This window comes from Acomys minous, assembly GCF_964271855.1.
Source record: "Acomys minous genome assembly, chromosome: 10".
NCBI lineage: Eukaryota > Metazoa > Chordata > Mammalia > Rodentia > Muridae > Acomys > Acomys minous.
The window spans coordinates 68,484,881-68,554,849 of NC_140491.1; the positions used below are offsets into that span (position 1 = coordinate 68,484,881).

General features: G+C 52.4%; 2 protein-coding genes across 3 annotated transcripts; one reads left to right on the forward strand and one right to left on the reverse strand.

Annotated features, from left to right (window-relative positions):
• Positions 1-7,861: 7,861 nt before the first annotated feature.
• PRRX2 (paired related homeobox 2) lies at positions 7,862-47,401 on the forward strand. 2 transcript variants are annotated; one of them, XM_084799986.1, is made up of 4 exons: positions 7,862-8,295; positions 44,038-44,225; positions 45,290-45,524; positions 46,934-47,072. In XM_084799986.1, exons 1-3 carry the CDS (start codon positions 8,052-8,054, stop codon positions 45,482-45,484), a joined length of 627 nt encoding a protein of 208 aa, XP_084656112.1. In that variant the 5' UTR covers positions 7,862-8,051; the 3' UTR covers positions 45,485-45,524; positions 46,934-47,072. The 2 variants fall into 2 exon arrangements, with proteins under 2 accessions (XP_084656112.1, XP_084656111.1); XM_084799985.1 differs by having other exon boundaries at positions 7,870-8,295; positions 45,346-45,524; positions 46,934-47,401.
• Positions 47,402-56,166: 8,765 nt separating this feature from the next.
• Positions 56,167-69,110, reverse strand: PTGES (prostaglandin E synthase). The gene is made up of 3 exons (XM_084799994.1): positions 68,540-69,110; positions 66,174-66,256; positions 56,167-57,214 (listed from the first exon to the last, which is right to left on the reverse strand). Exons 1-3 carry the CDS (start codon positions 68,666-68,668, stop codon positions 56,965-56,967), a joined length of 462 nt encoding a protein of 153 aa, XP_084656120.1. The 5' UTR covers positions 68,669-69,110; the 3' UTR covers positions 56,167-56,964.
• Positions 69,111-69,969: the final 859 nt, after the last annotated feature.

Here is a 69,969-nt window from a genome sequence, read left to right on the forward strand (position 1 = left end):
TTTAAAAAACAAAAAACAAAAAAAAACCCAAAACCAAACAACCAAACAACCATAAACCAAACCCCAGTAACAAAGCCTTGGATCCCATCCCTGGCATCACTTGACCAGGCCTGGTGGTGCACATCGGCCATCCCAAAATTTGCAAGGTAAAAGCAGGAGGATGAGACATTTGCAGGCCATCATGGCAGACTGCAAGCCAGTCTGGGGTATGCAGGCTCTGTTCCTCCCCACCCCCTCCCCGACCCCACCCCCGTGTGTGTATTTTCTAGTTGAGGGACTCCAGGAGGGAGTGTACCATGGGGGCAAGGCTGACTAAACTGAGCCCTGGCTGTAAACTCACAGATCCTCTAGAAAGCCTCATGAGAGAAACCAAGACCCAGAAAGCTCCAGGCAGTGAGCTGATTGAAGGCGTGACAGCCATCTTGCCCACGGCACTTCCCTCCTTGTCTCACAGGGCATAGTTTGGCTTGCCCAGAGGGCCCCACCACCTCCCCGCTGTGATCCCAGGCTGACACAATATTTACAGAGGGCTGCGATCTGTCACAGTCACGCCTGGGCAGCTCTCAGTCACATCTCCATCGTGTGCAGGACTCCCCAGATGAGCAGCCGTGAGCAGGATTCCTTGTGGCTGCTCCTGGGAGCTCTCCCTGCTCAGGGCTCTCCCACCTGCCAGGCTTCTGAGGGTCACCAGGTGGCAGAGAGCTGCAGGGGCCCACCTGGGGCCCCTTCCATTCTCCACAGTGTTTGGGGCCTGATCTCTGAGTGGCTGTCTGCTAAGTATCTTGAGGCGCTGTCGTAGTGGGTGAAGAATGAGACAAATATAGCTCACAGAGACATGGAACCTAAGTTTCAGCTCAGTGACTGTGACAGGTCCCAACAACAAAGGGACACCAAAGAGCTGGAGGGACCCCTCGACAATTGCCCGGTCTTCCAGAGGACCCTAGCTGGGTTCCCAGTGCCCATGTTGGGTGACTCAGAATCACCTTTAACTCCAACAGGAGGGTTCTGACACTGCTCTGGCATCCTTGTGCACCTGCATGCATGCATGTAGTACATATAAACTCATGCAGGCATGCATGCATATTAAATATAAGTAAATTAAAGTAAATCCATAAGTCTGTTTAAAAGAAGTTTAGGGGCTGGAGAGGTGGCTCAGAGGTCAGGAGCACTGGCTGCTCTTCCAGAGGTCCTGAGTTCAATTCCCAGCAACCACATGGTGGCTCACAACCATCTATGATGAGATCTGGTGCCCTCTTCTGATGTGCAGGTGTATATGGAGGCAGAACACTGTATATGTAATAAATAAATAAATAAATATTTAAAAGAAGTTTAAACATTTTTTTCTCTCTCTCTCTTTCTCCCCACCCCACCCCGCACCTCTCTCTCGGTTTTTTGAGACAGGGTTTCTCTCTGTAGTCTCGGTTGTCCTGGACTTGATTTGTAGACCAGGCTGGCCTCGAACTCACAGCAATCCACCTACTTCTGCCTCTCTGAGTGCTGGGATTAAAGGCATGTGCCACCAAGCCCAGCTAAATCAGTAAATCTTAAAAAAAATAAAAATAAAAGGAGTGGGCTGGAGAGATGGCTCAGAGGTTAAGAGCACTGGCTGCTCTTCCAAAGGTCCTGAGTTCAATTCCCAGCAACCACATGGTGGCTCACAACCATCTGTAATGTGATCTGATGCCCTCATCTGGCCTGCAGGTGTACATGCAGGCAGAGCACTGTATACATAATAAATAAATAAATAAATACATCCTTAAAAAAATAAAAAATAAAAAAATAAAAGGGGCAAGGGAGTGGTTAGGAGCACCGGCTGCTTTTCCAAAGGACCTGACTCCAATCCCCAGCACCCACACAGTGGCTCACAACAGGTTCTAACTCCAGTTCCAGGGAATCTGATGCCCCCTTCTGGCCTCCTCGGTCACTGCACAGAGACAGTGCACAGACATAGCATACATACATGCAGGCAAAACACCCATTAGACACATAAAATAAAATTAGACACATGAAATAAAAAAAAAAAATCAAGAGCCAGGAGGTGGTGACACACGCCTTTAATCTCAGCACTCAGGAGGCAGAGGCAGGTGGAATGATGTGAGTTTGAGGACAGCCTGGTCTACAAAGCGAGTCCAGGAAAGCCAGGACTGTTACAAAGATAAACCCTGTCTCAAAAAAAAAAAAAAAAATCAAAACTTTTTTCCTGCAAAACCTTCGATCCACAGTGTGACTTTTCTAAATGTCCTATTTTTTCCTGTTACTGGAGCATCTTCTATGCATGGCTGGTGACAGAACACAGCTTTGAACTCACAGAGATTCAGCTGCCTCTGCCTCCCAAGACCTGGGATTATAGGTATGCACCACCTTGCCTGGTGCAGCTGTATTTTCAAATACTTGTGGTTCTGGGAATCAGAACTCAGAGAAAAATGCTCAGAGGACTTTTCTGGAGAAAAGCAAGTAGCTTCTCCTTCTATAGGTCCCCACGGCCAGCCATAGTCCATGTGCAAAGCCAGGGGTGGCCACATTGACTATCCTGTCTCTTCTATTTTGGGGAGACCTTTGTGTTTACACTGAGCCCAGGTGGATAGTCCAGCTCTCGGTCCCCAGTTCAGGGTCTCCTACTCTGCCGCCCCGTTCAGCTCCCGCCTGAACCCACTCGGCAACACATCAACAGGGTTCAGAAATGACGCTGTCAACACTTTTGGGAGACCATTAGCTGCCTATCACACCCAGATGTCTTATCTTTAGACATTTTTTTTTCTTACATGGATACAGAGCAATAAGGGGCAATAATACAATGCTGGGCTCTTGTTTAAAACCATGGTTTCCTGCATGGAGCTGAAGAGATGGTTCATCAGTTATGAGCACTGGCTGCTTTTGCAGAGGGACCTGGTGGACACCTAGAACCTCAGTGCTGTGAGGAGAAGGGGCAGGAGGGTTTATGTGGCTTGCTGGCCACCAGCCCAGCTCCAGGTTCAGGGAGAATAAGACACTCGACACTTTCTTCTAGCCTTCAGATGCACATACACACACACACATACACACTATTTCTTACACACAAAGATATGATATAGAAGAGAACTTGCTTCCCAACACCCATGCCAGATGACACCAGGTACACACACAAACATGCAAGCAAAACACAAACACACATAAAGTAAAAATAAATAAAATTTAAAAAATATGACGGCCTACCAGGCATGGTGGTATGCACCTGTAATTCTGTCACTCAGGAGGTTGAGGCATGACCTAGAGCTCAAGGCCATCCCAGGCTATATAGTGAGAATTTGTCCAAAAATAAAAAAATAAAAAAATAAAAAGGCAAGACTGTTTCAAGATATAGAGAGCAGGTTTTAAAATAGTCAGTACCATGTGGGAGGCAGAGGCTGGCGGATCGCTGTGAGTTCGAAGCCAGCTTGGTCTACAAAGTGAGTCCAGGATAGCCAAGGCTATACAGAGAAACCCTGTCTCAAAAATAAATAAATCAATAAATAAAATAGTGCAACACAAATTGATTTTTATTGAATCTGAAAATGTCATTCTATTTAGCTAGCTAGATATATATCCTGCTAGACAGACCTTAAATTATTTTTTGTCATCTCTTTTTTCTGGTAGTTTGAATACAAGTGACCCCCATAGGATCATGTATTTGACCGCTTAGTAACCAGGGAGTCGTAGTGCTTGAAAGGATTAAAAGGATCAGGAGGTGTGGCCTTGTTGGAGGAAGTATGTCACTGGGTCCAAAATCCCACGCCACGCCCACAGTTGTCTCTGTCTCAGGCCTGCAGGTCAGGATATAGCTCTCAGTTACCGCTCCAGGGCCGGCCAGTCTGCTGCCATGCTCCCTCCTGTGGTGGCAATGCACTAAAGCCCCCCCGCGGCCACACCCCCCCCTCCCCCATTAAACGCTTCCTTTCACAAGAGTCGCCTTGGTCACGGTGACTTTCCACAACAATGGAACAATGACCAGGACAATTTTTCTTGTCTTACTGCCTTTCCTCTGTTCCTCCCCAGCCCTGCAAAGCCCCTGGACCAGTGGGCTGGCTGAAAGGAGACCCGGCTGTCGATGCACCGCTGGCTAAGGCTTAGCATCTGGGATTTGCTCAAATCACTATGGAAACTCTTAGCCAGTGCCTGAGTTCTGCCTTTCTTGGGTTATGGGTGTTCCCTCGGCAGAATCAAGTCCAATATCCTCCAACGCTGACATCTGGTGGAGCAGCGCACGCCTCGTGTCCCGCTCTGCTGCCTTGAACCACCCAGCCTTCGTCCCAAGACTGGCAAGAGTAGTGACTGTTTGGATCCACTCGGCTAGTTCCTCTAATTTGCTGATGATGGAGTGGACTACGGGAGGACAAGGGAGTGACTTCCTTAAGGCCACACAGCTAGGCAACAGTGCTGAGCTCAGCCAAAACCTGTGTCCTCAAGCTCTAGGGTCCAAGATAACATCACCGGCCTGACCGACTGCTCCGAGTAGATGTTCCAGAATTAGTAATTACTGGCTAGTGGATCAGCTCCAGGCTGTGCTGCTTACCCTGCATTTGCAAGTCCCTGTGTTCCATCCCAGAGCCTCATAGAACAAAGCAAACAACAAGCTTGGTTGTGGCACAGCTTTAATCCTTGCATCCAGGAGGCAGAGGCAGGCAGATTTCTGTGAGTTCAAGCACAGCCTAGTCTACGCAGTGAGTTCCAGGACAGCCAGAGCTACATACAGAGGCTCCGCGTCTGATCTCCCTCAGTAGACCAGGCTGCCCTCAAATTCACACAGATCCACCTGCCTCTGCCTCTGCCTCGGAGTGCTGGGATTAAAGGAGTATGTTGCCAATTTAGGGGTACCCTGCTCAACTTAACTTTTAAAATTGATCTTCATGTGTGTATACCATGTGTGTGCATTTGTGTAAATTTTTTCCTTTTTTTTTCCTATATGATGTTTCTTTTTCCTACAAATAGCCCCACCTTAGGCGCCACTTGTAGGTGGTCTTTGCTTTTTTGTAGGTTCTTTTTCCTACTCTTTCCCATCATTTTCACCCCCTAACACTAGCTAGGAAAGAAAGAAGATTAGAAGGCAGAGGAGAGAGAGAGAGAGAGAGAGAGAGAGAGAGAGAGAGAGAGAGAGAGAGCCGAATCATTTTGTTTTGTTTTGTTTTTTGTGGGTTTTTTGTTTTTTGTTTTGTTTTGTTTTTTGATACAGGGTTTCTCTGTGTAGCCTTGGCTGTCCTGGACTCACTTTGTAGACCAGGCTGGCCTTGAACTCACAGCAATCCACCTGCCTCTGCCTCCGCAGTGTTGGGATTAAAGGTGTGTGCCACCACACCCAGCTCTGAATCTAATTTCCCCCAACTGTTCCTTACAGTTTCCAGCCCCTTCTAATGTTTCTCCCACCCGTTTTCCCTCAGTTCCCCCACAGCCTGTTTAAACAGCCCCCCTTCTCCCGGTTCTCCCGGTGCTAGCGGCTCCAAACTGTAACAGCTGTTCCCACCTATCTGCTCGGCTCAAATTCTCCTGGCCCAACTGTCTCCCAACAGCATCCTCTGCACCAACTGCCTTCTCCTCTGGCTCTACTCAGTCTCCCTCTCTTAGCCTGTGCTGGCTTGAAGGCCGTAAGGTCAAGCAGTTCTTTTTTTTTTTTTTTTTTTTTTTTTTTTAGTTTTTTTGAGACAAGGTTTCTCTGTGTAGCCTTGGCTGTCCTGGACTCACTTTGTAGACCAGGCTGGCCTCGAACTCACATGATCCACCTGCCTCTGCCTCCCAAGTGCTGGGATTAAAGGCACATGCTGCCACCACTGCCCCGGCTGCATCAAGCAGTTCTAAGGGCTAAGAATTCTTAAAGGGCCAGTTTACTGCAACTGCGGCTCCTTTAAAGGACCAGGTACTCAAGATAAATCACACTACTCGTGTGTGTGTGTTCATGCGTGCACACACTACCATGTGCAGATCAGAGGAAAACTATGGAGGCTATTTGCCTTCTGCCTCAAGTGAGGCAGGGTCTCTCTTAAGCAACGTACACTAGGCTAGCTGGCTCAAGAGCTCCCGAGAGTCTCCTCTCACTACTTTCCATATTTATTTATTTATTTAGTTTTTTTGGCACAGGGTTTCCCTGTGTAGCCTTGGCTGTCCTGGACTTGCTTTTGTAGACCAGGTTGGCCTCGAACTCACAGAGATCCACCTGCCTCTGCCTCCCTGAGTGCTAGGATTACAGGCAAGGGACACCACGCCTGGCTCTACTTTCTATCTTTTTAATCTTAAAAAAAAAAAGTCTTGTTTTAATTAATTGTATGTCTCTGTGTGCTTATGTGTGTGTGAGTGTGTATGTGCACACGCGCACGGGCATGGACGTGCTGGGGCTTTCAGGGAACTGGAATTAGAGGTATCTCTGAGTTGCCCAACACGGATGCTGAGAATCACTCTGGTCCACTGGTAACCATGGAGCCGTCTTCTCTAGCTGTGTGCCTCCTGTCTTGTTGTAGGAGCCCCGGGGTTACAGCTGCTGCTGTGATCTGGCCTGGCTTGGGTTTGGAATCATCATGCTTTCACAGAAAGCTTTTTTTTTTTTTTTTTTTTGGTTTTTTTTTTGAGACAAGTTTTCTCTGTGTAGCCTTGGCTGTCCTAGACTCGCTTTGTAGACCAGGCTGGCCTCGAACTCACAGCGATCCCCCTGCCTCTGCCTCCCGAGTGCTGGGATTAAAGGCGTGCGCCACCACGCCCGGCCTCAGAAAGCATTTTTATCAACTGAACCTTCATTTCCACTTCCTTACTGCTCTCAGTCGTTTACTTGGCACTCAAGGAAACTAAGGGCTAAGTTGCTTACCTAAGGCCCAAGCATGGTCTTGATTTGAACACACCAAAGTCCATGGCTGTAGGTAAAGGATGTGGCCACAGCATTGTCGTCCCTCCCCCCCCCCCCCCCAATCTTACATGGCACATCCGGGCTCTGGACCTCACAAGAGCTTGGACAGAGCAGCTTCAGTGCTCCAGGCACTCCAAGGAGCTTTTGGCTTTGCTGGTTTACTTTTGCCATCTGAGCTGCAATGATGGAAACCCTTTGCAGCATCCCAGTGTCCTTGGGCAGAGACCCAGGGTGCCACGTGGGTGGGTCAGAGTCTCCAGGGTGTCCTTCAGAACAGGTCTCCGGAGATTTCCTGCTGCTGCGCCCCCTCCCCCATACACACACCGTAAAGACCTCCTGTTGGAGGTCTCTTTAGTGTATTGATTTATTTCATGGCCCTCTGGAGGTGGCAGGGCGACAGAAGAGCAGGACAGTCTTGGGGTAAGACTTGGGGTGTTCAGAGCACAGAGAGTCTCCATTCTTCTCACCAGGTGCCATTTTTCTGGGCTTTCTTGAAAAAGTTAAACAAAAGATAGGCTCCGTTTGTCCCTGCCCTGTCACTCATCTGACATACTTGCCTTGTGCACCCCAAGAGCCTGGAGAGATGCTCGTCCCTCTCAGCTTGGTTTTCCTTGGGAGGAACGCTGGGGACAGGCGCAGAAGTGTCACCCACTGCCAGATGAGAGAAAAGGCTCGGCTTTCATCCCAGAACCTTCCATTCAGCGTGGAGGGAATAGGGTGGTCCTCTTCCATCAGGGTGGGGACAGTGAGGGAGAAGCTGGGAAGCGTTCAAGGCCGTTCTTGGCTACGCAGCAAATTTGAGGCTAACTGGAGAAGTAGATTAGGGAGTGGGGGATCTGTCAACTTACTTGGAGTGCCCCCACACCCCCAATATGTAACACACGGAAGTGGACTCGCCACCAATCACCTCCGGGGATCCTGGTTGGGGATTTAAAATGACATCCCCCACGGGACTTGGCCACCCCTAAACTGCGTCTGGGAGTCAGAGGACCCTGTGCTGGCCCCGCCTCCCGCCGGACCGCGCAGGACGCGGGGAGGGGAGGCCCGGGCGAGGTCCGCCCCGAGAAGGGGCGTGTGGCCGGGGCCCCTGGCTAGCGAGCCGCCCGCCGGTAGGGGAGGGCAGAAAGTTCGCGTCCCCGACGGACGGACTTGAGAGCCGGCGCGGCGAGCAGCGGGAGGCGGCGGCGGCCGGCAAAGGCGCGGCCGGGGCATGGACAGCGCGGCCGCTGCCTTCGCCCTGGACCCGCCAGCGCCTGGCCCGGGGCCCCCGCCGGCACCCGGCGACTGCGCCCAGGCGCGCAAGAACTTCTCGGTGAGCCACCTCCTGGACTTGGAGGAGGTGGCGGCTGCGGGGCGCAGGGCTGCGGGGCCGGGGCCGGGGCCCGAGGCGCGGGAGGGAGCGGCGCGCGAGCCGTCCGGGGGCAGCAGCGGCAGCGAGGCGGCGCCGCAGGACGGTGAGTGACCGGCGTGGGAACCCAGCCCGGGGCGGCGGGACTAAAGGGTTGCGGGATCCCTTCCTTGAGAAACTCGGGCTGTGGGGCTCACTGGCTGCAGGATCCATTGGTACTGGGGCTCTTAGTCTGAGGAATCTTTGTGAGACTGTGGCTGTAGGACCGGCGGATACTGTGTGTCTGACACACACACACACACACACACACACACACACACACACACACACACACACACACACACACACACACACACACACACACACACACACACACACACACACACACACACACACACACACACACACACACACACACACACACACACACACACACACACACACACACACACACACACACACACACACACGAGATCCCCAGCTACAGAGTACAGAGTCCATGGGCTACAGACTCCGTAGGCTGCGGGACGCACAGTTTGCGAGACTGTGGCTGTGGACTCCAGCTACAGGAACTTCTTAGCTGCAGGATCCCAGCTGTGAGCACTAGAGGGCCGGCTACAGTTCACAGTGGGAGCCGCAGTCTCAGAAACCACAGCCCAGCGGTGAGTTGCTGTTGCCCCTACTTCGGAAGAGAAACCTCTTTGAACCAGATCCACTTCAGAGGCTTGAGGATGTGGGAAAACTGGCTTTCCGTACATTCCATGCCCACCGACCCTCAGAAGCTGGTGCCGCTAAGTCAAACTCAGATCGCCCCTTCTAGCTAAGACAGGTCTTGAGAGGGTTTGTGGGCGTGGGGTTAACTGCACAACCACACCCTTCAGTTTGGGGTGGAGGAGGACAGCCAGCTAGGTCTGGTTCCCCCACGCAGGGGTTAAAGGTCATCTGGAAGGGGCTTTAAAAACAAACAAACACACACACACACACACACACACTCCCAAATGCACACAGGATTATAGCTCAGCTTTTCGGTGGGAAACAAGGTGTTAGGGGGAAGGTGAAGGATGAGAATGAATTGAAAGGCCCTGTTTGGAGGCCAGGTGTGGTGGCGCACGCCTTTAGTCCCAGCACTCCACTCGGGAGGCAGAGGCAGGCGGATCGCTGTGAGTTCGAGGCCAGCTTGGTCTGCAAAGTGAGGCTAGAACAGCCAAGGCTATACAGAGAGACTCTGTCTCAAAAAAAAGAAAAGAAAAGAAAAGAAAAAAACAAAAACCAGCACTCAGGAGGCAGAGGCAGGCGGATCGCTGTGAGTTCGAGGCCAGCCTGGTCTACAAAGCAAGTCCAGGACAGCCAAGGCTACACAGAGAGACCCTGTCTCAAAAACAAACAAACAAACAAACAAACAACAACAACAACAACAAAAGAGCAGGGGAAGGGTCTTAGTCACCAAAGATTGCCCAGGTGCTGTAGAAGGGTATCTGAAGCTAGCACTTCGGTCCCCTAGCTCTGGGACTACCCTGTCCTGCTGGTTGTGCTGAGATACCTGACTGTCTAGATCCCCTAACAGTGTGTGGCGAGGTGAACAAACAAGCATTGGTGTCCCACCTCCCCACCCACCCTAAGGACTCCACTTCCTGTACTAAGGCTCAGGGTCAGAGGGGTGCTCAGGCAGGCTGGGAGCCTTTGCTTTCAGACAAGAGGGGGTCCTGGGAAGCCAGAGATGATAACGGTACTGTCTGAAACGCGTGAGCACGTGTGTCCTGGGACATCCACGGAGCACCCTCTGATAATAGCCTCTGAAGTCAGCCAGATTCAGGCAGGCGCTATGGTACTCAGCCCCGGGGAGGCCCCTGCCTCCTTTGCTGGTGACCACGTCCCAGCCTTTGCAGGGGCCTGGCTGTGCTCTTCCCTAGGGTGTTGGGTGATGGATGGTGAGTGAGCTGACAGCCCTGAGAGGCAGCTTTTAGATCCTTGACTGAAAAGGAGAGGAAAGGGGGCCAGTTCCGGCCAGAGGCAGAGAGAGGTGCTACATAGATCTGCGTTCTCTGGTTTCACCTTGATGACTGAGGCTGGGGGCCAGGACAAAGGGGAGAATAAAACTGAGGTGCGGGCGGGGGGGGGGGGGGGGAAGAAAGAGGGGACAGGCAAAGGAAGATGAAGGAGAGAACACTGGAGCGAAGATTAAAGGGCAGAGGTCCTGGCTCTGGTAGGGGACAGACACTGCTAGGTCTGACTTCTTTGTCATGTAGCTGGTCCCCAGATGGAAGTTTTCCCCCTGGGGGATCCCAGACTGCAAGTGTCCGCTAGGGTGTGAGTGCCCAGATGGTGCCGTTGGCAGCCTCTAGGAAGCTGGGTGGGTACTGGGTGTCCCCCCCGGAGCCCCAGGATCTGGCTACAATCCTTGAAAGTCCAGGAGGACTGCCAGGCTTTTTCCTGGGGTGCAGATTCTTTCAAATGGGGTGTTTAAGGAGAGAGGACATGCTGGGTGTGGAGTCAGGTGGGAGACCCAAGGGTGGGCTCAAGAAACCACTCACATACACACACACCCGCAGGTTGCCATGGAAACTACAGCTAGATTTGCCCCTGGGACTGTGTGGTCCAGTGGCACCATGCCAAGCTTCTCTCTGGGTTGGAGTCTACAGACAGAAGGCAGAGGAAGGGGGCTGAGGCAGCTTCCTGTTTGTCCCTTTGGTTAGTTGCTCCTTGCCACTGCCCCGAGGGCTTCAAAGATAGGGGAAGGGGCACCTGTCATTTCCACTTCCTCATGAGTCCAGCCCAAAATGCTGGGAAGAGGGTACCAGCTGGAGGGTGAGCTTGGAGGCTCGGTGTGCACATGGCCCTGATTCTATCCCCGGCGCTGGAAGGAGGAAGGAAGATAGACCTTGAGCGCCAGCATCACTCCCAGGGCAGCACACATGGGCCATAGGCTGTGCTGTTTCTCCAATCCTGAGCCCTCAGCACTCCCCCCCGCCCCCAACAGACACTCTTAAAAGCCAGCCTATGGCTTCTGGGTGAGTTTTCCCCAATATATAGTTTATTCCCCGCCTAACAGAAAAATACTGGTAATTGGGGAACAAATAAATAAGAACTCCATGGGGCTGGAGAGTTGGCTCAGTGGTTAAGAGCACCGTCTGCTCTTCCAAAGGTCCCGGGTTCAATTCCCAGCATCCACATGGCAGCTCACAACTGTCTGTAACTCCACAATCTGACACCCTCACATCAATGCACATAAATTAAAAAATAAATAAATAAAAATATTTTAAAAAATGAATTCCTCTTTTCATCCTGCCAATTAAAAAACAAAAACAAAGCCGGGTATGGTGGCGCACGCCTTTAATCCCAGTACTTGGGAGGCAGAGGCAGGTGGATCGCTGTGAGTTCGAGGCCAGCCTGATCTACAAAGCAAGTCCAGGATAGTCAAAGCTTCACAGAGAAACCCTGTCTCAAAAACCCAAAAAACAAAACAACAACCAAACCAAACCAACCAAATAACAAACTAAAATCCTTTTGTTTTTTTAAAAGCCACCATAGATCCATCCATGTCTGCCAACGACTTTCCAAACCTTTGCTCCTCCCCGCCCCTACCCCCCTACCCCCAAGAACTGGCTTCATAAGCTGCGGCTTCACTAGTGACTCAGAACAAACCAGGGCCTCCAGTTCCTTCAGAATCAAATGCTGAGCTATGCCAAGCACGTTAGGAAAATAAACCCTCGTTCGCTGCCTTTGCAATGGCATACGACAAAAGAAACCACGTTAATAACCTCCAGTTTCTTTAAACCATTCCCTCCTGTGGGCAGGGCGGAAACCAGGCCACGGACACTGCTGAGAAAATAAACATGGCCCGAGGAGCTAGGCAGAGAGACCAGCACAGGCTGAGCCTGGCTCAGAGCTGGTACCTGTTTGGAGAGTGACAGGATGCTGGGTTGCCAGGGGGACTACGTGGATCTCGTGAAGGCGTGCGTGCGTGCGTGCGTGCGTGCGTGCGTGCGTGCGTGCGTGCGTGCGTGCGTGTAGATTTTGGACACCAGGAATCCAAGGTCCTGGGAGAGCTAGGGCCCTTGTGAGCAGAGTGCAGTTGGTAACTGGGGTGAATCTAGGTTAGGTGGGGGACCCTGGTAAGCAGGACCAGAGGGCCAACAGGAAGTACAGAGGAAATTTATCAGGCTTTTCGTTTCATTTGTTGTTTTCTAAGACTGTCTCATGTAGCTCAGGCTGGCCTCAAACTTGCTACGTGGCTGAGACTAGCCTTGAACCCCCAATCCTCCTGCCCAACCCCAGTGCTGGGACTGCAGGCATATCCTCCACCCCACCCCACCCCCTTCAGTTAAACTTTGCTGTGCTAAACCCATGGTTAGCTCAGGGTTTACCACGGGCCATTTGTAAATGCCCAGTCCAGTTCCTGTCCGCCAAGGCCAGTTCCCTGAAGCCCCCATCTTACTCTTGCCCTATGGCTCTGACCACAAGATTCATGGACTTTGCAGTTTGGTCCTTCTGTGCCTGGCTTATTTCCTTGGGAAGCATCTGCGTTCATCCACGTATCATGTCTTCAAACTCCTTTCCTCTTCGAGGCTCAATTACGCTCCACCGTGTGGACGCACCGTGCTTTGCTTGTCATTTCATTCATCGGTGGACATGGCTTAGGTACGGGCAGTGCTGCTGTGAGCGTGGCTACAGATTCAAAGGTGGTATGTTTCTCTACACGGAATTATTAGGTCATGTGGAGTCAGTCAGTTGGGAAACCTTGGAAAACTACATCCAGATCGGCCCCCGGGACAGTGTGGTCCAGTGGTACCATGACTCTGGGGTGGAGTCTACAGACAGAAGGCAAAGGAAGGAGGCGGAGGCAGCTTGCCTGTCTGTTCCTTTGGTCAGCTGCCCCTTGTGGTGGTCTCACAGTCCTGGGGGCTTCTGAGACAGGGGAGAAGGGACTTGTCTTTCCCACATCCTGGCGAGTCCAGCGCAAACCGCCCCTTTAACTGTGGGTTCTAGAGACCAATCTAGTTGTCAGGCTTACAAGCTAGCACTTTTATACACTGGGCCAGTTTGTCAGCTTGTCGCCTGCGGGATGGGAACGAGTTACGTGCCCTGTGGGTATGGGACAAGGCCTGAGCAGCTGGATGACACGTAGTGGGTGCTCAATGCAGACTGTCCAGACAGCTCCTTGAGGTTCTTTTTTTTTTTTAATTTATTTATTTATTATGTATACAGCATTCTGCCTGCAGGCCAGAAGGGATGGTTTGTGTGCCACTATGTGGTTGCTGGGAATTGAACTCATGACCTTCGGAAGAGCAGTCAGTGCTCTTAACCTCTGAGCCATCTCTCCAGCCCATCCTTGAGGTTCTTACAGGCCTTATTTCTTCTCACTGTGTGAAGACCCAGGGAGATGGACCAGCCTACCCCCAGAGCTCGCAGCTGGGGAAGGACGAGGGAGCGCTGGGAGAGGCTAGGAGCAGGAGCTCTGGGGATGCTGGGGAGACTGGCTGTGGGGCTTGGGGGCTAAAGCAGGTGAGAAAGGGGGGGAACCGGACCGGAGGACCAATGAGGACTGGGATTTCCGGTAGAGACCCTGTGTGCACGATGGGATTTCTGAGGGCTTGGGGAGAAAGGATGGATGCCTGGCTGGCTCATCCTGGGGAGGGATGTGGTGTCAGGAAGGACCTGTCCTAAGGAGTGCTAGGGAACCGGAGATGGGACTCAGTGGGTAGAGCGCTTGCTTGAGGTGCCCAAGTCCCAGCGTTAACCGCCCCACCCCCACCCCCAGTACCACATAGTGGAGTAGAGACGGGGCTGAAGGCCGTGGGAGGCATGTAGGGAGAGTGGCTAGGAACCAAAGGCACCTCAGCCAAGTGCGGTGTGTTGGCAGGGGTCCCACCTGCCTTGTCTTCCCTCTAGCCCTGTGACATGGGTTCTTTGATTATCCCCATTTTATAGAGAGGGAAAATTGAGCCTCAGAGAAAACAGGGTCCGTTATACTAGCCCCACGTGGGATTCCAACCTAGGTGTGTCTTGCCCCAAAACCCTCGCTTTGCCCCAAGTCACCAGTGGAGCCTTAGATTTGATGAGGTGGCCCGACCAGGGCTGCCTCACACCCTCTGACAGGTATGGCTGCACTCAGGGGCCACGAAGTAGTCAGGGGAAGGAGCGAGCACAGAACGAATCCAGCTGTGTGACACAGGCATGAGCAGGAGTGGGGCTGCCCAGTTTTGGGGGAAATCCAGGGATGAGAAAGTGGAGGGGCCCCTGTCTCTTCCCTTCGCAACATCCATCCTCTGCCACGGACAGCAGTGTGACAGGAGCCCCTCCCCCAGCTCCCGCCCCCTATCCATCCAGTCCTGTGTGCCCACAGCTCCAGTCCTCCCGTCCTAGCCCCTGCCTATTTGCTCTGCCAAGCCCTTAGAGCTGGCATAGAGCAGATGGAGCGCCCAGTGCTGTTTTAACCACTATCTTTCCATCCCAGAATGAGCCTTTCCCCAGCTAACTGCCTTGCCATTTCTCTCTTGTCTTTGAGGGTGAGAATGTTGTCACCTGCTAGCATTTGGGGACCACATGCTGGGCTGCCTGTCCTGAGCTCACAGTTACCCAGTGACACACAGACCCACACACACACACATGCCCCACCTCCACCTGGTGTGTGCATGGATTCACACCCACTGTGAGGCTCCTGCCACCCCCAAACGGTCCTTAGCAGACGTTTGGGTGAGGCTCCCCGGACAGTTGGCAGAACAGACATACCTGGCTACATGGGCCAAGGGTTAAGTGCTCTTATGAGGTGTTGAGTAGGAGAGAGCCATGGGCCTTCCTGTTCAGAGAGAGCTTGGGGTGGGCGTGTCTCCATATGCTCTTGTGGTGGTCAGGACCACAGACTGGGCGCCATCAGCAAAGGGCAGGGCGTGTCACACTGAGAAGAACTGAGCTACCTGCCATTGAGTAAAGAGGCCGCAGCCTCTACCCACTGCTTACAGGTCTACCAGACGCAGCCGAGGAACCTCTAGGCCACACAAACCGCTTCTCCAGTCACCCAAGAGATCAGAAAACACCAATGTCCTGCTTGCCCCAAGCGTAGGTTCCTTCCACATCTGTTTCCTGACTGACTCGGAGGAAAGGGTGACGATGACAGGACGCCATCCACATGGGGCCCTTTTAGGGTAATGATATTTTTTATTGCACCCTAAAAAAGTGAAGCACGTTCTGGAAGCGATTAGCTTAGGGCCTTAAGATGGATCCTGCTTGCCTGTGTGTGGGATGGGCGGCCAGGATATCCTTAGTCTTTGGTGGTGGGGGGCAATGGAAGGGTCTAGGAAAGGGGGCCCTAAAAAGCCCAGTGGCAGGGGCTGACGTGAGGTCTGGGAGGCAGTTGTCAAAGAAGAGCCTGGGGTAAGATAGCAGAGTGGCATTAGCCTCAGGGACTGGGTGGCCTGGAAGCTTCTGCAGAGGGACACGGCTCCTTCAGCAGCTCCAGATGTGGCAGGTGCGAGCATGCCCTCTCTATAACATGGCGCTCAGAAAATCCAAGTTTCCGCCTGCCCTAACCCAGCCTTCCTTTTGAAACACACTCTGTTCCTGAGCCCAGGCTGTGCACCCTGGGTGTGGAATAAGATGGCTGGGCCATCTGTCTCAGGACAGATCGATGAAATTCCAGGAATCGCCTACAAAGCTGGTAGAACTTGTATCCCTGTGTTCCTGATCCCAGGCCTGGGCACCTGCCTGTAAAAGTCCCTGCTCTACAATCTTTTGTGTTTATTTCCGTTTCCGTTTGATTTCGTTGTTTTTTGTTTTGTTTTGTTTTGTTTTTTTCTCCCTTAGAGCCACTGTCTTGTGTAGCCCAGGCTGGGCTAGACTTCATTATATAATCAGGCATGACTTTGCACTCTCACTCAGCCAAGCGCTGGGATTACAGGCGTGCTGCTGCGGATTGAACTCCCGGCTTTGTGCATGCTAGGCAAAGACTTCACCAACTGAGCTTTACAGCCTCAGCCCCCAGGTGGGTTTTATACCGTGCTAATGATCTTCCAGAGCCAACTGCCTCCTATCACCGCCCCTCCCCCGCTCCCCCTTCTCCTTTTACTGACTGAGAGGCAGCTCTCTCGGTGATGGAGCGCGTGTGTAGGGTCTGGTAGAGTGACTAACTGCACAAGAGAGAGAGTCTGAAGGTCTAGACGGGATCTGCCCACTGTGTGGGGCATTGCTCAATTGCCTGCCCTGTGCCAGCCCAAGGCATCCTGACAGGTTGGGATAAAGCTTGTTATGGGACCAGTGGATCCCCACCTGCCCCGCTCCTACCCACAAGTGTGGCAGCCAGGGCTCAGGGGAGTTGGGGGACTTGGAGTGGGGGAAGGGCTAGTCAGAAGCCTCGTCACTGAGCTGCGTTCTGTATCACTCTGGTTCTTCTCATCCTGAGTCCCACTCTTGTTGCCACCCTCCCTCACCTTTTCCATCACACTCCCTGTGGCTCTTCTCAAGGAGGATGCCCTAGGCCTGAGTGTACACAGTCCTCAGTGGGCTGGCTGTTTCCTTCCAGGTTTTGTTGTCAGTCCCAAGACCCCACCTCTTTGTCTCCTGGTCCTCCCCACCACTGTCCCACCCCCATGGCAGCCTCCCTTTTTGCCTTGGGCAAAGCCGTTCACATGCCAGGGATGGCGTTATTAAAAATGACATTTAACCAGGGCTGGAATTACCACGCGGATGGCTGCAAACCTCGGAATCAAAGCAGAGCCGCGGGGCGCGGGGCGGGCGGGCGCGCCTGGCAGGGGCCTCGCAGCCTCCCCGCCGCCAGCGCTCTGCGAAGGCTTCCCACATAAAACCCCCGCAGACCCTCGAGGTCTTGAAAGCCAGCGCACCTCCTTTCATTAGACTAACAAATAACACGTAACAGAAAACATGTGTTCACAGCGGCCCTAATGCTCTCAAGATGGGCTCCGGGTGGCTGGTCTAGCCAGTGGGCACCCGGCACGAAGGATGCAGGTTACGGTTGCTCCCACCCCAGGCTGGCCCGCGGACCTCATCCCACACCGGTGACACCATGAGCTTGCTCCTTTTCCTTGTGTCTTTCAGGCTTAGCCGTTCACTCTTCTTTCTCACTGATAAGGATTTGTAATCAGAGGGTCTGTAAGCAAGGAGGTGGGGACACTGGATGGCAGGCACCACAACCGGACACTTCGGAGTGATAAAGGTTCAACACCCCAGTTTTGAGTCCTGCCCAGGCCTGGGGCCAGCGCTGTGATATTGCCACATTTCACTAAGGGCTTCTTGCAATCCCCTACACACACGCACACACACACACACACACACACACACACACACACACACACACATAGTGAGTTTAGTCTTCAGAGCTAGAGGGAGAGTGGATCCCTCTCTGTTATAGAAGCCAGGTGCCCTGTTAAAAGCTTCCTCCACCACCAGCCCTGGCCCCCAGAAACCAGAGAGGCCTGTTGCAGCACACATTTATTGAAGGTTGGGGGGGGGGGGCAGGAGAATCATAAGTCTGAGCCCCACAGCTCAAGTGTGGAGAAGGAAGGCCTGTTTCCCTCACCCTGGGGAAGCTCAAAACATCCCACTGATTACATACTTGCTCTTCGCTTTACGTCCCTTCGTAACCAGGCCACACAAAGGATGCTGTGCCATTCCCTGAGAGGCAGCGATGTGAGACCGTATTTTCTTCCTTGCCAACGTGAGCTCTGCACTCTCCTTTAAGAACGCTAGGTGGGGGCTGGAGAGACCGCTCAGAGGTTAAGAGCTGTCTTTTCTTCTTTTCTTTTCTTTCCTTTTTTTCTTTTCTTTTCTTTTGTCTTTTCTTCCAGAGGTCCTGAGTTCAATTCCCAGCAGTCATACGGTTACTGGCAACCATCTGTGATGAGGTCTGGTGCCTTCTACTGGTGTGCAGGTGTACATGCAGGCAGAGCACTGTATATATAAAAATAAAGATGGCTCAGTGGTTAAGAGCACTGTCTTTTCTTCCAGAGGTCATGAGTTCAATTCCCAGCAACCACATGGTGGCTCACAACCATCTGTAATGTGATCTGATGTCCTTCTCTGCCTGCAGAGTGCGCTCTATACATAATAAATAAATAAATAAATATCTTTTTAAAAAAATCTTAAAAGAAAGCCAGGTGGTAGCCGAGCAGTGGTGGCGCACACCTTTAATCCCAGCACTCAGGAGGCAGAGGCAGGCAGATCTCTGAGTTTGAGGCCAGCCTGGTGTACAGCTCCAGGGAAACACAGAGGAACACTGTCTTAAAAAGAAAAGAAAGTAAGCTAGGAGGCACTCTTTTGTTTGGTCATTATTCATCCCTTATGCAGGCATCTTACTGGGATACCCCAGAGACCTGGTCAAACTTTGCCCCAGAGGGTTTGAAGCCCAGCAGGAAAGGATAACCTCCTTGCTGCTCAGCTTCTGCTGAGGCTTCTACAGTCTTCTCACGGCTGGTTTGTCCTGGGAGGCCGTGATGAGGTGGAGCAGTGTCCCCATGTCACAGCTTCTCCTCTTGTGACTTCTCCGCAGTTGCCCAGGGAATGTACTGGGATCGCAGCGACCATGTCACTCTGCGTGGCTGCAAGTGGCCAGGTTGCTGCCAAGTCCTCTTTCTGCTGCCAAGGTTAGGTTTCTTTCTGCCTCCTTCCAACCAAGAGTCTGCTGGGCGTGGCTGGGGCTGGGCTTGTACTGCTCTGGCGGGAAGTGGGTAGTGAGTGTCCTACAGACATCCTGTTTTAATGCAGAGGCCAGCCTCTCCCGCGGATCTGGTTCCCTGGGTACCACAACCCGGTACTGTCACTGTAAGCAGGGAAATTACTGGTGACAAGAAGTAAAAACTGCTACTCTCGTTTCATGGTGGAGGGAAAAGAGAAGGCACAGATCTAATAACATTATTTAAATAAAACTGTCACGGGGGTGGGGGGGGGCGCGCTGCCGGTTTGGATCTTGCAGGGCTAGGGGGGCATCTTGAAGGCTCTAGTTTCTGTGTCAAGGTGTCGGAAATGAAGATGGGGCCCTGTTGCCCCTTTCCTTGTTTGTTTTGTTTTGTTTTTGTTTGTTTGTTAGTTTTTGCCTGTCTGTTGCGTGTCTCAGGGCTGGAGGAGGCAGACTCTCAGAAGGGACCAAAAGCTGGGGTCAGGCAGGCAGGAGAGGGGGCCGGAGGGTGCTGGGTGAGCAGAGAGATACAGAGGTGTCGGATGGGAGAGAAAGCCAGAGAATGAGAGGCAGAAGACGGCCCAAGAGTGTTTTCTTCAAGACTGGCCATTGTTGTCAGCGCACACCTTTAATCCCAGTGCTCGGGAGGCAGAGGCTGGCAGATCTCTGTGAGTTCGAGGCCAGCCTGGTCTACAAAGGGAGTCCAGGAAAGCCAGGGTTACACAGGGGAATGGGGGGAAAAGATTGGCCATTGTTAGAGCCACGCTGGGTGGTGGAAGCTACTCCGTAGGGTGAGGCAGGAAGATTTTGAGGTTAAGATTTGTGTGGGCACCGAGAAGAGACTTGATACCCTATGAGCATATACAGGGGGAGGTAATCCCCCTCAGGAACAGTCATAGGGGAGGGGAATAAGGGGAAAATGGGAGGGAGGGAAGAATGGGAGGATACAAGGGATGGGATAACCATTGAGATGTAACAAGAATAAATTTATAAAAAAATTTTTTAATTAAAAAAAAAAGATCTGTGTGGGCCATTTTAGGAGACCCTCATGTCAAGATTAAAATGTAGGAAAGGCTTTGGGGGGAGGGTGTAGCTCACTGGAGGCCTTTCCTACCGTGGGGGAAACTGAAGCCCTGAGTTCTACCTTTTCCTGCTTCTGACGTTCTGCGCTTTGGGGGTGATCCCTCACATTTGTGGGTGTCTGGAGTGTGGAGACCAACAGCTCCCCACACCTAGAGGGGGAGGGTGGTTCTCACAATTAGTAAAGGTCTCATTTGGAAACAGCTGCTGCGTCTCCCTCACCCTGAGCCTTCCTGGTAACTCAAGTCTCCAGAGCCACGGCTCACCCAGCCATGGCCTCTGCTCTGAGATCTGAGTTCCTCGCCTGCAAAGAGGGCAGCATGGCTGACCGCACATTAGGGACACTCAGAGGAGCTGAGGAGACCTGTCAGGTAAGTGCAGCTGTGGGCATGCCTGGCCCCCGGGAGGGGACACAGAAAGACACCACCTTCCACTTTGATTCCTTCTCTCTGACACTCTTGAGAAGGGGCAGACACAGTGTACTCTGGTGGGGGAGGGGCTAAGCAAGGAGAGGTCCCCGGGCCCACCATCTGCCTGGTGGCTTTGCTGGTACCTAACTTCCCAACCCACAGGACACATTCTTTGGGTCCCTGCCAGGCTTGCCCTGTGGCCTGGGTCCCCTCAGAAGGGACAATACTATTGTACTGCAACTCCTTGCTTGGCTGTGCCTGGCCCTGCTGGTGGCTCCCATGCAGACAGAGGCATGGTGCTTTATTCTCCGTGGCATCCATGTAACCATAGCTAATTTCATGATAAATGCCATCCCTAAAATACAACACAACTATTTTTATAATGTGGTGTTTGAGGTTAAAAATTCAAATTAGAGATTAATTGCTATTTCCAGATCTGTGGATAAGATGGCTTTGGATCGATGTGTGTCCTCGGAGCTGCACGAGGCCTCCTGTCAGGCCTAGAACATGTGTGCACATATGCTCTTGCACAGGCCCCCGCTGGGCCAAGCCTTGAGTGCCAGCACATTTGGGTGGGTGTAGTGTTTGCATTCGTGTCAGTGTCGATGGCCTCTCTCACTTCCTTCTCTGCCCAGGACCCAAAAAGGCTAAGTAGTGACCAGAGCAGGCTCTCCTCTGCAGTGACAGCAGCTCCAGAGTTTGAGCAGATGACAGGGAAAGAAATACATAGAGTCGGGGTACCAAAGAAGGAAGGGTGAGCCTCCTCTGCCCAGGGCTCATGGCTCCTGTCAGCCTTCTTTCCTGCAACCCCAAGATCAGAACATGATGGAAGTCTAAGTCGGGTCCGATGCGGGACAGATGAGTGAGATGGGATCCCCTGCCAGGGAAGGAGGCGTGCCAGGCCAGCCCTGTTCCCAAGAGAGTGGCTATGGGAACGGTCCCCCTTTGGCACATTGGGGGGTCACCTCGGAGTCTCCCCACAAGAGACTCTAGAGAGCTGTCAGGCCTGGTGGCCTCCCTGGAGACCTGAAGTGTCCCATCTCCCACTGCCCAGGTTTCTGAAGAAGGACGTCATGTGGAGTCCTGAGGGCTTGTTGGTACAGAGATCTCTGTATGTGTCTAAGCCCCCAGAAGAGGAGATCCCGGGAGGCAGGGACCCAAGCTGGTGCTGCCTGCTTCCTTGAGCAAGAGGCTTCCCTGTCTGGCCTTAGCGGCTTCACTGGGTAGGCGAGGCAGGGGCAACAGCTATCCCAGAGGTGAGGGTTGTGAGACAGGAAGCTCTTGACCCATAGCCTGCTGCTATATATACCTGCCAGAATTATTAACTACTTTTATTATTAGTTCCATTACTATTGCCGGCAGCCCCTGCATTGGAAAGAGAGGACTGTTTGAGCAAGCAGACATTCCCCTGGCAGCTGCTAGTCCCAAGGGACCCTCATCTTCTCAGAGTAGGGATGGAGGGAGTTTCCCAACCCGAACTAACTCCATATTAAGGCAAAAGCTGTCCCTCCGTCCCCAGCCCACCCGCAGGGCGGGACAGGGAGAGTAGGGCCTGGTTGGTCTTTTGCTGCCTTGGTTGGCATGGAGTCTCAGTTGCGCCCTGCTTTGTGCCCGTAGTTATCAGTCCCTGTCTTAGGAGGGTCCTGCTACCTACTAACACACTGTGCAGGACGCCCCCTCCCTTTTTGGAAGGCGCTCGGCTAGCGCGCACGTATGCGCGCGCACACACCAGCTATGGCACAAGACTGAGGCTAACTGGAGCCCAGGACAGGCTGAGAAGATCCATATCCCCTGGAGGGACCCACCAGCTGTGGCATGTGACAAGGACAGGGCTGGGAGCCCAGGAGAAAGCATTCCCAAAGTGGGTCCATCCAACATGGTTCTCCAGGGGTGGAGACACACTGTCCTCACTCTGCCAGGGTGGGGACAAGGCCCCTGGTGTGACGGAGCTCAGGCAGCGTCAGAGTGTGGTCTACAACTAGTAGAAATCTGTCTTCAGAGCTGAGAGTTCCGACCTGTTGCCTGATGCTTACGGAGTATGCGCAGGCCCTGGGCTCCACCTCAGCACTGGTTCTGTTGATTGATGCTTACAGAGCATGCGCAGACCCTGGGCTCTACCCCAGCACTGCATAAACCTCATGTTATGGCATGCAACTATAAAACCAGCACTCAGGAGATGAAGACAGGAGAGTCAGAAGTTCAAGGTTACACGCGGGTGTGTATGACCCATGTCTGTAGGAAAAGCCAGAGACAGAGACCAAAAGGCCCACGGTAGAAGTGTGGCTTTGCCGAGTGGTGGTGGCGCACGCCTTTAATGCCAGAACTTGGGAGGCAGAGGCAGAGCGGATCACTGTGAGACCAGCAGGCCTGGTCTACAAAGCGAGTCCAGGACAGCCAAGACTACACAGAGAAACCTTGTCTCGAAAAACAAAAAAAAAAAGAGGAGGAGGAGGAGGAGGAGGAGGAGGAGGAGGAGGAGGAGTGCTTTGACACCACCCCACCTGTATCTCCCCGTTATGCGCTCTGCTTTAGCCTAAACTAGTCTGCTCAGGTCCCCTGACTCTCTTTCTCTTTCTGGCTGCAAACTTGCTATACAGCCGAGTTGTGGCTTGCGATTAAGGCATGGAGGACGAAGATGCCCAGCTGCCAATGCTAAGGCTCCTGGCTCACTTTGGGCTGTGCTAGGTCCGCGTTAGGGGGCTGTGGCGGCTGGGCGATCTGGTTTCACTATGCCCGGGCTTGGTGGGCAGAGCTCCCTGCTCGTCCATAGCCTCAGAACCCGAGTGGCATCCAGCAGCCCCTGCTCGACTCGGGAAAGATTCCTACACTGATAAGTGGAGAAAGGAGTCTGGGGTTTCTCGGTTTTTGTTTTGTTTGCTTTGTTTCTTGTTTCTCTGTGACAAGGTTTCTCTGTGTAGCCTCGGCTGTCCTGGACTCGCATTGTAGACCAGGCTGGCCTCGAACTCACAGTGATCTGTCTGCCTCTGCCTCCCGAGTGCTGGGATTAAAGGCGTGAGCCACCATGCCTGGCTAGAGTTTGGAGTTTCTTACAGAAAGGGGGGGCTGGACAAACGCTAATGAAATCAGAGGGCTCAGCTTGAGGGCAAATTATGCAAATAAGATCCATCTGTCATAAGGTTTAGTTGAGGACAGCCACCTGACCCATCCTCATGTCGCCCCACCCCCGCGCCCCTACACACCTCTTCCCCCTCCAGGACTGAGGGCTTGCTGGAAGGGCGCGAGATTTACCAGGGTGGCACATAGTCTAACCTGCACAGCCGACACTTCTAGGTGGGTGAAGGGCATTGGATGGCAGGAATTTGACACCTGGAGGCTTCCGTAGGCCTTGGCTCAAGTTCTCCTTCATGACATCAGTTTGGAATCTGCATTGGTAGGAGGACTGAGGCTCCAGCAATTTAGCAATCCTTGTCACTTAGTGTCCCTGCTTCTGGGGGGCCACGTGAGAGGTTTTGAATTTTGTTATTTTAAAAAGAAAATTTCAGCTAGGTGAGGTGGTGCACGCCTTTGATCCCAGCGCTCTGGAGGCAGAGTTTGAGGCCAGCCTGATCTACAATGTGAGTCCAGGACAACCCAGTCTGTTACACAGAGAAAACCACAAAGAAAAAAGAAAAAGAAATAAAGAAAAAAATTCCAAAGATTTCTTTTATGTATATGAGTGCTCTATCCTCATGTGTGCCTGCATACCAGAAGAGGGCATCAGATCTCACTATAGATGGTTGTGAGCCACCATGTAGTTGCTGGGAAATGAACTCAGGACTTTTGGAAGAGCAGAAAGTGATTTTAACCTCCGAGCCATCTCTCCAGCCCCAAAAGAAAATTCCTTTCCCCCTGCTTTGCTGGGGATGGAAGCTCATAGAGCCTCATGCATGCTGGGTAAGTGCTCTACCACTGGGCTACACTGCCAGGCGGCAGTCCTCTTCCCGCTCTCCCTCTTAGATGGAGTTTCCCCTTTCCCTTTGGAGACAGAGTCGGTCACGTAGCACCTGCTAGGCTTATACACCTGCCCTTCCTGCCTCTACCTCCCAAGCACTGGCATCACTGCCCTGGACCACCAAGTCTACTGTACAGATTTCTTGTCTTTCTAAAGCTGATTTCCCACCCCCCTCTCCTGCCTCCTCTCACAACCCCCACCTGAGGTCAGAGGGCACCCCACCGCCAGGTGTCCACAGTCAGGCAGGTCACCAGTGGTGTGGGGCTTGGGGGGGCTGGACAGATGTGTGACAAACATCTGCCACTCTGATGTCACTGCCCCTAAGACCCTCTGTGCTCAGGCCTCTCCTGCTCCATTCCCTCTCTTTCCTGGGACCCTCTGTCCGGTGCCATACACACAGTTTTATGTTATTTTGGGGGTAAGGTTGAATGGGGCTTTTTCACATCGGCTCCCTTCTCTTCGTAGTGTGCGTTTAAGGTTTGGTGTCATCGCCATTCTCCTCCTCTTCCAAAGATTTATTTTTCTTATGTACGTGTATGTTTGCCTTGCACTTGTGTACAAGAGCTCTTGGAAGCGAGGGCTGTTGGACCCCCCCCCCCAGACAGAAATATAGGCCCTTGTGAGTCACCTGACATGGCTGCTGGGAACTGAGCTCAGAGGGTCCTCTGCAAGAGCAACAAGGGCTCTTAGTGGCTGAGCCATCTTTCCAGCCCCGTGTCGTCTTTTTTTGAGACAGGTCTAGTGCATAACCCTGGCTGACCTCAAACTCAAGGTGATCCCCCTGCCTCCAGCTCCTGCGTGCTATGATTACAAGCATTTACCATGACCGTCTTTGGAATTTTTAAGGTAGTATTATTATTGTGGGTGTGTACCCCACCAAGAGTGTGGAGGTCAGAAGGCAGCTCTGTGGAGTTGCTTGTTGTCTTCTTTCATCTTTATGTGGGCTCTGAGGATCAGATTCAAGTCCTCAGCTGCTAACAAACTGAGCCATCTCACCAGCCCACAGCTAAATGTTTTGTGTTTCTACTTTGAGGTTAGCCTGGAGTGCACTGTTTAGCCCAGGATAACCCTTGGTCTCTCATCACCCTTTAGTCCCATCCCCCGCCCTTAATGCCTGGATCACAGGTGCACTTACAACACCTGGTTTCTCAGACAGGGACAGCAACTCCTTTTCAGTGTCAGTGACAGCCCTGTGTCATGGGTTGTAAAAACCTGTTGGAGGACATCTCAGCAGCTCCAAGCTCATGTCGTTGTGGCTAAGACTGCTGTGGGGGTCCTGGTGCACGTGTCGGTATGCATAGAAGCTTCATCTTGGGGGTACATTGACCAGTACAGACTCCAGAGAGAGACTTGCACACTGGGAGTTCGGCTGCTGCCCCGCTCCCTCTGCACTCCCGTCTGCGTGATAAACTTGTCTTTTGTTGTCTGAAAGAAAAAAAAGGGAGTGGGGAAATAGACGAACGTGGAGGTGCTGGCTGTAATTTCAGTACGTGGAAGTCTGAGGCAGGAGGATTCTTGGGAGTTGGGAGCTAACGAGTCTGCGTAGTGAGTGCTAGGGCTACATAGCAAAGAGTCCTATCTTCCAAAAACAAAAAGAGAGAAGGGGGATAGGGAGGGAAAGAGAGGGGGGAGGGAAGGAGGGGGGAGGGGGGAGGGGGGAGGAGAGGAAGCTTGGGTGTGGCTCAGCTGGTAGACCGCTTTCCTGGCAGGCATGGAGTTCTGCGTTCATCCCCAGCAACCCATGGGCTGCGTGAGGTGGGGCTAGCCTGTAACCTCAGCACTCAAGAGCTAAAGGCAGGAGTACTAACAACACCTACATGGGGGAGTTTGGGGCCAGCCTGGGTTACTTGAGATCCCCTTCTCAAAACAAGGAGTGAGGAAGAGTGGAGGAAGAAGGAAGGAACAAGGAACACAGGGCCAGGCTGGTTTCTAAAGTGGGGTCACTGTTTCATCCCCAGCAGCAGCAGTGGCCGTGGCTCGGCTGCTGTTGCTGCCGTTGCTGCCGTTGCTGCCGTTGCTGCCCTGCTTGTCACGATGATGTCACGTTCTGCCCTTGGCTCACTGTGGCTGGTGTGTCCCGGCCTCGTGGCCCCCAGGGCCTTTCTCTAAGACCCATGATGCCAAGAGTGGTCCCTACTGCCCATTTGCACCTTGCATCTTGTTTCCTGAGGTGTCCGCAGGCCTTTCCTATCCTCTTTGTTCCTCCAATCAAATTGCTTGTCTTAAAAAATTGTTTATGAGCCAGGCATGGTGATGTACACCTGTGATCCCCGCACAGGCGGATCTCTGTGGGTTCGAGGCCAGCCTGGTCTATAAAGCAAGGCCAGGACAGCCAGGGCTACAAGAGAAACCCTGTCTCAAAAAAAAAAAAAATTGCCCTATGACATAATCTCAGCACTGAGGTGGGGGCGGCAGAAGCAGGTGGATCTCTGAGTTTTAGGCCAGTCTGGTGTTTACTATGTATGTGAATGTGGACACAGGCACACCTGGGAGTCTGATCTCTCCTTGCACCTGCCTGAGGAGGGTCTCTCTGCACGGCTGGCCCAGGAGGTTCCAGGTGACTCAGCCTTCCTGTCTCTGCCCTCCATCTGGGTTACAGACAAACACTAGTGTTTGTGTTTTGTTTTGTTTTTTTGAGACAATGTTTCTCTGTGTAGCCCTGGCTGTCCTAGGCTCACTTTGTAGACCAGGCTGGCCTTGAACTCACAGCGATCCGCCTGTCTCTGCCTCCCGAGTGTTGGGATTAAAGGCATGCGCCACCACACCCAGCAGTTTTGTGTGTGTGTGTGTGTGTGTGTGTGTGTGTGTGTGTGTGTGTGTGTGTGTGTATTTTTTAAAATATGGATTGAGCTGAAATAGTCATGCTTGTGCATCGAACAGTCTGACCTGCGGAGCCGTCTCCTCAACCCAGAGTATCATTTAATTAAAAAAAAAATTTTTTTTCTTAGCCAAATGGTGGTGCCACACACTTTTAATCCCAACACTCAGGAGGCAGAGGCAAGTGGATCTCTTGAGTTCAAGGCCAGCCTGGTCCACAGAGTGAGTTCCAGGACAGCCAGGGCTACACAGAGAAGCCCTGTGTCAAAAAACAAACCAAAAACAAAACCAAAAACAAACCAAAAAAGTTTTTTCTTAAATTTCATTTAAAATTTATTTCTATCATTGTGTGTGTATGTGTGCACGCAGGGGGTGGGGCACATCTGAGTTGGTTTTCTGCCCTTCTACTATGATTCTGGGAATTGAATTTAGGGTGTTCCAGCAAAGGCCTTGTGGCTGGGCCAAGGCCTCACCTTGTATGTGTTGGGGTGATGGGGTACACCCAGGCTGTAGCGCAGAGAGGTCTAGGGTAGGGCCATGGCAGCACAGTGAAGCTTCTGGGGTGACCCTGCAGCCCAGGGAGATGCATGCCACTCCACAGGCAGGTGGTGAGGCTCAGCCAGGGCCAGAGCTCAACTCACGGAACACCCAAGCTTGCTCCATAAGCTTACATCTCCAGGGGATGTTTTCAGCCTTTCAGTTCGGAAAGGGTGCAGGCCATCTGTTCCTCTTTGAGAGCTTCCTGTCTGAGAGAGTGTTGTACAGGCATGGTATGGGATTAAAAGGCAAGGTGACAGGGCTCTGCGGCCAGGATCTGCCACAGGCCCTCAACAGTACTCAGAAGGGTGTTTGCCGCACAGGCCTGACCACTTGAGTTTGGTTCCCCTGAAACCACATAAAGTGCTCTTTCTGGAGAACCGGGCAGAAGAGGTGACAGACAACTTGATGAGTGGTCCTGGCTGTCAAGTCCCCTGCTGGGTAGCTGTTTGTTTGGTTACCCCACCCTCAGCCATGTCTCCCTTCCCCCTGGTCCCCAAGCCAACCTAAGCCCCACATCTTAGAGTGGAGGAGAAAGTTAAAAAAAAAAGTCTCTGTGCACCCTGCTGTCAGTCACTTGTGAGCATTTTTTCCTGCTCAGAAGTCTGCAAATTGGTTTTGTATCCTTTTTTTTTTTTTTTTTTTTTGAGACAAGGTTTCTCTGTGTAGCCTTGGCTATCCCGAACTCACTTTGTAGACCAGGCTGGCCTCGACTCACAGCGATCTACCTGCCTCTGCCTCCGAGTGCTGGGATTAAAGGTGTGCACCACCACGCCCGGCTTGTATACTTTTTGATACTTGGGTGAGCAAGCCCCCCCAGGTGGACTTGGGGCGAATGAATGGGAATGCTCTGCCGGTAAGTGGCTCAGAAAAAAGGTGAGCACTGCCTTTGATGTGGCCCCATCTCCTTCTAAAGTCCCTCTGTAGACGGGTTGCCGGCCAAGAAACCCTTGCAATTTGCAAGCACATTTGTGCCGCTGCGAGGAGGAGCCAGAGGTGCCACTCAGTAGCCCACTGTAGCTCACTCCAATCTATCACCAGATAATGGAGTGTGAGAGACTGCCCCTAAAATTCACAGTCCCCTCTACAAACCAACTAGGCCTTTCTCTTGATGGCCAGAAAGGGAGGGCAGCTCTCAGATGCACCGGTGAACCTGGTTGTACCCTGCTGCCGGGCTGGGGACCGGATGGCATTTTATCACCGACAGTCCTGAAGCATCCCACAAAGGCCTAGGGGCTAAAGGTCCCGGAGGCTAAAAGACCTGCCTGGTTGCCACCTTGGGGTGACCTTGGCGTGCAGAGGATGCCTTACAGCCCAGGATGGTGTATAGCCCGGCGCCCTCTCTGGCTGTGCCTTCTCTCTATATGGTCTCTCTCCCAGCCTCAGTTTCCCCGCCTAGGCGGTTGTTGGGGGTGGGGATGGTGACGGTGGTACCCGGGATGCGACAGGGCGGGGCGCGCCAGGCTGTTAACGGTGTCTGGGCCGCGGGGCTGCGGCGAGGCCGGCGCCAGGGCCGCGCCTGGAACCAGATGTGGCGGCGCCGCCTTGGCCGCCCCGGCGGCTCGCACGCTTGGCCTGGCGAGCACATGGCAGGCGGCTGCGGGCGCGGTACCCCCACCCCCACCCCCACCCCCCCGCCCCGGGCCCTACGACCCCAGGCCGGCTTGGCAAGAACTGGGCCCCGGGCAGACTGAGGGAAGGGGCGCCCTGAAAGCCAGCCCCCCACTGTGCCTAATTCCTGCACGTTAGGGACCCTCCCGCCCCCAGAGTTTGTTTGCTTAAGTCCTGCATAAGCTGTTTCAAAGCTGAGTCACCTCAGGGACCGCCAATTGGGAAGGGGAGGAGAGAAGCGGGGTGGGAGGTGGGGGGGGGGTTGCGGCTTTGAAACCCCAGTTCTGTCTTAGGTTTGTCTGTCATCCACCAGACCAACACAAGGGTCTCACAGAGGCCAGCAGCCCCAACCCATGACTCTGATGTCCCCATACCAGCCTTGGGATGGTGGTCCCAGGACTCTCTATGTGTGACCTGCTGGGGTCCTATGTCCTAGATTGGTAGAGGAGAGAATTCCATCTCCAGGAAGGCAAGGCTGGGCCAGCCCAGTTTAGCTACAGAGTGGCAAATGGCATTGTTCATAGGGGCGGTGAGTGCGGTGGTTTGAGCCCCTTTCCTGTGAGTGCTTGGGAAAGAGGAGTCCAGTCCTGAGGAGACTCCAGACTCCCTGGTGGGAGGAGAAAGGGGAGCTGCCCACTTCTACCCAACATGTCAATTTTCTTCTTGGTGCTGTTGTGAGAGAACGCCCCAAGCCTCTGCCGGGGCCAGGGGAGGACACAGAGGCCGGCCAAACTGCAATTTCTCTTTGGTCCTGGGCGAACAACCCCTACACCTCTTCCAAAATTTTAAAGGACTCATGGGCCCACTTCCCAGAGAAACTGAGGCCCAAAGAGCAGAGGTGGTAGTGGTGGCAGAGGGGAACACCGGGTTTGAGATGGAATCCAGTTTGTGTCTGGAGGTTGTGGGGACAGGGTGTTTAGCAGCAAACTTCAGAAAACAGAGAAAAAGGGGTAATGAATGAAGCTGGAGGACTTAGTTTCCCTCTCTCTCTGTCTCTGTCTCTCTGTCTCTCTGTCTCTCTCTCTCTCTCTCTCTCTCTCTCTCTCTGTGTGTGTGTGTGTGTGTGTGTGTGTGTGTGTGTGTGTGTGTGTGTGTGTGCATTTCCAATCCTTCAGCCATGAAATGTCCCAGGAAGCAGAGAGCTGATCTCTCTGAGATGCTAAGAGACACCTCTGTGTCACAGGCACATTTTCCTCTGCAAATTTCAATTTAGAACCAGCCATTTAGGGAGGGCAGTTAAAGTAACTTGCCTAAAGGTTGCACGGACAACGTGGCAAATGTGGAAGTTTCTGGAATTTCTTCCTTGGGGTGATGTAACCAACACCCACCCTTCCTCATAAGACTGGGTAGCCAGCCAGGCTTGGTGACGCATGCCTTTAGTCCCAGCACTCAGGGAGGCAGAGGCAGGTGAATCTCTGTGAGTTCGAGGCGAGCCTGGTCTACAAAGTGACTCCAAGACAGCCAGGATTACATAGGGAAACCCTGTCTGGGGGAAGGAGGGCAGGAGACTGGGAAGCCAATAAGTGTACTGGGCTTACTTACAGAGCATGGGGGAGAGGTTGCTTACAGGAGTTCGAGGGACCCCAAAGCAGCCACACTCGAAAGTCTTCTTCACCCAGAATGGATGATGGCTTTCCATAGCTACACAAATGGATGTCACACACACACACACACACACACACACACACACACACACACACACACACAGACTTAAAACTTCCTCCAACCTATGTACTGACCTCTTGGAGTCCCCAGGGCTATGTGCTATTACTGCAAAACTGCATACAGATGCTGGGACCAAAGGCTGGACCACTCAGGCGAGGGCCCAGTGACTTTGATTCTCTTCTGTGAGACACGGTCAGTAGCCCACAATCCTAACCTCCTCTCTTTAAGTAGGCACAGCTGGGCAGGCGAAGACGGTGGCTGTTTAACTTGGAGGACAGTGGTGTTCAAATGGATTTACATCCCCTTCAGATAAATAAATACCCACACTGTAGAGTTCTGTGCCCTAGGCACTGCATTAAGAACAGTGAGTATGGGCTGGAGAGGTGGCTCAGAGGTTAAGAGCACTGACTGTTCATCCAGAGGTCCTGAGTTCAATTCCCACACCCACATGGTGGCTCACAACCATCTATAATGAGATCTGGTGCCCTCTTCTGGCCTGCAGGTGTACATGCAGGTATACATAGTAAATAAATTAAAAAAAGACTGAATGTAAGCTGGCCTTGGTGGGGAGGCAGAGGCAGGAGGATCACTGTGAGTTCGAGGCCAGCCTGGTCTACAAAGTGAGTCCAGGACAGACAAGGCTACACAGAGAAACCCTGTCTCGGAAAAAAAAACAATTCTGGCTGGGTGTGGTGGTGCACACCTTTAATCCCAGCACTGGGCAGAGGCAGGCAGATCTCCATGAGTTCAAGGCCATCCTGGTCTACAAACCAAACCAAACAAAACGGGGGGGGGGGGGGGGGGCAGGGGCAGATTCTGATCTCTAGAGCCTCTCTCTATTGTTTCCTGTGGAAATGGAAACTTCTCTTCTTTTCCTTTTGCAGTCCTTGCCACAGGTGGCCCCTGAGGCCATGCAACATGGCCTGTTCTGAAGTGGAGGAATGAGGTTTGCATTCCCCCTAAGCCCCGGAGACAGGGTTTTTCTGTGTAGCCTTGGTTGTCCTGGACTCACTTTGTAGACCAGGTTGGTCTCGAACTCATAGCTATCCACCTGCCTCTACCTCCTGAGTGCTAGGATTAAAGGCGTGTGCCACCACCGCCTGGCTGCATTCTTTGTTTTAATCAATCAATCAATCAAACTTTATTAGACTTATTCATTTTATTTTATGTGTGAGTAGTGTGTGTGTGTGTGTGTGTGTGTGTGTGTCTACGTGCATTGGATCTCCTGGAAACTGGAGTTAGGAATGGTTGTGAGCCAGCATGTAGGTGCTGGGAATTGAGCCAAGGTCCTCTGCAAGAGTAAAAAGTGCTCTTAACTGCTGAGCCATCTCTCTCACCGCCGAAAAGCCAAAGAGACCAGAAGAGGGCACAAGATCCCTGGAGCTGTGAGTTGCCAGTGGATGCTGGGAACCAGATTCTGGTCCTCTGGAAGAGCAGCGAATGCTCTTAATCAACGAGCTGTCTCTCCAGCCCATCTTTTGCTTTGCCTTGAGATGGGACCTCATATAGCCCAGGCTGGCCTCAAACCCTCTATGTCACTGAGGATGACCTTGAGCGTCCATTCTCCTGCCTCCACCTCTGAGACCACAGGCACAGACACACCTGGCAATCCTCCTGCCTCAGACAGGATTACACACCTGAGCAGAGTAACTTTCCATTGAATCCATTAGAATTCATACTTCTAGGCGTTCATGCTTAAAGGCATGTGCCACCACACCCAGCCAGTGGTTGGACTGGCAAGCCCTACGATCCTCCTGTCCCTGCAGAACTGGGGTGACAGCCGTGCATGGCCACTTGCAGCCTTCTACCTGAGTGCTGTGGTCCAATTTCAAGTTCTTATGCTTGCCTGGGGAGCGTTTAACCCCTGAGCTGTCTCCCCAGACCCAATGGGTGTGTGTGTGTATGTGTGTGTGTGTGTTAGGTTTTTTGTTTGTCATTGGTGGTGGGTTTTTTTGGTTGTTTTGGGGTTGGGGTTTTGGTTTTTCGAGACAGATCTGGAACTCACTTTGTTGACCAGGCTGGCCTTGAACTCAGAGATCCACCTGCCTCTGCCTCCCGAGTGCTGGGACTAAAGGTGTGCCCCATCATATTCTGCTCAAAGGTTGCTCTTTTTTTTTTAAACAAGCCGAATGGCACTGGTAGAACCCAATGCAGTGGGTGCTCCTTGGAAGATTCAGGAAGGTTCAGTGTGAGCCTTGCCGCTGAAGGCCTGGGTCCCAGCTGAGGAAAGCTGCTTTAAGAGTGAACAGAGCTGGGCCAGGCATGTGACTCAGTAGGTAGAGCTCTTGCTTGGCACGCGCAAAGCCTTGGGCCCTCCCCAGCTCCATGTAAACCAGTCAAGACCCTGCACGCCAACGATCCCAGTGCAGGGGAGGTGGGGACAGGAGAACTAGAAGTGCCAGGTCATCTGCTATGCAGCATGGTGGAGGTCACCCTGGGCTACCTGAGGCCCTGTCCCCAGGGACCGTGAATCCGGGTGGAGTAGCACTCCAGAGGTAGGGGCAGGCAGACCTCTGTGAGTTCAAGCCAACCAGGGCTACATGGTGAGTTCTAGGCCAGCCAGGGCTACATGGTGAGCGAGTTCTAGGCCAGCCAGGGCTACATGGTGAGCGAGTTCTAGGCCAGCCAGGGCTACATGGTGAGCGAGTTCTAGGCCAGCCAGGGCTACATGGTGAGCGAGTTCTAGGCCAGCCAGGGCTACATGGTGAGCGAGTTCTAGGCCAGCCAGGGCTACATGGTGAGTGAGTTCTAGGCCAGCCAGGGCTACATGGTGAGTGAGTTCTAGGCCAGCCAGGGCTACATAAAGAGCTCCTGTCTCAAGGAGTGAACAGGATGTTCTTGCAAAGCGTTCTTCTGCGTCTGTGCTTCGAAGCATAAACCCAGTATTACTGTGAGGTCCTATGAGGCAATATACATCAGGGGGAGCATTTCCTAGAGCGAGGGGTGGCTGTCCTGTGAGGCTGCGACTGAGAGCATGTTAGAGGTGCTGGAAGATAGCTTCCTGGTGCGGATTCTGTGCATCCTCCATGCAGATGCCTGAGTCCTGGGTAGAACTCCAATGCAGATAGATACCGCACCCTGCTGGCACCCAGGCATTCCTAAGCCATCTGAGTTGGTAAACAGAGTGATCAGAGTAGCTAAGGTAGAGGATTGCCAGTGAGCAATGGAAGTCACATTGCACCCAGCACCCAAGATCCCAGAGCTGTGTGGCCTGGGGTAAGTTACCTTACCTCTCTGATCCTCACTGTGCCATACATACTGCAGCCTCGGTTTAATAGCCAGGCCCTTCCACATTTTAGGGAAGGCTCATAGCCCAGCGTCAAGAGTGTAATGAAAGTGGAGGAGGTGAAAGCCAAAGAAATAGGGTTGGGGAAAACTCCAACCCTAACCACAGGCCCCCTGCTGTGTGGCGCCCCCCCCCTCCCCCCCTGCAGAAAGTCCTGCTGGAGACAGCCCTTGGAGCCTCGCCTAGCAGGGCTGGGCCGAGCTTGCAAAGCAAATTTTCCGCCTCGCAGGGACTCACAACTGAGTCATGGAAACCTCCAGCCTTGCTCTGCAGCTCAGCTTCTGGGAGGGCAGGGCTGTCCAATGGTCAGGGTCGCAGCAAGTCTCATAGGCCCCAGGATGGAAGGACAGAGTGATGGGCATGCCGTAGCTGGGCTCCTCCCAAGAGCTGGGGCAGGACCAGAAGGATGGGGCTCCTGGGGCCAGAACCTGGGTTTGGGGGGGGGTGAGTCCTGGGGAGGGGCTAGAGGTTCCTGATGGGGACAGGCAGAGCTCTAGCCAGCGGCAAACAGGTCTTCCTGGGAAAAGGCAAGTGGGGGCAGGGCTGATTTGGGAGGTATCCCCCACTCAACAAACATCCAGGAAGGCCTTGGGTGCCTGAGGAGACGGGAATATCGCTGTTCCAGAGAACAGGAGGAATGTAGGACCTTTGAAGAGGAATCTCTCAGCCCAGGACCAGTTTTCCTCCTAGGCTGATCTGGAAGTGAGGAGCGTTTATTGTCTGGATGGCTGCTACCTGAATCCTGGCCCAGTCGCCAGACTGTAGTTCTCAGCTTCTTTGCAGTCCACCCAGGAATCCTCAGCACAGAGATGGGCAGGTGGTAAAGTTTTGTGTCCCTGAGTGTCCAGGAAAACAGAGCTTGGAGCCCCAGTCCCTTGGAGAAGAGTCCTTGGTCAAGTTGTGCCTCGGTTTCCCCATTTGCAAATAAGGGGCTTTGTTGATGACCTCTAAGATCTCTTTGGACCTTGAGTCCTTTAGAGGATGCATTATTGGAGTAGAGACCCCAGAGCTGGCTTTGTTCACGCCAAGCCTAGCCAGGCATGTGGCTCGTGTCTGTAATCCCAGCTGAGGCAGGAGGATTGCTATGAGTTTGAGTCCAGTCTGAGCTATAGAGGGAGACCTTTCTCAAAGAACAAACAGCAACACACAAGGGGCTGGTGAGATGGCTCAGGAGTTAAGAGCACTCACTGACCTCCCAGAGGACCTGGCTCAGTTGCAAAGCCCTCATCCTGTGGTTCACAACATCCAGTGACTCCAGCTCCAAGAATTTAGACACCATCATCTGGCCCCTATGGGCATCCACACACATGACACATTTATACACACCGCAGCTGGGCATGGTGGTGCACGACTTTAATCCCAGAGTTTGGGGAGGCAAAGGCAGGCAGATCTCTGTGAGCTCAAGGCTACCCTAATCTACAGTACAGGACAGACAAGGCAACCTCATGAAAACCTGTCTCAAAACAAGTAAACAAAACACAAAACCTGATCGGGCGGTGGTGGCTCACACCTTTATCCCAGCACTTGGGAGGCAGAGGCAGGTGGATCTCCGTGAGTTCGAGGCCAGCCTGGTCTACAGAGTGAGTTCCAGGACAGCCAGAGCTGTTACACAGAGAAACACTGTCTTGAAAAACCAAACCAACCAAACAAAACACAAAACCAAAAAACTGGATGTGGTGCCTCATGGGTCTGTAATCCCAGCCCTGGTTGCAAACTGAATTTGAGGCCATCCTAGACTACCTGAGACCCTGCCCCAAACATGCAAACAGAAAAACTCCATGCTGTCACAGGAGAGAGGAAAACTCCCATGGCCCCCTTGGGCCTCTGTGTCCTGGTCTGGAGGTGGTTAGTAGGCAATGCCAGGCCTTATTAAAATATAGGCCTTAGGCCAAATTGGCAATTGGCCATCAGCCTTAGATTAAAACCAGACAGATGACATGAAGTCCTTCTGGGACTGGCTGTAAAGGTGGGCTGTCCTTGTCCCCACTGCCCCTCCAGTTCCCCATGTACTTAAGCCACAGCCAGGTGCCTCACTCTGCAGTGCTTAGGGTTGGGGGTGTGGGTTGTCACAGGAATGGAGACCAGGTTGCCCATCTGTGTGACCAGGGGTGATTGATCTGGTATGCTGAGACCTGAGAAGTCACAGGCATGGGAGGGGGAGGGGAAAATGACACATAAGGAATGTTGCCACTGGTACTCTGGTGCCTCACCAGAAGGCCCAAGCCTGTAAAACCGTCCTCTGTGGGACTTTTGTGTGCCTGGCCTTTTTTTTTTCCCCTTTCTTTCTTTCGTCTGTTTTCCAGACAGGGTTTCTCTGTGTAGCCCTGGCTGTCTTGGACTTACTTTGTTGACTCACAGAGATCTGTGTGTCTCTGCCTCCCGAGTGCTGGGATTCAAGGGTAGGAGCCACCATGCCTGACTGCCTGGTGTTTTGTTTTGTTTTTTGTGCTTGAGAACAACACAAAGGTAATGAAGATGCCCCTTACATCCCTGTCCCCGCAAGCCTCACAACCTCATTTCTCAGAAGCTTTGGCTTTGCCTGTGTCTGGTTTCCTTGAGTCAGCCTGCTGTAGCTGACCCACATGTGATGCTCCCTTGCCTACTGTCTCACGGAGGGTACCAGAGCCCTTGAACATCGCCCACCCTTATCTACACTACCATCAACTTTGTTTTTGTTTGTTTCTTTGTTTTTTGTTTTTTGAGACCGTGTCTCTCTTTGTAGCCCTGGCTGTCCTGGACTCCCTTTGTAGACCAGGCTGGCCTTGAACTCACAGCCTGCCTCTGCCTCCTGAGTACTGGGATTTAAGGCGTGCGCCACCATGCCCAGCCAATTTTGTCTCTTACTGTCACCCGCTTTTCCAAGCACCTCAAGTCTGGGAGATTCATAACCATCGCCATGGCTTCATTCTTTCCCAACCCCAGTTTTCCTTTTGTCCCTACCCCTACTTGTCATTCTCTCTCTCTCTCTCTCTCTCTCTGTGTGTGTGTGATGTATATGTATGTGTTTGAGTGAACAAGGCTGTGCATGTTCCAACACGCGTGGTGCGTGGGTAGAGGTCAGAGATGAACCTCACCATCTATCTCAAGCCACGCTGTTTTGTTCTCACTGTATGCAGCTGGTCTGTGACCCTCCAGGGGTTCCCTGGGCTCCACCTCCAATTTTTCAGCCATAGGGCGGCTGGTAGCGTCCTCAGCTGCAATGGTGGCCACACTTGCCCAAGGGCCTGAGGACACCTTCCTGGGCTCCATGGACTGTGAAGGGAAGTTGCCCTGTGTAAGTCTTACCAGGGGACCCGGAGTGTTGGGGACAGAGGCCAGCTCCACCTGAGAGTCGAGCCAAGTCTTGGGCCCCTGGGACCCCAGCTGTCATGGAACTGACTCCTGGAGCAGGAAGCCCTCAGAACCCTGACAGACCCCCGTCACTGAACTCATCACACAGGACCCCCACCCCCGCTTCCTGGGTACAGGGTGGCCTCACAGTCAGGCCTGTGCACCCCGCATAGGACTCCCCCTTTGCAGCTGCCAGGAATCTGGGCAACAGAAGCATCCGCCTCTTCCCACCTCCTTCCTCTATCCAGGCCTTTCTGGGGAGACCTGTGGGCACTCAGGACTGCCATCTTGCCCAGGCAGTCACACGCAACCACCCCTGGAGGCAATGAAGACCCTGGTCTGTGAGCTGCTCCCTAAGTTGGAACCCCAGCCCTGGCATTTAGTCGTGTGCTTTTGGCCTGTTGCTTAACCTACCGTGCCTCGGTTTCCCCCACATGTAAGATTGTGCCGAGAGCCACCAGTGAAAGGCTGGTGAGGGGTTAAAGGAGTTGACCTGCAATTCTTCTGTGGGAGTGGAAGGGCACGCATGGCTGAACTATACTGCTGGTTTGTGGGCCTGAGGCCTTGCCTAGGGTTTCTCTCACTCCTTGGTCACCAACAGTCCACTCTATTCTCACCCTGTTCTTTTCCGGTTTTTTGTTTGTTTGTTTGTTTTGTTTTGTTTTGTTGTTTTTTGAGACAGGGTCTCTCTGTGTAGCCTTGGCTCTCCTGGACTCCCTTTGTAGACGAGGCTGGCCTTGAACTCACAGTGATCTACCTGTCTCTGCCTCCTGAGTGCTGGGATTAATGACATGCGCCACCACGCCCGACTTCTTTTCTGGGGTTTTGAGACAATGCTTCATGTAGTCCAGGCTGGCCCCAAACTCACTCCGTAGCCCAGGATGACTTTGAACTTCTCATCTTCCAACCTCTCCTTTGCTGGTGCTGGGAAGGCCAGTGTGCACAGCCACGCACCGGTAGAGGGGGCAGACCCCGGGCGGCCTCACTTATGCTAAGCAACACTGCTGCTGAGCCACGCCCCCACGCCTGAGCCACGCCCCCCCCATGGAGCGTTCTCCCTTCCAGCTCGATTTGTAGCCCCCAGGGCGAAAGTTGTGCGTTTCTTCTTCAGGGACCTTTCAGAGGAACCCTGATCTCTACCAAGGACTCCTGAAATCTTAACCAGTTCCCACTGGGGGGGGGGTCTGTGTCGCCCCCACTTCCTGCCTGCTCTGCCTTCTCGTAGCTGCTCCCTCCTCCGAGAAAGGCCTCGTGTTAATTTGTTAAATCCGAGTCAAGGTCCCAGGGACCAATGGTTTATTTTTCCGATCCTGTTGGCAGAGATCACGGCGAAAGGAGCTTATTTGGTCAGAATGGATGCTAATTAATAAAAAGTTAAGTTATTTGGGTTGGAGCTCACCACAGCCCAGGGGTCAGGCACCAATGACTGCTCGCAGTGTCCACAGCCCCTGAGAAAGGCAGGATGGACAGGCTGAGTTTATTTGTCTTCTGAAGAAAGCTCAGCGAATGCCCAGCAGGCTATTTACTCCCTTAAATTACACGGAAGGAGAAAAGCCGAGCAGGCCTTTTAAATGTCTCTGAGTCACAGTCAGCCAAATAAATGCTACGTGTGCCCGTCACTTTGTCATCGTGAAGTCATTGGAAACAGGGTCACTTCGGTTATAAGAGACCAAAATCCGAAACAGGCCTCCCATCTCAGGGCTCCGGCCCAGCCTCTTCGAGGCACCAGAGCAGTGGGGGAGCGGGGGTGGGGGAGCGGGGGTGGGGGAGCGGGGTGGGGGTGGGGGGTTTGGGCTTTGTAGATTTTCTGTTTGCCTGCTCCTCTGGTTTTATTGTTCTGTTGTTGTTTTTGTTTCTTTCTGTTCTGGAAATGGAACCAGGGCCCCATCAGTGCACTGGGCCTCCTCTTCACGCCAGAGTCAGGGGCTCACTAACTTGCCCGCGGCTGATCTTGAACTCGCTCTGTCGTCGTCGTCGTCGTCGAGGCTGGCTTTGCACTTGAGATCTTTCACAATGATCACAATGATCGTTAAATGTGTTAATCACATGCGATGACAGGGCCCAGCCTGTCACACAGGGCAAAGCAGAATTGTGGTCCTAGAACCAAAGGAAGCTGCGGGCAGCTCTACCAGGATGCAGCCCACCCAGGGAGCAGCAGCCAGGGAGGGGGCGCGGGGGCAGGACAGGACCTGCACGCCAGTGGCCTAGGGGGCTTGGAGCCGCATTTGTTTATTTTCCAAATACTTGAAGCCAAGCTTGGAGCCCAGAGGGAATCCCTGTTCTCAGGAGGTAACCAGGAACCTGTGACAACAGTGGCCCCACTGGGACAGAGCTGTGGGATCAAGGACTGTGACCTCTGGGGGCTGCTGCCTGGCCTCGCCAGTGGCTGAGTCCCGGCTCTGTCCACCGCTGTACTGGAGAGGACCAAAGGACCAGGCTGTCACACAGAGCAGGGGGCCTCATTTGTTGAGCAATGGCTGCCTGTGCTCTGGCACTGAGGGCTCTTACCCCAGCTTGTGTCATAGAGCAAACCACTGTCCCCAATCTCCCATCATAGAGAGTTCCTTTAGGGACAAGACACTGCTCAGGTCTGCCGTGCGGGGCTACCGAGCCTTTCAGCAGGCAAGGGTCTCAGCCACAACCTCACAGCCTTGAATGGGAGTGCCTACAGCCTCAGTTTCCCCACGGTGAAGTGACTCAGTACCTCACAGCCATGCTGGGCTCTCATGGGAGGCTGCAGGATCATTTCTCGTCCAGATTGGTTTTGCTGGAGCGTTCTGCATTCAGATATCCCCGCTGTTGTGACCCTGGCTGGCAATCACTAAAACCCCTCAGTGGACCCCTGCTGGCATGGGGAAGGGGCTGGGCTTTGAGAGTCTTTGCTGTAAGTCACCACCAACATATCTGACCTCAAGGTCTGTTGTGTCTTCCCACAGCCGCTCAGTGAGTTGAAGCCTAAAAAAAAAAAAAGGTTTTCATTAAAAAAACAAAACAAAACAAAACAAAAAAGCAAAAACAAAAAACCCAGTTTCCAATTGCTCAGAAACTTCCAGAAAAAAACGCTCCTTTTTTTTGGCTGAAATGCCTCCTGTGTTGGGTGTGTGCCCAAGTGGCGTTGCCTGCAGGAGGGTGGAAGTCAGCTCTGGGGTGGCTCATGTTCCAGAAACTTCCATCTCTACTTTTGGGCTCTTGTTCACCACCTGACTTTCAGCACCCGGCCTCAGTTGTTTTGGTTTAGAATTTCTTTCCCGTCAAGGGATGGGGTGGGGGTAGGGGTGGGGTGGGGGTGAGGGTGGGAATGGGGACGTTCCCAGGCACTAGGCAGGCTCATCCATCTTAGACTTTTCTCCCAAGACCAGACAGGGGTGTGGAGTGACAAGGAAGTGGGGAGGGGGAACAGGTGACAAGGCGAGCTTGCACCCGCCATATTGTGTTCCAAGCCACTGCCCCGCCTCCTTGCATTTGGCTCATGTTTGCAAGTCCCTTCCCCAAGAGGGATAACTCTGAGTTAAGCTAGCTCCTGCTCATCTGCTATGCCCGGGTCCCTCGGCCTAGCCTCTGCTGGCGTTTTGGAACAGATGAAGCCTGGACATGGGGCGCAGCGGGTGGGGGCAGGGGGCATGCTGGCCTGTGTGCTGGAGTCCACTGACTAGCGTCCCTAACTCTTACTGTTAGTCCTAATAGCACCTGTGATAAACCAAACTGTCTGCAGGACTGGGTTGTAGCTCAGTGGTGGAGTGCTTGCCCAGCATATGAGGCCCCGCTTCCATCCCTAGGATTAAAAAAAAAAAAAAAAAAGATCAGTAAATGGGTAAATAAATTGAAAGTGGGTTTAGGGGCCTGGTATGGTGACATGCTTCAGCACTCAGGAGGAAGAGACCTGAGGCTCTCTGTGAGTTCCAGGCCAGCCTGGTCTACATATTGAGTTCCAGGGCAGCCGGGACTATGAGAGACCCTGTCTCAAAAAAAAAAAAAAAAAAAAAAAATATATATATATATATATATAGAGAGAGAGAGAGAGAGCGAGAGAGCGTATATATATATTACGCTGCTGCTGCAAGCAGCAGAGGTGGGAAATGACTGGGACAGGCCTATGAGGTGCTGGGCCACACCCAACACTTGCCCATTGGCCAGAACTCCCGCTTCCAGGAATCTGCAACAAATATACACAGCAAAAATGCAAGCTTCCGCCAAGCAGTGGTGGTGCATGCCTTGGGAGGCAGAGGCAAGTGGATCTCCGTGAGTTCGAGGCCAGCCTGCACTACAGAGCGAGTTTCGGGACAGCCAGAGCTGTTACACAGAGAAACTTTGTCTTGAAAAACAAAAACAGAGCTGGGCGTGGTGGCCCACGCCTTTAATCCCAGCACTCGGGAGGCAGAGGCAGGTGGATCGCTGTGAGTTCAAGGCCAGCCTGGTCTACAAAGCAAGTTCAGGACAGCCAAGGTTAACACAGAGAGACCCTGTCTCGAAAAACCAAAAAAAGAAAAACAAAAACAAAATAAAACAAGCAAACAAACAAAAATGCAAACTCCCCAGGACTAGAGAGATGCCTCAGAGGTTAAGGGCATGGACTGCTCCTCCAGAGGACCTGAGTTCAATTCCCAGCAACCACATGGTGGCTCACAACCATCTGTGAGATCTGGTGCCCTCTTCTGGCGTGCAAGTGTACATGCAGGTAGAGCACTGTATGCATGATAGTAAGTAAATAAATCTTTTTTTTTTTTTTAATTCAAGCTCCTGTGTACGTGGGGGCAGTTTATTGGGATGTGCTCTTAGCTTCAAAAGATTAGAAATGCACAGTTGTCTATCGTAAGAACCTTGTGAACGGGCTGCAGCTGCACAGGGAGGAAATAAAGCTTCCTGTGCAGCTGTGAAGAGGAGCAGGAAGGTTCCGCTCAGCGGCTGAATAAATGAACCCAGGAAGGCTTGTGACAAGGGGGGAAACGTGATTGGTAAAGACAACGGTTTCCGTAGATGAGAGAGAAAATACTGCACGTGTTGTATCATACGTGAAGAAAACACAATACCCGGGGGGGGGGGGGGGAACAGAGCAAAGACTGACTTAAAAAATGGTTCCTGTGGGCTAGAGAGATGGCTCAGCAGTTAAGAGCACCGCCTGTTCTTCCAGAGGTCCTGAGTTCAATTCCCAGCAACCACGTGGTGGCTCACAACCATCTATAATGTGATCTGGTGCCTTTTACAGATAAAGTACTCATATACAATTTAAAAGGGGGGGGGAACAAGAGGGAAAAGTGGAGTTAAGTGTGCAGAATCGAGATGGAAGGCTCCAGAATATTAGTAATTAAAACAGACTACCCAAAGCCCCAGTGCACATGGCATGGCGGCATTCTTGCTGGCTTTTAAAGCTTGTATTTTGCAGTCTTACAAACCATGGGGCAGCCTGGGGCCTTTGCTCTGGTTGACATGCTCCCATGGCAGCTGGACGTGGCATCACGGCAAGTGGTGTTTCTTGGCTATTAGGGCACACCTTTTAGGAGCTGGGAGGTGGCTCAGTGGGTGAAATGTTTGCTAGGCAAACATGAGGACCTGAGTTCAAATCCCAAGCACCCATGTGAAAAGCTAGGCACCTGTAACTGCAGCACAGGGGTTGGGGGTGGAGATAGGCAGATCATGGGAGTTGTTGGCCACAAAATCTGTCTAGCTTAGGTCAGAGGGACAGTGTCTCAAATAGATGAATAATGCATGGATAGATGGATGGATGGGTGGATATATGAGCAGATACTAGATGGATATATGTAGAAGTGGATGGATGGATGGGTGGGTGGATGGATGGATGGGTGGGTGGATGGATGGATGGGTGGGTGGATGGATGGATGGGTGGGTGGATGGATGGATGGGTGGGTGGATGGATGGATGGGTGGATGGATGGGTGGGTGGATGGATGGATGGGTGGGTGGATGGATGGATGGATGGATGGGTGGATGGATGGATGGATGGGTGGGTGGATGGATGGATGGGTGGGTGGGTGGGTGGATGGATGGATGGATGGGTGGGTGGATGGATGGATGGGTGGGTGGGTGGGTGGGTGGGTGGATGGATGGGTGGATGGATGGGTGGGTGGGTGGGTGGGTGGGTGGGTGGATGGATGGATGGATGGGTGGGTGGATGGGTGGATGGGTGGGTGGATGGATGGATGGGTGGATGGATGGATGGATGGGTGGGTGGGTGGATATATGAGCAGATAATAGATGGCTACATGGAGCAGTGGGTGGATGGGTGGATGAATAGATGGATAAGTGGCTAAGTAGATGTATTGATGGATGCGTGGGTGGGTTGATGGATATGATTGACAGGTAGGCGAGGAGATCAATAAACATGGGCAAAAGATAGCAGGGGAGCTAAGAGGACGTGTCCGACCCTCAGATCCGAGGTTACCTGCAGAAGGAGTCTCAGGAAAGCCAGTGTAAGAGGAGCAGGTGGCTGATACCATGGATGTCCTTGGACAGGGCCATGGGGGACCTCGTGTGGCACAGGGGACATTGTGGGCACTCTGCTGACCCTCCACCGTTCCTCAGGTGACTGTCCCAGCCCCGGCCGTGGCAGTGCTACCAAACGAAAGAAGAAGCAGCGTCGGAACCGAACTACCTTCAACAGCAGCCAGCTGCAGGCACTGGAGCGCGTGTTTGAGCGCACGCACTACCCTGACGCCTTTGTGCGTGAAGAGCTAGCCCGCCGCGTCAACCTCAGTGAGGCTCGTGTCCAAGTGAGTGGGGTCCATCCAGAGTGTCCCAGAGAGCTCACCTCAAGGCTGGTGGCCACTGTTGACTCAGGGAGAGGCACTTGCCAGTGGAGGGGGGGGGGAGAGGGGGGGAGGGTACAGAGGGTGGGGGGGGTGTTACCTCAGAGCATCTGGAGGCAGCTAGTGACACAGAAGGAACAAGACGTCTAACCCCTATCAGTCTCTCCTTGCAAATGAATAGATGCGTGCACAGGCAGGCTATGTTACTATTCGGGGAGCTAATGTTTGTGCAAAATAATAGAGCAGGGGGGATGGGAAAATGTCCCAGACGGTAGTAACATGCTTGCTGTGGTTTGAGGGCCTGAGTTCGATCCCCAGCACCCATGTGAAAAGCCAAGTGAGTCAGTGTGCATATGCAATGCTGGGGAGGTAGAGACCAGGGGGTCCTGGGGGACCGTTGGCAGCCAGACTAGAGCAGGCAAGCTCTGGGCTCAGTGAGAGACTCTTTCTCAACAAACAAACAAGTAGAAAAAGAAAATATGGGGAGTGAACATAGAGATCTGGGGGGCTGGAAAGATGGCTCAAGAGGTTCAGAGCACCGCCTGCTGCTCTTCCAGAGGTCCTGAGTTCAATTCCCAGCAACCACATGGTGGCTCACAACCATCTATAATGTGATCTGATGCCATCTTCTGTCCTGCAGGTAGAGAATTGTATATGTATTAATAAATAAATATTAAAAGAGAGAGAGAGAGAGAGAGAGAGAGAGATCTGATAGTGGTTACTGACCACTGACCTCCACACACCCATGTGTGTGAGTTCGTGTACATGTACCCACCACATACATGCACAGAGAGGAGCTTAGAGCAGCGCCATGTGTGATGCTTTTGGAAAATGTCTGTCTTGGGTGCCCACCTGCCCTTGTGATCACAGGACCGGAGGGCTCACCTGTCCGTTTCTCACATGTGTCCTACTCCCCAGCGTATAACGCAGTCGCTGTTAATCATCCCCATCCTAGAGTCAGAGGGTCAGAGAATGAAGGCATCAGCTCAGGTCAGGGGCAGCACACGTGTGTGTGCTCCGACCCACAGGTGTGTAGGTCTCCTCAAAGTCCGCCAGCGCCTGCCTGCCATGCCCTCCCTCTCAGGTCTGGTTCCAGAACCGCCGCGCCAAGTTCCGCCGGAACGAACGTGCCATGCTGGCTACTCGCTCTGCCTCGCTGCTCAAGTCTTATGGCCAAGAGGCTGCCATTGAGCAGCCTGTGGCTCCTCGACCTACCGCGCTGAGCCCAGATTACCTGTCCTGGCCAGCGTCATCCCCCTACAGGTGAGAATGGGTCAAGGGGGGGGGGCGGGGTTAGCTGGGGCCCCATGAGATCTCTGAGGCTGCCCCTCCTAGTTTGGATGGATGAGTGTGTGTATACATGACAGTCCAGGTGGGTGTTAAGGAGCCTGCTCATGCGTGCACAGCTCGTGTGTGTGTCTACATGAGCGTTGATATGCGTGTGGAGAGGAGAGAAAAGCCAGGCCTGCCTGGAGGGGAGCAAACCTGAGGTAGCTAGAAGATTGCAGGAGGTCTTAAAGGCAGACCCAGCACCCTGTGTCCACGTGGCCTTCAGGCAGGAAACAGAGTCCAGACTTCCAGTCCCGTGGTCCTGATGAGATCAAGAGCCATGTGGAGGAATGGCTCTGTGGCTTACAGTAGATGGATGGATGGATGGATGGATAGATAGACAGACAGACAGAGACAAACAGATGGGATAGATGATAAGTAGATAGATAGATAGATGATAGATAGTAGATAGATATTATAAAAAGCTCCTTCCAGCCGGGTGGTGGTGGCACACGCCTTTAATCCCAGCACTCAGGAGGCAGAGGCAGGTAGATCGCTGTGAGTTCGAGGCCAGTCTGGTCTACAAAGTGAGTCCAGGATAGCCAAGGCTACACAGAGAAACCCTGTCTCAAAAAAAAAAAAAAAAAAAAAGAAAAGAAAAGAGAAAAAAAAACAAACAAAAAGAAAGTTCTTTCCTTGGCCTGGACCGATAGCTCGGAGGTTAAGTGCACTGACTGCTCTTGCAGAGGCCCTGGGTTCAATTCCCAGCACTCACATGGCAGCTCACAATTGTCTTTAACTCCAGGTCCAGAGGATCTGACACCCTCTTTTGGGTTCTACCAGGACCAGGCACTCATGGTGTCCTGACCATACATGTAGGCAAACACTCATACATGTCAATTAAAAAAATAATAATAATAATATAAACCTTTGAAAAATGCTGGCTCCCTCCAAGATGGCCAGGTGGGGAGGAGTGGATGCTAGGGGGCTGAGCCACCGTATCCTACAGCTCCAGGTGTAGCCATGGCCTCTGGGTCTCCAACCTCCGTCCCTCATCTATCCTCTCCAGAAGGACTTGGCCACAGAGCAGTGCTAGGGGACAGAACACATGTCCCACTCTCAGGAAGGTCCCGATCCAGAGAGGAGTGCCAACAAATAAAAGTCAGCGAAGGTCTCACACGGTAGTTTAGGCCATCCTCCTGCCTCAGCATCCCAGGTGTTGGGATTATAGTAGTATGAGCCACTACATTGGGCTAGAGAGGCTCCTTTGACCCAGGGCTGCCTCTGGGTGTTTGTCTCCTTCCCCAGCCCTGCAACCCTGGCCCAGGGCCACCCTGAGCTCATCAGAGGAAGTGAGACTAGCCAAATGCACCAATGGGATTCCCTGTTTCCTTTCTCCCCAGCTCTGTGCCTCCCTACAGCCCCGGAAGCTCAAGTCCCGCAACTCCTGGGGTCAACATGGCCAACAGCATCGCCAGCCTACGCCTCAAGGCCAAAGAGTTCAGCCTACATCACAGCCAGGTGCCCACAGTGAACTGACAGTGTGCACTGGGCCCAGCCTCCTCCTTGGCCCAGTGACAGACAGCAGCAAAGGAACCGGCCTTGTCTGTCTCTGTTCTCAGACAGACTGGGCAGCCTCCTTCCCCGCCCGTGCCTTCTCTCCTTCCTGAGTTCCAGAAGTCCGCTGAGTACTGGAAGCGCAGCTGAACACTCCTCGGCCTACCGAGGCTGAGGTTGTGGCCTGAGGCCCCCTGGAGTGGCCTGGCCGGAAGGCGGAGCAGGAGTCCGCCAAGGAACTCACTTATGTATTAAAACCAAAAAGCTTTGTCTTTAAGGAATAAACCATTTTTTTTTTTCTTAAGCTCCACGAGGCTTCAGAAGGATGAGCCGGGGGTGGGAGGTGGGTCCCAGAGGGTGCCAGGACCCGGTTAGCCTGGATCACAGCCCTCCTGGTGGGCAGCAGTCTGAAGGCAGGCCTACGCCTGGGCTGGCTCACACAGCAGCCTCGGTGGGGCTCATTGCCCGCACACCTGTACGGTTCTGCAGGTATGGTCCTGTCACCCCACTCAGGTGGGAGGAGGTGTGGACCTGTCACCCCACTCAGGTGGGCGGAGGGGCAGAAGGCAGAGCCTGCCCCAGGCTTCACTTCTGAGCCCCCTCAGGACACCTTGAGGAGTCTTGCTGGGTGACTGGCCAGGGCACACCTTTCACTCCATGGGGTGTGGAGGATACGTGACCATTCCTAGAGTGTGGTCATGGGATTAGATTCTTGGTACCGAGCATGAGGAAGTCATGGAGGGTACCCAGGCTTCCTTTCCAGTTGCAGGGATAAAAGCAACGTGAGGGGTTTACACTGGCTCCTAATTCCGTGTGACATCCGCCATTGTCAAGGTGGCAGGATCTTGAAGCCGCTGGCCACACCCAGAGTCAAGAGCAGAGAGAATTAATGCATGGGTAGGTAAGCGCTCAGACCTACCTCCACACTTCCACAGCAGAGCATCCCCAAGCCTGGGGAGTGGTGCTGCCCACGGTGGGCGAGTCCTCCCACACCAGACAGCCTGCCACAGCTAACTTGATCCAGACAGGCCCTCACATCGAGACTCTCTTTCCAGGTAATTCCATTTCATGTAGAGCTGATAATTAAAACTAAGCGTCACAAGCTGGAAAGATGGCTCAGTAGTTAAGAGCGCCTGCTGCCTTCCCGGAGGACCTGAAAACACAGCAAGCTGCTCACAACCCTCTATACCTCCATCTCCAGGAGGTCTAATGCCCTCTTCTGGCCTCTGTGGGTACCTGCACTCATTTGGCAAGTGCACAGAGATATCCATTCTTATATATTTTTAAAAATTAGCATTAATAAGAATCACAGGATGGCACAGCCACAAGGTCCTAGACAGACTCCCAGCACAGTGCTGGCAGCTGAGGTCATTAAAAGGCTTACCCCGTTCTCCCTATTCACAGACAGGAGTGGGGTGACAGAGGACATGTGATACCAGGCAGCGTCATCATTTAGGAGGGTCTGCAAACAAGAAAGGTAAATGGGCTGGCAGTGGTAGCCCACACCTTTTGTCCCAGCACTCGGGAGGCAGAGGCAGGTGGATTGTTGTGAGTTCAAGGTCAGCCTGGTCTACAAAGTGAGTCCAGGACAGCCAGGGCTGCACAGAGAAACCCTGTCTCAAAAAACTAAAAAAAGAATGAATGAATGAAAGTAAGAAAAAGAAAAATGGATGGAGGCTATCTAGCCCTATACCATGGCAGAGAGAGTAAAACCTTTCTACTAAAGGAAGGAAGGAAGGAAGGAAAGAAAGAAAGAAAGATCCCAGGATCCTTTCCACCATGGTACCTGCCCCAGGTAGATTGACCCTTTAGAATGGTAGCACAGTAGCCAGGCACAGTGGCACATGCCTATAATCTCAGCACTCTGAGCTCGAGGCCAGCCTTGTCTACAAAGTGAGTCCAGGACAGCCAAGGTTACACAGAGAAACCCTGTCTTGAAAAACCAAAAAACTAAGGCTGAGGAGATGGCTCAGAGGTTAAGAGCACTGTCTGCTCTTCCAGAGGTCCTGAGTTCAATTCCCAGCAACCACTTGGTGGCTCACAACCATCTGTAATGTGATCTGATGCCCTCTTCTGGCATGCAGGTGTACATGCAGGCAGAACATTGTATGCTTAATAATAAATAAATACATCTTTTAAAAAAAGAAAGAAAGAAAAGCCAAAAAACCTAAACAAAACCAGAATGGTGGCATAGCTCTCTAGATGTGGTTAGAGCTGTGGCCAGATTTCCCCATAGCTGCGCCTCTAGCGCATATTCTGTGGGCCATGGCGCTTTAGACAGCCTAAACCAGGTATTCTTATGCAAAGGACATGCTGTAGCTCAGGATGACCCTGAACTCCAGATCCTCCTGAGTGATGGACATGTCTCTCTCTCTCTCTCTCTCTCTCTCTCTCTCTCTCTCTCTCTCTCTCTCTCTCTCTCTCTCTCCCACCCCCTGGTGTGTGTGTGTGTGTGTGTGTGTGTGTGTGTGTGTGTGTGTGTGTGTGTGTGTGTGTGTGTGTGTGAGAGAGAGAGAGATGTGCATGTAGTACCTAAAGAGGCCAGAAGAGGGCATCAGATTCCCAGGCGTTGGAGTTACATGCAGTGAACTGCCGGATATGGGTGTTGAGAACCAAACTCCCATCCTGTGAAAGAGCAGCAAGCACTCTTAACCACAGAGCCATCTCTTCGGCCCCTGGGTACCCGTGTTTCTTTAGAAGGTATTGAAAGGTTGGAGTTGAGCTGAGGGTGGGGGTGCATTCCTTTAATCCCAGCACTCGGGGAGACAAAGGCTGGCAGATCTCTGTGAGTTCAAGGTCAGCCTGGTCTGTAAACTGAGTCCAGAACAGCCAAGGCTACACAGAGAAACCCTATTCTCCACTCTACCCCCAAAAAAAGAAAGAAAAGAAAAAAGAAAGAAAGGTTGGGGTGCAGCTCTGTTGGCAGATTATTTCCCCACCATGCATAAAGCCCAGGGCTCTGTTTCTACACTACCTAAAAGTAGACAAGGTTATGTACAACCCATGTGTCTTTTAAATATTTATTTATTTATTTATTATTTTTGTTCGCTTGTTTTGCGTTTTGTTTTTCGAGACAGGGTTTCTCTGTGTAGCCTTGGCTGTCCTGGACTCGCTCTGTAGACCAGGCTGGCCTGGAACTCACAGAGATCCGCCTGCCTCTGCCTCCTGAGTGCTGGGATTAAAGGCATGCACCAGTGTGCCTGGTTTAAATTTATTTTTATTTATATGTATTGTATGCCGCCTGCTTGTCTTCGTGTGCACGGTGGAGCTGCAGGTGCCTGTGGTGTCCAGAAGAGGGCGTCAGGTCTTCTGCAGTTATGAGCTATGTGATGTGAAGGCTGGGAACCCGGGGCCTCCGCAGGAGCAGCAAATGTCCTTAACTGCTGAGCCATCTCTCCGCCCTCCCCCTACAGCCAGCCCTGCCAACTTTCTCCTTTATAGTCCCCAGAGACGAAATACCACCAGGAGCTGAAGGCTGGACTGTCTACTGGAGGCGTGGGGGTCCCCCTGAGTGGGGGCCTGGAAGGTGGGCCCCAGAAATGCCAGCTCTGGAAAATGCTGGAGGCCCTGTTCCCACGATGGCCATGAGGATGTGAGTGTCACTTCCATTCTGGCACTCTAGAAAAAACAAACCAGCTTAATAGTTTGCACATGGTGCTCTGGGAAGCCGAGGGAGGGCCATGCCGCCCTCTCTGAAAAGCTGAACTTATTTAAACACTGCTGTCCCTGGCTGCAGATCTATGTGGGCAGCATCTTGGGCACCCGGCCCAGGCTATCATCTTTCTATAAACCCAAGGCACCTGAGGTCCAGGAGAACTTGCACTCCATTCTCCCCTGGCTTTGCCTATTTGACCAAAGGAAGAAGACATTGTGTTCGCTTTTCTTTCTTTTTTTTTTTTTTAAGATTTATTTATTATTTATACAGTATTCTGCCCACAAGTGTGTCTGCAGGCCTGAAGAGGACACCAGATCTCATTGTAGATGGTTGTGAGCCACCATGTGGTTGCTGGGAATTGAACTCGGGACCTTTGGAAGAACAGCCAGTGCTCTTAACCTCTGAGCCATCTCTCCAGCCCTGCTTTTATTTCTTACAGCAGACAACGGGGCAAGGGGGCGAGCACACACTCGAGGCCACAACATGCTGCATCATACCTGTTTTTTTTTTTGGGGGGGTGCTTTGGAGCGGAACCTGACTTTGTGAATGCTAGCTAGGCAAGCACTCTACCAACTGAGCCACAGGTCCACTTATTTTACTGTGGAGTGAAAGGTAGACATCAAAATGCTCCTCCGTGGGGCTGGACAGAAGGTGGCGCTGTAGCCATGCCTGTAAACTCAGCCCTCGGGAGGCAGAGACCAGGTGGATCTCTGTGAGTTTGAGGCCAGGTCAGCCAGGGCTACACAGAGAAACTCTGTCTCGAAAAACCAAAATAAATAAAGAGTGTGTGCTGATGCTTTTACAGAGGATCTGAGTTCAGTTCCAGTACCAAACTCCAGCTCAGAGGGATCAACTGCTCTTAAATGTGTGTGTACAACACACACACACATACACACACGCACGCACGCACGCACGCACGCACGCACGCACACACACAGAGACAGAGACAGAGACAGAGACAGAGACAGAGACAGAGACAGAGGTTCACTTGCCTCTGCCCTCCCCAAGTGCTGAAATTAAAAGGAGATGGATCAACCCAGGCTTGGTGGCACATGCCTGTAATCCCAGCACTCAGAGAAGAGAGAAGCAGGTGGATCTCTGAGTTCGAGGCCAGCCTGCTCAGCTAAGTGAGTCCAGGACAGCCAGGGCTACACAAAGAGACCCTGTCTTGAAAAAATAAAAATAGGGAGCTGAAGAGATGGCTCAGTGGTTAAGAGCGCTGCCTGCTCTTCCAAAGGTCCTGCGTTCAATTCCCAGCAACCACATGGTGGCTCATAACCATCTGTAATGTGATATGGCGCCCTCTTCTGGCTTTCAGGAGTACATGCAAGCAGAGCACTATATACATAATAATAAATAAATCTTAAAAAAAAAAAAGATAAAAATAAAATAAAATGAGATGAAATGAAAAAGAAGGCCTGTCTTGAAAGGCCAAAAAAAGAGATGTGCCACCACTCTTGACTAGGTATACATAATTAAAAATAAAAATACATCTCTAGGGGCTGGAGAGAGGGTTTAGAACTTAAGAGCACTGGCTGCTCTTCCAGAGGACCTAGGCTCAGCACCCTGCACCCACATGGTCCTTACAAGTGTCTGTGACTCTAATCCCAGTCACAAGGAGAGCTTATTTCATTGCTTTCTTCTGATCTCTGTGGGCAGAGCACACACAGACACACTCATGTTACACAGACACACGTGCAGGCAAACACACATACAATTTTTTAATTTTTTAATTTATTTTATGTTCTGTCTTCCTGCACATCCGCATTACAGAAGAAGACATCAGATCACATTATAGATGGTTGTGAGCCACCATGTGGTTGCTGGGAATTGAACTCCGGACCTCTGGAAGAGCAGATAGTGCTCTTAACCTCTGAGCCATCTCTCCAGCCCCATAAAATTAAAATAATAATAATAATAATAAACCTTGAAAAAAATACTCCCACCAGGCATGGTAACCCACTCCTTTAATCTCAGCACTTAGGAGGCAGAGGCCACCAGATCTCTGTGAGTTCTTTTGTTTTGTTTTTTGTTGTATTATTGTTGTTGTTGTTATTATTATTATTATTATGATTATTATTATTTTGGTTTTTTGAGACAAAGTCTCCCTGTGTAGCCTTGGCTGTCCTAGACTCACTTTGTAGACCAGGCTGGCCTCGAACTAACGCGATCCACCTGTCTCTGCCTCCCGAGTGCTGGGATTAAAGGTGTGTGCCACCATGCCGGGTGATCTGTGAGTTCAAAGGCAGCCTGGTCTACACAGTGAGTTTCAAGCCAACCAGGCTACACAGAGAAACCCTGTCTCAAAAGGAGGGTGGATAAGCTGACTGGATAAAAGAATGAGGTCCCTTGTCCAGAGAGCTGCTACCACATCTGTGTTTTTATGAAGAACAAGAGAAGGAGAAGAAAAGAAAGGGGAGTGTAGTGGCGCACGCCTTTAATCCCAACACTTGTGAGGCAGAGGCAGGTGGATCTCTGTGAGTTCAAGGCCAGCCTGGTCTCCAAAGCGAGTCCAGGACAGCCAAGGCTACACAGAGAAACCCTGTCTCCAAAAAACAAAAAACCAAAACCAAGCAAACAAAAAAAGATTTAATTTAAACAATTTAATAGGCTGGTGTGTTTAAACAAACAGACAAGTTTTAGACTGTCAATAAATGGAACAAAAATAAAAGACAGGACAATTTCATGCTGAATGTTTCTCTATTTGGTAAACAGAAAGAGAAACTGCCCTGTTTTGCTGTCTCCCGATGTGATAAACACCGTGGCCAAAACTGACTTGGGGAGAAAAGGATTTACTTCACCTTATAGCATGTGTGTGTGTGTGTGTGTGTGTGTGTGTGTGTGTGTGTGTGTTACACTTCTGCCTTCTGAGTGCTGGGATTAAAGGTGTACGCCACCTCGTCTAGCTGTTGGATTTTGAGACAAATTCTTACATTGATCACGGTCCCCTCAAATTCTATGTAGCTGGAGACAACATTGAAGCCCTAATCGTCTTTGCCTGTTCCTGCCTCCTGAGCCCTGAGATCACAGGTGTGAGAACGTGTCCGTGAGCCCAGGGTGGTGGCACTAGCCTGTAATCCCAGGAGGGACGCAGTGCACCCTGGGAAATGAATTACCCGACAACCAGGGCTGAATGAATGGCAAGGTGTCCAGGAAGGTAGGACGGCAGGGTGGCACTAAAGTTACTGTCACTGGCATGTGTGCAATCTCATGACCTCATGCACAGATTCATGGCCAGTCATGTCTACACAGTGGGGGCCGCAGATTCCCAGGGCCGGAATAACTCAGCGGGAAAAGGCACTTGCTGCCAAGCCTAAGCGTTTCAGTTCAGTCTCTGGGTCCACATGATGGAAGCGAGTTGCCCACTGACCTCCACGTATGTTCTGTGATATGTGTGTGTGCCCGCGTGGACACACGGAATACATAGATGCAAACTTTTTCTTTTTAAGACTGCAGCCTAGCAATTGGCCCTTCCCTTTACATGAACCCCATCTTGGCTCTGGCCTCTCCCCGTGCTCGCTCAGAGGTGAGGGCATGTCCCCAAGACACTGGGTTCCAACCAAGGACAGCTCTAGTTTCCCAGGCTCCTAGAGGCCCAATAAGCCCTTGTCCGGTTCCTGTGTCTGGGACTCTAGGGCTCCAGGCTGCTGCTCAGTCCACCCCACCCTGGGACCCCCCTGAACCCAGCCACACACTTCCCAGTGCCTGATCCTAGGGTCAGGAGGGATTGGTGCTGTCTAGGTGGAGTTTGGGGAAATGATATTATCCTAGTTGGAATTTTTTGTTGTTGTTTTGTTTTTTGAGACAGGGTTTCTCAGTGTAGCCTTGGCTGTCCTAGACTCGCTTTGTAGACCAGGCTGGCCTCGAACTCACAGCGATCCTCCTGCTTCTGTCTCCCGAGTGCTGGGATAAAAGGCGTGCGCCACCACGCCCGGATGGACTCTACAATCCCTCATTTAAAATGCTGAAATGGAGCTGGAGACATGGCTCAGTGGTTAAGAGCACTAGCTGCTCTTCCAAAGGACCTGGGCTCAATTCCCAGCACCCACACGGTGGTTCGCAATTGTCTGTAACTCCAGATCCAACACCCTCTCTTGACCTCCATGGGCACCAGCTACACATATGATACAGACATACCATCATAAAAACACCTATATACATAAAATCAGGATGTAGAAACTTAGTCTTTTGCCTGAATTCACCTGATCTTATCTAAAATGCAGAAATGCCTCCTTAAAATTATTTTAAGTAGCCAGGTGTGGTGGCACGTGCCTGTAATCCCAGCACTCAGGAGGCAGAGGCAGGCAGATCTTTGTGAGTTCAAAGCCACCCTGGTCTATACAGAGAGTCCAGAGCAGCCAGGGCTACACAGAGAAACCCTGTCCAGAAAAACAAACCAAAACAAACCAGGAAAAGTATTTTAAGTATTAAAGGGGCAGTGGCCAATGAAAGTAGCATCCAGGGGCTGGAGAAATGGCTCAGCAGTTAAGAGCACTCATTGCCTGCTCTTCCAGAGGTCCTGAGTTCAATTCCCAGCAACTACATGGTGGCTCACAACCATCTATGATGTAATCTGATGCCCTGTCTGGCCTGCAAGTGTACATGCAGGCAGAGCTCTGTATACATAATAATAAATAAAATTTTAAAAAGAAGAAGAAGAAAGAAAGGAAGGAAGGAAGGAAGGAAGGAAGGAAGGAAGGAAGAAAGAAAGAAAGAAAGAAAGAAAGAAAGAAAGAAAGAAAGCATTCAGCCTAATGCTCAGCACACAGCTGGCCCTGGCTGAACACTCCAAGCACAAAGGATTCATCTCACCACCAGAGGGCAGCACTGTCCACTCCCAGCACACTGTGTCTGTGTGGGGCTAGCCCCCCTCCCCCACTCCCCTATAGAGCAGGTCTCATCATCTAGAGGGGCACAGCCCGCTGGGAGGAGGAGGCTGGGGTCCCAGGTTCTGGAGCAGGCTCTTCTCTCAGGCGGTCACTCCCTCAGTATCTGTACAACGGAAAAACAGCATCCTACTGGGTGACCGAGCTTCAGGAAGGGTCACGTGGCTGGACGGAATTTGGACATCTCTGGATCACAAGCCAAACACGATCTTACCAGGGAACCCCTTGATGAAGGCAGGCACTTCCCTGAGCAGCCTGATGGAGTGTGGCCCCCACAAACAGGTCGCCTGTGCTGACTGGGCCCCAGAAACCCACCCACTGTGGCAGTGCAGGCCTATAATCCCAGCACTTGCAAGGTACAGGCAGGCTGTTAGCTCAATGTTGTCCCGGCTGCTTAGTAAGTTTGAGGCCAACGTGGGCTAAGCGAGACCCTGTCTCACAAAAGTAAAACATCCAAGCGCCAAACCTCAAAAATTTCCCAGCAGACACCAGGCCAGCTGGGAGAGCACGGTCATTAGAAACAGGGAACACAGGGCAGTCACAGGTCACACATTACTGTTTAATGAGTAAACCTGAATGGATCTCAGAAGGATTTTGGGGGCGGGGAGGGGCGGGGGAGAAACACCGCACACGCGCAAGTGAGGTTTTCCACAGGACAGACATTCAGCATCGTCAGACTCCACAGATGCTGACGAAGCCCAAAGTTTCCTTTCAGCAGCTGGTGAGACGAAGCCCACATCCATCCTTAACTTGCGGTCTTCGGAGGAGCTGAGGCCGTGGACACACTCACCATTCTGAGCCTGTGCTACCTAAAGTACTCAAGTGACAGGGAGGTGTCACCAGGGACAGGGAAGCTCTGGCCTGCTTACCTCTGAAAAATAGCAAGTACCCTACCTCCACAGGGAGCCAGCCACCGCTGGGCCTCTTGTGAAGACTTCGTGGGACACATACCAGGCAGGTGTCTGTCCTCGGGCTGGTCCATTTTTGGCTCTGTATATAGAGTGATGGCTGTGTTGGAGGATCTTCTGTCCTTTCAGTTTGAAGGTCAAGGGGTGGGGAGTACTGAGTTGATGCTTAAGGCATTTCAAGAGGACAAAGATGCTCTGTCAGTCTTGACAACTTGTCTGTTAGTGGTTTTAATCGGGCACTTCATCCAGGATCCCAAGAGGCTAAGAAACACACATGTGCACACTGGGCCCAGGGATCCTCACACCCAGCTGGCCAGGAACCCAGGACCTGGACCCGTTCCTGTTCCAGAAAGGACACAAAGTCTCCCAGGTTCGGCCTCCGTGGCTCTGTCCGCAGTGTGGTTAGCTGAGAAGACTTCCGCGGCTGGTCACAGATGGTGGACCACCTCCCAGAGGATTTGTAGGGCCATGGAGACACAGGCGAACTGGGCCAGGACATAGGCCCCGGAGCGGATGCGTGGGTTCAGCTTGCCCAGGTAGGCCACCGTGTGCACCACACGGGCTGTGAGGACCACGAGGAAATGGATCCAGGCGATCAAAGGGTTGGGTCCCAGGAACGAGTAGACAAAACCCAGGAACAGGAAGGGGTAGATTGTCTCCATGTCGTTGCGGTGGGCTCTAGGGAGCAGAGGGGTGTGGTCAGCAGGCTTAGTGTTGGGATTCCCAACCCACCAGGGACCTTCAGGGACTGCCAGACACTCCAGACCCTTCCTGGCTAGGGAGCCAAATGCTGCAGAGCTGAGGGGGACAGTGACTCCACACTTCTGCCCAGAAATGGCTGGGGGCTGCAGCCCAAAGCTCTGTTAAAGGGCCCGACCAGGAGGCAACCGAGGGATTGAGGCTTGTATAGGCCCCAGCTTTTCGTCACCTTTGTCACACTGTCCCCTCTGTCCCTTAGACACCAGGCAGAAAAAGGAGGACTTGGAGGATTGATTTCAGAGAGATAAGTGACAGGCATTCTCCAAGGCAAGGCTGAGTCAGGCCTGAGACTGGCCTGCCCTTAGAGGGCGGGTTTGGGGCCGTGCCTGGCACTGATCTCTGTCCCTTTCCACCCCAAAAGTTGAGCAAGCATCACCTCTGGAGGGTTAACTGTAGTGTTCCTCCATTTCTCAGCCCCGCCAAGCACAGGACCCTGGCCAAAGCCGTCTCTTCCCTCATGCACGTTATCTGGCTCTTTTGTGAGTATGCGTGGCGGGAGGGCTGTGTACAACTCAACCATAAATAATGACTGAGGAGGAAAGCTCTCTCGCCCCCGCTGCCAGTCAGTTTCCATGACCCCTTCTGGACTGTGGCCTCTCTCTAGGACGAGGCAGGAAGTCAAACCCCATCAACTAGAGACAGCGAGCGCCCGGAGCCATTGATGAACGCTTAGATAAACATGAACCCAGTGAACGAGCCATGACCTCCCCCAGGACAGGCCCCGGGGCAGTATGGAGATGCTGGGACTTGCAGCTGCTGTACATCTGACCAGCAGCCGGGCCAACTGGCCAGCCCAGCCCAGCGCTTTCCTGGTGACCCAACTTCATAGGCCCCCATCTTACTTCCCACAGGAAAAGCGAGTCCTAGCAAGGGCTACCAGCTTTTCTCTGAGCAAAAGAAAGCAGGCAGAGCCTGGTAGAGGCCTGGAGCACCCAGCACTCTAGGGCTGCAAAGGAACTGGGGCGGAAGTCAAAGATGAAGATGTGTTAGAGCCTAAATGATGAGAAACTGGCCAGGAAAAGAGGAACCTTCTTGGGAAGTACCCAGCATGTGCAAAGAGCCGGGCGGTGGTGGCGCACGCCTTTAATCCCAGAACTCGGGAGCCAGAGGCAGGCCGAGCTCTGTGAGTTCGAGGCCAGCCTGGTCTACAGAGCGAGTTCCAGGATAGCCAAGACTACAAGGCTACACGGAGAAACCTTGTCTCAGAAAACCAAACCAAATCAAATCAAATCGTAGCCTAACAGGTGGAACGCTCACCCCAGCTCTGCTTAAAACAGGGGGTCCTGGGAAGATGCTTACAATCAAGAGTTCAAGGTCAGGGCCTGGAGAGATGGCTCAGCAGTGAAGAACACTCACTGCTCTTGTAGAGGACCCAGGTTCAGTTCCCAGCACCCACATCATGGGTGACAATCACCTGTAACTTCAGTTCCAGGGGATCTGATGCCCTCCTCTGGCCTCTGAAGGCACACATATGGGGCACACACACAAACATGCAACCAAACACACATAAAATAAGAATGAAAGTAAATCTTGGTCATATACAGCTACATAGTGAGCTTAGGCAAGCCTGGACTATATATAAGCCTTTCTTTGGGGGGGAAAAAGGCTCAGTGGGTAGATGAGTTGCTGTACAATCATGAGGACCAGAGTTCAAATCCCCACCACCTCTACTTAAAACAAATCAAGCTCTGAAGCCGGGCGTGGTGACACACGCCTTTAATCCCAGCATTTGGGAGGCAGAGGCAGGGGGATCGCTATGAGTTCGAGGACATCCTGGTCTACAAAGCGAGTCCAGGGCAGCCAAGGCTACACAGAGAGACCCTGTCTCAAAAAACCAAAAAACAAAAAAAAAAAACAAAAACAAATCAAGCTCTGGGTGTGACTACAAGTGCTTATAACCCTAGCAGGAAGGAGGGTGGAGACAGGACAGCTGTGGGGCTTGCTGGCTGTCGACCTAGCTCCAGGTTCAGTGACAGATCCTGTCCCGAGAGGTCAAGACGGAGCCTCTGGCCTCTGTACACCCACACCTCCCTTCCAGTCTCTCACATACATACATATACACACATACACACACACATCACACATAACACCACACACACATACACATACACACACACACTTCCTGCAGGGCCTGGTACTTTCCCAGGTATGGCACCCAGCCCCCATCTCCCTGAGACCCAGACACAGGGCAAGTTTGTGTGGCTGGCTAGGGCAGCGCTCAGCCTGCTGTGGGATATACTGCAGTGGTCCATGGCACACGGTGATGGGCCTGGATTCTGGGGACTGAGCACGGAGAAGCATGGGAACCCCAAGAGCTGGGGCTGTGGTGACTCCCCACACCAGCCAGTCTGGGACTCGTTTGAAAGGCCAATACAGAGCTGGGCACAGTGGCGCACGTCTGTAATCCCAGCACTCGGGAGGCAGAGGCAGGCGGATCGTTGTGAGTTCGAGGCCAGCCTGGTCTCCAAAGCGAGTCCAGGACAGCCAAGGCTACCCAGAGAAACCCTGTCTCGAAAAACAAAACAAAACAAAAACAAAAACAAGAAAAGAAAAGAAAGGCCAACATAGATGGCTCAGAGGTTAAGAGCACTGTCTGCTCTTCCACGGGTCCTGAGTTCAATTCCCAGCAACCACATGGTGGCTCACAACCATCTATAATGGGATTTGGTGCCCTCTTCTGATGTGTACATGCAGACACTATATAAATAAAACTTGAGAGAGAGAGAGAGAGAGAGAGAGAGAGAGAGAGGGAGGGAGGGAGAGGGAGGGAGAGGGAGAGAGAGGAAGAAAGCCGAGTATGGCGGTGCATGCCTGTAATCCTAGCACTCGGGAGGCAGAGGCAGGTGGATCTCTGAGTTCGAGGCCAGCCTGGTCTACAAAGTGAGTCCAGGACAGCCAAGGCTACCCAGGGAAACTTTGTCTTGAAAAACCAAAAACCAAACCAAAACCAAGCCAGATTGAGAACAAGTATAATTAAACCTCAAGAGCAAGTAGGGAGATGTGGGACACATAGGTCAGGTAGACGTGGTCCCTACTCTCTGTGACAGGCCCCTGGTGGGGATGTGGGACTCCCAGCACAGAAAACACATTCCCTTGATTCCCCTCCAGGCAGCAAAGGGGTGACCCGATAGACCTCTGACCCCAGGGCCTCCCTCTCTCAGCTGTCTGAAAGCACAATGGGGGCCCACAAAACCACAGTGGTGCCTTGGGCCAGGAGGAATGGGGAAATCAGGGTGTTGAAAACACAAAGAAAACCTCCCCTGCCCTCCCTGCCACAGTATCCAAACAAGGCGTGGAGAGAGTCACGTAAGGGAGATCACTTACGGGAGAAATGTGTCACTCCAATAATAACCATTATTCTGAGGCCGAAGTCGCCAAAGGCAGTTCCCGCCAGACGAGACTCGCACAGCCCCCTGTGGCATCGGGCCTGCCCCTAACCCTCAACACGTGGTGGCGGCACAGGACTGTTTTACTGCAGGAACTAGCCATGGTGGGGAGAGCACTCTGGTGACCCCAGGCTGTGGCGATGACAGCAGCAGCTGGCTGCCTTGCTCAGCGACATGTCTCCTCTCTTCCAGCTCGTCACTCACGCTGCACGTGCAAGTGAGCTCAGGGTGCAAGGAGGACGCTGCTGCTTGGTGCCAAAAGTGGAACTGCAGGGGGGGAAATCCGTAAGGGGTGGGGCTGGGCCTAGGCGGCCCTGAGGCTTAGCCCTCCTGTAAGATGGGGTTTGCCAGACCTTGGCACACTGCTTTTGTCTCTGTAGATTACATCACTATCCTAAGGAAGAGTTGGGGTGTTGCATATGTTGGTACCCAGAAAACAGTTTGGGAAAGCAGATTAGGAAGGCCTCAAAGTTTGTTGTTACCACCACACAGCAAATCACTAGCCCTGGCCTAGACACTGCTTTGATTGTTCCTCATTCTCCGGGAGCTGATAACCCCGCCACAGGCCCTCACCAACCCCGACTGAGAAAAGGAGGTTTCACCAGGGGCCACCAACTCTGACTGCCACCACCAAGCAGCTCTGAAGCCACAGGAAGGTGTCCCTCCCTCTCTCTGAGCCTGTGTCCTGTCCTCGCTGTTCATTGTGGACGATGCCGTTTGAGGAGTGCAGGAGGTTGGCACCTGGGGGCCCAATTTCCTGGCAAACTGTTTTCCTCAGACTAAAAGCCCATCTGGTAAGAACCGGTAGGAAGCGTGGGTGGGGTGCTCCTCTGGGGGAACGGTCCTGGGTTAGGTGTCCTGGCTGGGAACCTGTCCGGCAAGGCTGGGACTTGACCAAGGAAAGAACAGATACGTGTACAGAAAAGCCAGCGTTGGCGGGCCACGCGCTCTCTACCTGGCATTTATGATGAACAGAGCGGGGTGGGGTGGGGGGGTGGGGGTCAGGAGGTCACTGTGGGAGAGCAGTCTCCAGCTGTGAAAATCCCAGAGCAGGATGTTTTATATTTAATAATTAAGGCAGTAAGATATAAGGTAAGGCAAGGTTTAAAGTAATAAGGTACCAGGCAGCAGGTATTATGTTGTAGAGGAATTTGTTAAATGAGCATGGGGGGGAGAAGGAAAAAGGGAAGGGGTACCCTAAAGAGAGAGTGACAGTAAGAAGAGAGAGAGAGAGAGAGAGAGAGAGAGAGAGAGAGAGAGAGAGAGAAGAGAAGGGTAGCGAGAAGAAAGTAAGAAGAGGGATAAGAGAGACCATGTGGAGGGTCTGTCCTTTTATATGGCCCTGGGCAGGGTCACGTGTCCCCCTCGCCCCCACCCCAACCCCAGCAGGTAAGCAATGACATCATAAGTGGGCGGGAGCAGAGCGCTAACAGGACGCAGCTGCTAGGGTTTTTTTTCCCAACCTGCTAGCATTTGCGTTTGAGCAGGGGAGGCCTTGGCCACCCCTGTGGGTTGGGGACTTCGGTCTTTCCTGTGCCCTTGTCGACTATACTCGTAGCTCAGGGTTCCGTCTGCTCCTTAGCTAACGTTCACTCCCCACAGCTGCCGCCTTCCTGTCTCCCCTATGGCCCCTCCAAGCCTCTGGTGTTGTACTGTGCAGCTAAGGCTGGCTTTGAACTCCTGCCCTTTCTACCTCCTCAGGGTAGAATTCCGGGCATGGGCCACTCACTACAGGTGGCCTCAGTTCCATTCCTCTTCTTAATCTTAAGAAAAAAAAATTGGGGGGCGGGGAGGGGTTTGGAGAGATGTCTCAGAAGTTAAGAACACTGTTCTTCCAAAGGTCCTGACTTCACTTCCCAACAACCACACGGTGGCTCACAACCATCTATAATGAGATCTGGCGCCCTCTTCTGGTGTGCAAGCATGCAGGCATACATTTGAGCTGAATACTGTATACATACATAATAAATGAATGAATCTTTTTTAAAAATATTTTTAAGGCTGAGTATAGTGGCTCCCACCTTTAATCCTAGTACTCAGGAGGCAGAGACAGGAGGATCTCTGTGAGTTCGAGCCAGCCTGGTCTACATAGTGAGTTCTAGGACAGCCAGGGGCTATATAACGAGACCCCGTCTCAAACCAAACAAACAACAAAATTAAATTAACCTACTTTATTATCTGTATGAATATTTTGCCAGCATGTATGTGTGTGCCCCACACGTGTGCCTAGTGCCTGAGGAGGTCAGGAAAGGGCACCGTGTGGGTGCTGGGAATTGAACCTGAGTCCTCTCCAAGAGCAACAAGGCCACTGGACGCTCTCTCCAGCCGCTTGGATTCCATTCTTTAAACCTGGTCCCAGATTGCCTGGAGCAGGCTGCTTTGTCGTCAGTGCAGGCTAATCTGCAAGGCAAATCTATGATGGAGGATCTTTCACGCTTCCTGTGTGCACAGCAGGGTGGCCCTCGAGCACCTGCCCAGGTTCTAATGATTAACTGTCTGGGCCCCCCCCCCCAATACAGCCAGTCCCTGGTGGCAGGGGTGACTCTCAGTTCTGTATCTTCGGACTAATGCACTTTCTTTCTTCTTCGAGACAGGGTCTCCCTGCACAGCTCTAGTCTGCTTGGACCTCACTGTGTAGATCAGGTTGAACCCAACCTCACAGCAATCCTCCTGCCTCTGCTTCCCAAGTCCTGGGATTAAAAAGATGTGCTACCACTGGTTTTCCTCCTTCCTTCCAGAAAACAGGGTCTCATGTAGCCGAGGCTAGCCTCCAACTCTTATTGTACACAAGCACTGTCTACCAACCTGAGCTTCCTCTCCAACTTTCAACTTTCTATGATGTTCTATGGCATCGGGAGGGTTCCCCAACACCTGGGTGCCCAGCCCCGCCCCCCAAGTCCAAGTACCTAGTAAGTCCTGAATGAAGCTTCACTAAGTGGATCATAGCATCATTAGGTGGGAGTGTTCAGAAAATGCTAGACTGAGTGCCAACCTCTTAAGCTTCAGTATCGGAGAGGATGAGCGATAAAATCCTGGCTAGAGCGAGGACTGAGACACGGATTTCTCTAGCAGAGGACTAATGGGACCAATTCCCAGAATCCATATGGAGGCTTACAAACATCTGTAGGCCCAGTTCCAAGGGATCTAATAGGCACATATCCACACACAGGGGAAACATTTGTGCACATAAAGTAAAATAAATATAAAGTGAAAAAAAAAAACCAAACAAACAAGAAGTAAAATCCTATTGGGTAGGTGGAAATTCGAGTCCGAGTCCCTTATAGGTCTTTTGTTCCCCCCACCCCCACCCTGCCCCACCCCCGCCCCCACCCCCACCCTGGGGTTGCTGACCGCTGGCTGGGATGCCTGCCTCACTCACCCTTTCCTTCCCAGTGGCTCAGAACTGCCCAGACAAACCAACAGTCACCAATATGGGGTCATGGTTAGGCAAGGCCGTTTATTCATGAAACCAGCCAGTGCCTTGTACGTAGTGCCTGCCACGTAGTAGGTGCTCATTAAACAATGAATGGGCAACAGCGGAAGGGACCAGCTAGAGTGGTCAGGAGCCCCGCTGCCTATGACACACTGTTGTCATGTTTTAAAACCGCGAGTGTGTACATTACTGTCAATGGCTAAGCAAAGCATCAGGAAACCCTCCCAGACTTTGTTTTCAGAGGGGGAATTCTGTTATGGAAGTGACACTGTCCCACCCATTTCTGCCCCTGACGCAAGAGGATGTGTTGGGAGCCTGTGGTGGTGGCGGTTTGTTTCACATCTCACCAAGTCCTCCTCCTTGCTTCTGTCACCCCAGTACCCCTCTTTGGTCTGGATTACTGAAAAGATAGCAAAGAAATGTCCCTCTCCCAAACTCCAATACTGAGCCAGCTGCTAAAAATCAACTTTTATTCTCTGGGGGACGTTTACATAACCCAGATTTTTGTTTGTTTGTTTGTTTGTTTTCTTTTGCTTTTTTGAGACTTATCCTATAGCCTCTATCAGCCTAGAACCCAAAGTAATTCTCCTGCCTCAACCTCTAAAACACTGTCATCGTGGGTATGTGCCTTTTGTTGTTGTTCATCTTTTGTTTTGTTTTGTGTTTTTGAGACAGGGTTTCTCTGTGTCACCCTGGATGTCCTGGACTCTTTTTGTAGACCAGGCTGGCCGAGGTCTCACAGCGATCTGCCTGCCTCTGCCTCCCTGAGTGCTGGGATTACAGGCGTACACCACCACGCCCGGCTACACAATACCTAGCCTTAAAACTCACTTTAAAAACAATTTTTACAGGGCCGGGAGTGGTGGCAAACCACGCTGAGTAATAATAAAAATTTTATACTGTAATAATAATAAGTACTGTTATTAATTTTTACATTTAGAAAGAGAGAGAGTGTGCATACACTGGCACATGTACATGTCGAAGATCCACTTGAACCCCTGACTCTCCTGCCAAATGCTGGGATCACAGGTGTAAACCACTACATCTCACCTGGTTTGTTTTTTTTCTTCTTCCTGTTTGTTTGCTTACTTCAGATGATCTCACTCTGTCCTTAGTTGACCTAGAACTCTCCTCTAGTGTCCTGCTTCTACCTCCCCTTTGTAATTCTAGATCCTGAGAATTTTCCTTCCCAAGAAAATGCAATGAGTAAACTATAATCACCTAGGGGGAAGTCAGGCCCAGGGACACCCTTCGACACACAGGTGACTCTCAAGAGCCCAGTTCAGAAACTCTGCAAGGACAGGTGTAGGGACAAAATTAATGCCATCTCCTATATGTCATTTATATTCTGCACTTTTTTGTTTGTTTGTTTGTTTTTTGTTTTTTGAGACAAGGTCTCTCTGTGTTAGCCTTGGCTGTCCTGGAGTCACTTTGTAGACCAGGCTGGCCTCGAACTCACAGCGATCTACCTGCCTCTGCCTCCCGAGTGCTGGGATTAAAGGCGTGCGCCACCACGCCCGGTCTCTATTCTGCACTTAATACCATGTTCTGTATGAGAACTTGTCTCCAGATGACCTCACTTCTTCTTGCGTTCTGGGAATGACCACGCACTGCCATAAACTAGACCTGCTTAGCAGTTTCCACAAACTCCACTGGAGCGATGAGCTGAGATAAAACAACTTCCCTGGAGACTCGGTCTCCACCCACCCTGCCTAAGGGACTGTAAAGTTTCATAGCCTCATCTATCTCACCCCTCCAGGCCACAGAGTCACCTGTCCCCTCCCTTCCAGGCCACAGCCTCACCTAGCCCACCCCTCCTGGAACTGTGACCAGAATCTGCCCAGGCTAAGACTATAAACACCCTAAGATTCTTCTGTTCAGGGTCACCTCACTCCTGTGGGCAGGTGGACCCCAGCACGCCGGAACAATAAACCTCTTGCCTTTGCATCGACCCCGTCTCCGTCTCTCTCATTTGTTGTTTCCCAGTATAGACTGTCCCCGATCGGAGTCTTACACAGGCAGGTCTGTGGCCAAGTCCCACACACTCACAGGTACTCACCTGAGACAGCGCTCCACGTCTGGATCACTCCTGAAGTACTGGAGGCCTCCACGTTTCAGGGCATCCTCGGGGTTGGCAAAAGCCTGAAACACACCAGCTGAGGATCACCATGCCTGAGGACAAGGCTCAGGAGCTAGGCGACAAAGTACAGCCACCTACAAACCGTTCCTCCCGCACCCCGGAGCCTCTTCTCGAGGCCACGCACAGGAACTCCCGGTGAAAGCGCCCTCCTGCTAGCCGAGAATGCACCCAGGAAAGGCTCAAAGTCCTGTGCTTCCATTCCCAGAACTTCAAAAAGCAAATTAAAAGACGATAAATAGCAGAGTGTGGTGGCGCACGCCTCTAATCCCAGCACTCTGGAGGCAGAGGTAGGTCTAGGATCTCTGTGAGTTCAAGGCCAGCCTGGTCTACACAGGAAGACCCTGTCTCAAAAGATTCAAACAAACGGCTAAGCAGAAGCCTCTAGGGACTCTCAAGAGCCTGGCTAGAAGCTAAGGTCCTCTCTGGCCACCAGGGTCCCCAGCTTCCTCATCTGAAGACTCAGGATGAAGATCTGGGCCTTGCTGGACCAGCAGGGCCAGCCCAGGGGGAAGGGCGCTGGCCTATTATCAATTTCTTTCCTTGGAAAAAGAGTAGAGGCCTGTGGTCATACTTTTGTCTTTGAGGGCCTCTGCTTGCTGCAGCCCAGGCAAAGCCCCGCCACGCCCCACCTACCCAAATCAACTCTGGTGACATCTGTGTCGACCTGTGTAAGCCTCCAAGTGGGGGCACTTCACGGCAGACTGCCCCTAGAGCCAGCTGCCAAATGAGCCTGCTCCTGCCCTACCTGAGGAAAATATACAATGACACAGGAAGGCTAGGATCTCCCACCCAGAATTCCTCCCTGCTGGCTCCTAAGTCGTCAACTCTGAGGGCCCAGCTTTACTACCAGTGGAGACCCTGGTTGTCAGATGTCAGGGCGCCAGCTCTAGTGGCAAGGGTCACTCAGCATGCACTTCAGGAAGGGCCTGTGGCTGCTGCTGTTCACAGCAGATCCCAGTAGGAGCCAGTTTTAGGGACCAAACGTGGATGGCGTGTGGCATGTTCACCATTCCAGGTTCGCAGAGGGGGGACACTGAGCTCTCCAGGCTGGTGGGGATAGGATCCTGAGCCTTACTCCCATCCTCTCTACAGCTGGTACCCCCCTGGTCCTGTTGGCACCAACGGAGGAGCCCCAGGGCCCAAAGCAGGAAGACTTCCCTCAGTCGCTGCGTCTCCCATCATGAGGAAAGAAGCCCAGGAGGAAGTGAGGCTCTGGCACATGGAAAGACCCACGGAAGCCTCTCACTGGAAAAACCAAGGGAAACTAACCTTCCACTGTCTTCCCCAGGCTCTGGTAGTAATTTAGTGCTTAGCTTTGAGGGCCCTGCCTAGGGGACAAGGACAGAATGGGGCTATCTCTCCTGGCGTCTGTGTCCCAGGACAGACCAAAGCCCGAGAACTAGAGGCGGAGAACCAGAGGCCATCAGTAAGCGGTGAGCTTGCCTTTTTTTCCTGCCAGTACCTGCCCCAGAGGATAAACCTGGCTGAAGGGCAGGAGTCGCATCAGGAGCTCCCACGCGCACACCCCCTCGCCTTTGGGCTGGACAAAGGCTGGTTTAGGAAAAAGCGCCTGTAGGCAACACACACACACACACACACACACACACACACACACACACACACACACACACACACACACACACGTCCCGTCCCAGGGTTCTGCTTCCTGGAAGCTTCCAGGGGTCCATTCGAAGCAGAGGAACGGGTCGGGGGAGTCCTGGCCACTCCCACCAGCTCTGAGTGGGCTCTTTTCCGGCCATTTACTTGCCAGGACTGGGACCAGAGAATGTCGTGTGTGACCCCTCAGGTTAGGACCAGACCCTAGATGCAGCGTGAGTGTACGCGGCGTCCACGGGGAGTGGGAATTTCCACGGAGAAAAACAACAACAACAACAACAAAAAACTCCTTAGGCTCCTGTTTGGCCGGTTCCCACTCCACCCTGATTTGAAATCTCCCTGCCTGCCGGGAAACTACCAGGTCAGGAGACCTCTCGCTGTCAGAGTGAGTCGCCTCTCCTGTGGCAGCCCCTTCAGCTGGAGCTGAGCAAGGGAACCCTGAGTACTCTCATACCAGAGGGAGGGTTCAGGAGCCCAAAGGCCAAGGCAGCATCTAGTAGGGCTGCAGCGACGGCAGCTCTGAAGCAGCTCCCACTGCGAGCTGGCATGCACACCTCAGCTCCGTCTTTTTCAGTTCCCAGACTTTCTTGCAGGGAAAAGCCAGCACAGTGCTGATCCCCACCACCACCCACCGCCACCAGCAGCAGCAGCAGCAACAGCCCTCGTACCTTCTTCCGAAGCCTAGTGTGGCCTGTGATGACACCCACCACGTACATCTTGATGACCAGCAGTGTGCTGCAGAGCAGAAAGGCCGGCAGCACCTGGCCGCTCTCCATCACCAGGCCCTGGGAAGGCATCTCGGCTAGCCGGCCTGGGCTCCAACTCCTGGACACCGGGACTGAGAGTGAGACTGTCCTACAAGGCAGCTTCAGGAGAGGAGGAGGCGGGCCAAGCCCTGAGTAGGCGGCCTGCGGTCACCCCCGCCCACTCCCCCGCCCACCCTGATCACCCACGGCAGGCCCCCTGCTCCAGTAATGAAGGAAACAAGAGACTTGCGCTCCAAATGCTGGGACAAACTGAGGAATGGAGATGTCCCCCAGCCATCCTTGGCTCAGGACCGTTGTTCCCTGGCAAAGCCTCGCATTTTCTAGTTTGTTTTCTCATCTTAACATCAGGTCTCCGACTCAGCGTCCTGTTTACCCGTGCCCATCCGTCCAGAAGGGCAGCGCAAGTAGAGGGTGGGCCTCAGAGCCAGGCCATCATGCTGGATACTCAGCCACTGGGGTGGGCTGCTTCTGCCGTCCTCTGGCCTGGTGGGTGGGTGGGGGAATGTGCATTCGGGTGTGTACTTGTGCATATGGGCGGGGATGTACATGTGTGGACCTATGTGTGGAAACCATTGGCTTGACTTTCTCAATTGCACACCTTATGTTTTTAGTTTATTTTAAAGTTGCATTTATATGTATCGTGTGTGTGTGTGTGTGTGTGTGTGTGTGTGTGTGTGTGTGTGTGTGTGTGTGCCAGTGTACATGTGTGAAAGTCAGAGGAGAACGTGTTAGAACTGGTTCTGTTCCTCCATGTGAGCCCCAGGAATAAACTTGAGGTCTCTTTGGCCCAACCACCTTACTTTTTTTTCCTTTGAGAGAGAGGTGGGGGAGAGAGAGAGAGAGAGAGAGAGAGAAAATCTCTCACTATCTAGCCCTTGTCCTGACTGGCCTTGAACTCACAGAGATCCATCTGTCTCTGCCTCCCATGTGCTAGGATTACAGGCCTGCGCCACCACTGCCCAGGCCACGAGCAGATGTGGTCTAGTCCTTATATATTATCAACGGAGCCATTTTCCCCTCCTGCTCCTCGGCTGAAGCCCCTCTTCTTTCTCAGCCCAGTGTGACCTTGGCCTCCCAATCCTTCTGCCTCCGCCTCTCCAGTGCTGAGGTGACGGGCGTGCACTGCTGCCATGCCTGACTCTCCAGCGATTTTTGTTTCATACCCACCGACTCTCGGTGGAGTCACCCTGGCAGCTGCGTGGGCTCCTTATTCCCATGAGCCCCCTTCCAGCAAAGAGCCTGACTTACAGACTCTTGACCCCTTTGCCTGCTGCACTTGCCCTTGGCTCTTGTTCCATCTCACTGGCTCTTGGTCTGGGGGAAAGGCACTA

Bases quoted from the DNA above. Each gene is read 5' to 3' on its own strand.
- PRRX2 (XM_084799985.1), top strand. From the start codon at position 8,052: ATGGACAGCGCGGCCGCTGCCTTCGCCCTGGACCCGCCAGCGCCTGGC. The intron at 44,226-45,345 runs GTGAGTGGGGTC...CCTCCCTCTCAG, and splicing joins TCAGTGAGGCTCGTGTCCAA to GTCTGGTTCCAGAACCGCCG. The intron at 45,525-46,933 runs GTGAGAATGGGT...CTTTCTCCCCAG, and splicing joins CCAGCGTCATCCCCCTACAG to CTCTGTGCCTCCCTACAGCC.
- PTGES (XM_084799994.1), bottom strand. From the start codon at position 68,668: ATGCCTTCCCAGGGCCTGGTGATGGAGAGCGGCCAGGTGCTGCCGGCC. The intron at 66,257-68,539 runs GTACGAGGGCTG...GGTGTGTTTCAG, and splicing joins ACACTAGGCTTCGGAAGAAG to GCTTTTGCCAACCCCGAGGA. The intron at 57,215-66,173 runs GTGAGTACCTGT...TCTGCTCCCTAG, and splicing joins GACGTGGAGCGCTGTCTCAG to AGCCCACCGCAACGACATGG.